Raw genomic sequence first — 72,089 nt, 5'->3', positions numbered from 1 at the left:
CATAAAAACACCCATCATAAATTGTTTACTTTTCAAGTTTTAGTTTAGTACAGCAAACAATCTTGGTTTTCACTTTCTTGAATAGTTTCATTCGAATTTGAATTAGTTTAACAGTATAATCTAAGTCTCTGTGGGATCGATATCTGGACTTAACAGTCTATATTACTTGTACGACCACGTATACTTGCGTGTGCGTTTGGGAGCAACAAGTTTTTCAAAAACAAACCAGCGAGATTTTCAAAAACAAACCAGCGACCCAGATTGCGAAACCCATTCCAAAGGTTTTAAAAGCCTCATTTTCAGTCCTCCCCATTCTCTTCACTAATATGATAACAGTAGAAAATTATACTTTGTATCATGAAATAATTTTCAAAACTTATTTCATCAAATTAAATTTCTTGATAGAGCAATTGAGGGCTAAAGCATGATCAACCTGACATCAAAGGTTCTGATGGTAGTGGTGAAAATGACAAGGTGAGATTTAAGAAAGTTGTTGGAAATTTTAGGAAGACATTGAAGCGGCTTATTGTTACAACAACTTCATACTATTTTATGAAGACATTGAAGCGGCTTATTCTTACAACAACTTCACTCTGCTTACTGTAGTTTGGGTTATTTTTATGTCAAAGGCTACGGAGTCAAATGAAATTGATAAAAATCCTTTTCCCGTGTATTGGAAGAGGTAAATGCACAAAGATCCTTTCTACTATTATTTTAGTTCAATGCTTTGACATTCATTTTCATGTGCTTGTTAGTTGCCAATTATATTTAATCATCCTTTTAGCTTACCGGTTTTGTTGTTTAAGCTTACCGGTTCTGTTGTTTAAACTAACTTCATTACTTAAATTCATGTTGTGGGTTTTATTGAAACGGTTGTCTAGGATTCAGTTAGTCAACATGTAGCTATCTATCGCATGAAAAGTATTTCACAAGGGTCGTAGACAACGGAGAGGCTGGAGGTTTTTACAACCTAGGATTATGCATCTTAAAGGTTGTGCCAAGAACTTCAAACACTCAATTAGCCATTACGAGGCATTAATCTATACATGCATTGACAGTTTGTAAATCTTTCTAAATTAACACGTAGTGTGATAATTTTAAAAAATAACATCTACAATAGACTATGTGACATTTATAGAGAAAACTTTTTTAACACTATCTAAATGTATATAACTTAAATTTCATTTAAAAAACGTATAAAACATCAGTCATTACATCACTAACTTCAATAATATTCTGGTTTAGAGCGAAGAAATTATTTACTGAGAATTGTTTGAATTATTAGTTCTGTTTAAATCGTAAAGTTTGATGATTATTCAAATTGGGTACAAAAAAGGCTTATTATCATATTGGTAAAATGAGTGTGAGACAGTAAAAGCTTTCGAGAAGGGGTAAATTAAAAAATATTTTGTAAATTAATAAAAATTATTAATAATCAATTATGTTGTAGTTTATTTGATAATTTAAAGTAGTTAACATTTTTGTTTGTGCTATAGATGATTAAGCTCATATCCAATTATTTTAACAGGGATTTAGAGTAAGAATTTAAAAGAGTACAAAGTCTCATCATTATCCGAGAGAAAAAGAAAATAAAATCGCTAGGTTAGATGGTAGTTATTTATTATTTTTAGGTTTTAAAAGAAATTAGTTTTGGTTCCTTCCCTTCTAAGTTTATAAAATTTGACAACTAATGCTTTTATAATTTTGAAAAGTTCTATTTTACAATTAGTGAAGAGCGTGATCAACTATAAGACAATTTTTTCCATTTTTAGAATTTTAACGGTATTACTTTCTGTTGATGTTCTTTATTTAAGTTTATTATTAATTGTTGACATTTTATAATTTTCATATGTTAGGTGATACTTACTATTTATTCCTCCTTAACTTCTGTTATTATATCTAACGTAATGTCGTAGTTAATTATTAATGTATGTTTCATAAAAACATGTTTTAAATGGGTTTATAACTGATAATAATTTAAATATTTTCTATGTAATAAGCAATTTTGATTTTGATTGTTTTAATAGTTCTTCGACTTTCTTAATAGATAAAACTTAAATAAACTTTATTGATAATGTTGGGGGTCTCGACAGGTAGTCGTGGTCAGCATCGAGGGGACTGGTGGTGGAATGGAGAAGTTCAAGGGAAGGTGGAAGCAAAGAAGGTGGCGTATGCGAAGTTGATAGAAAGCAAGGATGAGGTGGAGAAGCGGACGAATACAAAACTTTATAAGATGGCGAGGAAGGAGGCGAAGTTGGCGGTTTCGACGGCACAAACGGCAGCTTTTGAACGCATGTATGCTGAACTAGAAGAGAAAGGAGGGGACCAGAAATTGTTCAGGCTAGCCAAGGCGAGGGAGAGAAAGGCACGTGATGTGGATCAAGTAAAGTGCATCAAGGACGAGCATGGCAAAGTATTGGTAGAGGAGACTCTCATTAGACGGAGATGGCAGTCATACTTCTGCAAACTCTTGAATGAAGAAGGGGACAGAGACATTGTGTTGGGAGAATTAGAACATACAGGAAGGCGTCACGATTTTGGGTATTGCAGGAGTATTAAGGTTGACGAGGTTAAGGGTGTTGTTCGTAGGATGCGCAGGGGAAGAGCGACCGGACCTGACGAGATTCCTGGGGAATTCTGGAAGAGCGTGGGCCCGACAGGTTTGGAGTGGCTGACTAGGTTGTTTAATGTCATCTTTAAGACGGCATTGATGCCCGAAGAATGGAGGGCGAGTGTAATGATCCCTCTATACAAGAATAAGGGAGATATCCAGAGTTGCAATAACTATAGAGGTATCAAGCTACTAAGCCATACTATGAAAGTGTGGGAAAGGGTGGTGGAGATGAGGGTGAGGAGAGGTGTGTCTATTTCATAGAACCAATTCGGATTCATGCCAGGACGCTCAACTACATAAGCTATCCATCTTGTGAGAAGGTTGGTGGAGCAGTATAGGGAGAGGAAGAAGGACTTACACATGGTATTCATCGACCTAGAAAAGGCTTATGACAAAGTTCCAAGACAGATCCTATGGAAATGCTTGGAGGCTAAAAGTGTACCTGTGGCGTACATTAGGGTGATCAAGGACATGTATGAGGGAGCCAAAACCAGGGTAAGGACAGTAGGAGGAGACTCAGAGCACTTTCCAGTTGTGATGGGGTTGCATCAAGGATCAGCTTTTAGTCCGTTTTTATTTGCCTTGGTGATGGATGAATTGACACGACAAATTCAAGGTGAGGTGCCATGGTGTATGTTGTTCGCGGACGACATAGTCCTGATCTACGAGACTCGTAGCGGAGTTAACGCTAAGCTGGAGACATACTCTGGAGTCTAAAGGGTTTAAGCTGAGTAGGACTAAGACAGAGTACTTGGAGTGTAAGTTCAGTGAAGCACCTCAGGAGGCTGGCTTGGAAGTGAGACTTGGTACCCAGGCCATCCAGAAGAAAAGTAGTTTCAAGTACCTTGGGTCTATTCTGCAAAGCAGCGGGGAGATTGACGATGATGTCACAGATCGTATTGGGGCAGGGTGAATGAAATGGAGGCTTGCTTCCGGAGTGCTATGTGACAATAAGGTGCCACCAGAACTTAAGGGCAAGTTCTACAAAGTGGTGGTTAGACCGACTATGTTGTATGGGGCGGAGTGTTGGCCGGTTAAGATCTCTCACGTTCAAAAGATGAAAGTTGCCGAGATGAGAATGTTAAGATGGATGTGTGGCCACACCAAGAGTGACAGGATTAGGAATGAGCATATTCGGGATAAGGTGGGGGTGGCCTCGGTGGAAGATAAGATGCGAGAAGCGAGATTGAGATGGTTTGGGCATGTGAAGAGGAGAGACACAGATGCCCCAGTGCGGAGGTGTGAGAGGTTGGCCATGGATGGTTTCAGACGAGGTAGGGATAGACCGAAGAAGTATTGGGGAGAGGTAATTAGACACGACATGGCGCAACTATAGCTTACTGAGGACATGACCTTAGATATGAGGGTTTGGAGGACCCAAATTAGGGTAGAAGGCTAGTAGATAGTCTCGTTTTCCGTTCTTATTAGTAGTCGCATTATCGCAATATAATTTCTTCTGCTCAGATTTCTGCTATTATCTGTTATTTCCTGTGCTTTGATTATCCTGTGTTATCTATGTCGCTTGCATTATTTCATTTCATATCGCTTTGATTCTCTTAACCTTATCTGACTTCTTTTTATGCTTTTATTGAGCCGAGAGTCTTTCGGAAACAGCCGTCCTACCTTGGTAGGAGTAAGGTCTGCGTACACTCTACCCTCCCTAGACCCCACGATGTGGGATTTCACTGGGTTGTTGTTGTTGTATACAATTAATTCTACATTACACAGAAAAATGCAAATAATATGTATTACTCCAAACAGATATTAGTAGAATTTTTTAGTGTTTCTTTCTCATAAAAAAGAGGGATAATATATGATCTATTATTAGTATGTTGACCTTTTTATGAATTTATATGATATTTTTTAAGACCGCGCAAACCACAGACAAATTTACTAATATATATGAGCTCTTTCTGTCTTCTATAATTGTGTGGAAGGTTCAAATTTCATGAGTATCGTGACATTATTTTTACTTTTGTCCTTCCCCCTTTCCCTCCCCGGATGTAATAAAATTTAAAAAGAGAAAAAAAAAACTATATTACAAGGGCAAAGGCAAAATTTTACATGTTGGGGGAAATTAAAAAGATCCTGAAATTAACACGAGTATTTTATTTTAATTAAGATATATTGGAGTGCTCCTTATTGTTTGCTATCACCTAAAAGATACGAGGGCCCTCAAATTAAAATCTTTGCAAGAAGTTTCTCAATTAAAAAAATCATATCCCATTTATACGAACTAATATTAATAGGAAATGATCGAGAAATTAATACATGCTTGAAAGATGAAGGAAAGAAATGCTGCTGATAAATCTTTAATTAGTATCGAAGGTATTGTTATACCAACTTTTAGGTTCAAACTAGAGAATGTTAAGGTAGGTAGCAGACAATAGAACCTAAAAATACATTTTTTTTTAATAATACTATTCAATAGGATTTAAATTGTATACATTAATAAAAAATATTATTTTTTATATTCTTAGTGAAATTTAACCTAACAGTATTTATTATTAAATAAAATTACTTGTATTTATTAGTTAAATAACATGATTGTTAACAATTTCTTTCAGTATGTAGAATTTAAACTCTATCCGACATTACAATTGTGTTGACCAAAAGACGGTTCGTCGGAAATGACATAGATTGGTGGAGACCAAATTACACAAAATTCGTTACAAAACTCGGAGGTTTATTATAGGTAAATATTAGTGATATGCAGCACTGTTTACACTAACTCGTGTAAATTTACTGCATTTGAATAATCTAATAAGATGAGAAATGCATGCAACTTAACAATAATTAAAAGCTAAAAGGTAAATGTAAAAATACATACCATGCTTCTAGTGGTTTCGTGAAAATCAGGGTGCATGTAAATTTTGACTGGCTATTAGCAACATGTTAATCTCTCACTAAACAAAGTATCATAACAAGCAATATTCCTTCATTTATAAAATGCATTTTGACTCCTCTGCACTTGAATTTAATTTTCTTTTCAAGACGTTACAATTCAAACTCTTTTTTACATTAACAATAAAAATCAAAACATTGCACAAGTGTAGGACCTTTGCACAAATTTAACTATGTTAAAAATTAAAATTAAAAAACAGAAGTTACATGCCACCTACTAGCAGGCTGGCAACAACTGGATAACAAAATTTAATTGGATTTCCGTACCCGACATTAGTCCCCTTCTCTTTGACTATTTTTATTTATGAAAATTTGTAGATTAGGTAATAAAGAAAAATTTAGGATTTGGCTAATGGCCACTTCGAAAGGGTGCCATACCACTTCAATAAGAAGTGCTAATCTTGTCATCATAGACCAAATTTGCAATTGTGACTCATTAGCTTGGAATTATTTTATATATGGAGATATTAATAATGCCCTTGTGCTATTAATTTAATTTGTTGGCGCAGTTGATGTGTCTTCATCTCATAGTGCTTCTTTGAGTGGATATATACCTCAGTTGTACTTGAAAGAGTACTAATTTAAAATAGTAGTCGAATAAGAACAATGATAAAAAAAAAAAAAAAAAAAATTGTATAAATTAAACAACTCAAAAATAACATGTGCGAGAATACTATGTTGAGAGTTGAAAAATGAACTAATTGCTTCATCTCTTAACTTAGAATTATAATTTTCGAATAAATAATCAATAGAATCGCTTTCTTCATTGTTACTTTTTTAAGCCTTTGATGTTATGAATGAGTGGTTTATGTATAGAAGCCACAATCCAAATATCTCATATTTAAATCTGCATTACGATTACACTCAATTGATCTAATTTATCTGCTTTAACGTAATTTTGTTGGCCACTTTTATCGTCTACCTATATATGCATACAGACTAAACAAGTTATTATTAGGTGGGTGTAGTCGAAATGACACAAGCTAGCTTGCTTACAGTTATCATAATAAAAATAAAATATAAACTTGAAAACTTTACAATAAAAAGGAAGTTTTACAAAAGCCACTTTCTCGTGTTACAAAAGCCTTTCAAATGTTTTTGGACAGCATGATACAAACAGACAAAGAAATCGTACATGGTCGGCATTTCAAACAAACTAGGTTTGTATTAAAAATGTCTGAGGAAAAGGAATAGATGACTTAAATTACTAAAAAGTGACATTTTTATGTACATTAAATTATCCAGTAAATCTGTCGCTTTTCCTAATCATAAATATTGATACTGACCCATATCCACAAACAAATAAAACCTGTTTCGTTTTGAAAGATATTGATTTTTAATACTTCCATTTTAGACTGTACATTTTGCTTATCTATAGAGTAATGTGTCAAGGTTTTGATTTTTTGGGTTTCAAAATTTCTCCCAAAAAGTACATTTTTATTACACCCCAAACAATCTTTTCTTAAAACTGAATGTAGAAAATTGTTGGTTCATTTGAATTTAAAAATATACCTTTTTATCACAACGGGGGCGAATGTAGAATGTTAATTTTTGGTTCATTCGAACTCAACAATTTTGGTTCAAACTCACATATGTGTTAAAAAAAAAAAAACTTGTTAAATAAGTACAAATAATTGATTTTAAACCCAATAAATCAGATGAGTTATAATAAATTCGTGAATTCACTCCTATAAAGTGTAAACCTTAGATATAGTACTTCTGATCACAAAAGCTTACAATCCAGTGATATCAATGATCTTCCGCACCATAATTTATATTCAATTCTTGCTTTTTTTCGTTCTATTTTTTTTTCCTTCCCTAATCTCACAATATAATACTCTATTTATCACATTATACGTGACACATTTCTTTCTTAGTATATCCTAAAAAAAATTAGACCATTTATATATATATATATATATATATATATATAAATTATTTAACTTTAAATTTTTTGTTTTAACCTTAATGAGAAGAATTATAATCACAACAAGTCTCTATAGTCACAAAGGGTCATTTGGTTCAAGACTGTAATTCTGAGATCACAATATGTATCTCTATAGTGGTTGTATCGGACGATAAATTTCTAAGGGGTCATTTGGTTCAAAACTGTAATTCTGAGATCACAATATGTATCATATCTATATATATATAGGATACATAATACAGTTAAACCTTTCTATAACAACATCGTTGGCTCAGAGATTTTTTTTACTGCTATAGCGAATGGTTGTTATACACCTATAACAACATATGACATTCAAATAATATATGACTGTCATAGTGAGCTTTAATTTCAAATTCTAATCTTAATCACAATTTGTATAAAGAAGAAAAATATTTTAATGATGAAAATATATATTCTTATAAAATTATTTATCATAAATAGTGTATGAAAGTATCAAAATATTTAGTTAAAATCTCTAGACCTATTATTGGTAATCTTAGAAATTCTATTTTTATAAAGATGATACTATATTACCAAAAAAGAAAATACTCCCTCTGTTCCAATTTATGTGACGCACTACTGTCCCAAGAAGAATATATATATTTCTATATTTAGTGGAATTTAACTTAAAAATTTTTCTTTTACCTTTAATGAAATAATTTTCAGCCACATAAATATTTATGACTTGTTTTAGACCACAAGTTTCAAAAGTCTTCCTTTCTTTCCTAAACTCCATGCCTAGTCAATCTATATGACATAAATTGGAACGGAGGGAGTAGTTGTTATATTCGATAATTTTACAAAGAACGTGCTGTTATAAAACCGGTTGTTTGTTGTTACAAGTAAAAAAATTATTATAGAAAAGTAAAATATAATATAAAAATTGAATCCAAGAAAAACTTGATTGTTGTAGTGAGGTATTGTTTTATATAAGAATTATTTTGATACAAAATTTATATCAATATTAACTATACAATATTTTTGCAGCCTCTAGTAAAATGGCAAGGTGGTAAAAAACGAGTAAACATGAGGGAAAAGTTTAAAACAACAACAGAATTGTGGATAATTATCAAACCGACCGACAAAGGATTCGCCCTTACCATTTTCCTCGTCTCACCCCCCAGTGTCGTACTAAAAGCTTATGATTATTGGTTTTTAATCCAAACTAAACAGCAACTTAATCCATTTTGTCGACCCACCATTTGCATGTCTTATCCAATAACAAACTCCCACGTCAAATTACGCATGCGTGCTCTTCCAATTACATTAGCACACATCATGATCAGCTTTGCCGACGTTATACATAATAATCAATTGACGTGTTGTTACCACATGAAACAACCTTTTTCATTTTAGTCTATCAGGAAACAGTGAATTACCAATATTTTAATTGTCCACTATATGAAAAATAAATTTTCATTTACTATATAAAAAATAAATTTTCATTTTTATTTATCCACTTTAGCATATTAAGAAAAAGATATTTTTTTTTCTTCTTATTTTACCCTTAACATTAGTTACTCATTTCAATTCCTTTTTCAAATCCATTATGACTATACACCAATAAATATGAGTATTATAATAAAATATATATTCTATTTATTAATTTTTAAGGGGCATGTAACGTTAAAAGTGGACAAGTAAAAATGAATGGAGGGTGTATAAAATATAGGACAAATAGAAAATATTATGGTCTCAATAAGTCACACGTACTTCTGTGGTTATAAATCATTTTATTAATGATAAAATATATATTTTAAAGTTAACTTACTTCTAAATATAAAAATATGTCATTATTTTTAGGACGATCTAATAAGAGAAGAGTGTCACGTAAATTGACTCAGAGGAGTTAAGATCTAAATATAAAAATATGTCATTATTTTTAGGACGATCTAATAAGAGAAGAGTGTCACGTAAATTGACTCAGAGGAGTTAAGATCTAAATATAAAAATATGTCATTATTTTTAGGACGGTCAAGAGTGTCACCTAAATTGACTCGGAGGAATAAATCTTAACATCTCTATTTTAACCTTAACATATAACTACGTATTTGAAATTTGAAATACAAATAAAAAATAAAGTATAGTTGTCTAAAGAACATTATAAATGAAATAATAACTTTCTTCCATAAAATTTCACCTTTTTTTTTTTCAAATGAAAGTCATGTTAAAAGATGACTTTTGTTTCCAAATTCAAGACTTCAACCTTTTTATTCGTTTTTTAACTTTTAACTTCATATACTTTTTTTTTTTTTTTTTTTGCTCGATTTCAACTAAATATTGTTCAAACGCCCACTACTCTTTATTATCCAGTATTTAGCCAGAACCCATGTGAATCCCATGTGCGTGGCTTCAAGTCCAATATTTGGGACTACTTGATTAATTGTGATCTATTTATGTCCTTTTTTGCCCTCTGTTAATTTGTCAAAAGTTTACAACTCTGGTTCAATAAAAGAAACTGCCAATTAATATGAGTTTTTGAGTATTAAGAAGAATTCCTCCAAAATTTACATTCTCAAGTCAATTTCACATATTGTCTACTTTTAACCATATTGTATATCCGCTGCAGAGGCGGATCCATAATTTGAAATTTATGAACTTTGATTTTGCCATTTGAATCAATAATAATGAAAGAAATAACTGATTAGTCTTTCTACTGTAGATGTTATTTTATATTGTGGTTACGAATTACCTAATTAAATATTTATACATATTTAATAATTTCCTACTAATATAAGATTTATACTACTAGTTCATCAGTAACAATACTTAATATTGGAGCTCCACTCTTAATTTAATTTGCTTTCGGAGGAGCTACTTTCTCGAGATGGATTTAGTTGGATTCCTTTTGAAAAATTATACTGCATAAATTATAACTATCTTTTTATTTTTTTGTGTTTTATATATTATTACATCTTCTTAACAAGTGAAAATATTGCTCTCTACAATTTATATGATACATTTCTTTTTTAATCTGTCTTAAAAATAATGTTACATATTTATATTTAGAAACAGTTTTATTTTATAAGATGATTTATAGTCACACAAATATTTAAAATTTACTTTGGACCATAAATTTTAAAAATATTTATTTCTTTTTTAAATTTTGTATCAAGTCAAATGCTGCCATAATTTTGAGACGGAATAATATAATTTCTTACATTAGAATTTCTGGTTGCTTACCAACAAACATGTGACTGGACTAATTCTATTCCTTTGAGGTTGAAACATTATCCTCTTAGTTGTAAATGTTGGTTTTTGTTTTCATCTAGTCGGACCCACCATATAGTGAGCCCAACTTTATCCAAAAAGACCGTATTTCACGGCAGTTTCTGATAAGATAGCGTATGGGCTGATGAAAGCTATTTTGGGCTTCGTCCCTATCCAGAGAAAACTCTACAGTGGGGTCCACTTCCTTTCTTTTTATGCATGGAATGTTCTAGACGTATAGTTCAAGCAACAATGTGTTATTCCTCGTGAATTTTCTTTTTTTCTTTTTCACGTTTTGCTTGCCATTTGTATGTCCTGAAAATTACGTCTCTAACAAAAAATAAGGATAATTTGTTAGTAGTGAAGTCAGAATTTTAATAAAAAATATAAGGAGTTATACATATGAAAAAAATCAAGAGACACAACATTTTATCTAATATGCATACCTACGTAAAGATACTTTCTACATCCCAATTTATATGAAGGTGAACACGAAATTTTAAAAGAGAAAAGAAAATTTTTAAATTTTGTGATTCAAAACAAATTAAATAAATTTTTGTGGTTAGAAACCATTTCATTAAGGGTTAAATGAAAATTTTAGCGTTAAATTGTTGCTAAGTATAGAAATGTGTCATTCTTTTTAGAACTGACTAAAAAAGAAGAATGTCATATAAATTGATACAGAGGGAGTAGTTTTTCTTTTTTACTTATGTATTTTTCATTCTGATTTTCTTGGTTTCTATAGCAGAAATTTAGTTGATATTGCACTCATATATAAAAGCTCCATCGTGTAAAAAAGGCTTGAATATATTTGGAAGAGTTTAAATTGTGTGCATCAATAGTGTAATAGTAATATATTTATACAGTAATGTTATCAAAATATTTATTAGTCACATAGAATAATTTTTAAGTTACTTGTAATAACATATCGATATATTATTTTGTCACACTTTTTGTGCATATAACATAAATTATATATTCCAAGTGAGAATATCTTTTCTGCATACATGATGCGTCCTAGTATTTTTTACTGTTGAATTAGTAGGCGTTTGACCATAGGATTTGAGGCTCAAATTTGAACTTATGATTAGAAATCATTATTTATGAAGTGTGGACAAGATTTCAACTTCAATTTCAAATCACAATATTTAAAATTCCAAATAATCCAAAAAAATAGGATTTGAATTCCAAGTTGTGATTTCATCTTTTTAATTGTAAAAGTTGACTTCTAAATTTATAGTTTACAAAAAGGATTCATAATTATAAATTTTGCAAAAATGACCGTGCTCGACGTGAAGAGATTGTCTGTACCATGTGGGAGATAGCTAATTACGACTATTGTTGATTTATTGGAGAAGTTAGATTTTAATAAATTATGCATGTATGTGAAAGTTTGTGATAACATGTAATCGCAAACATTTATTTATAAAAGGAACATGAAGATATGTGATTTATGTATGTAGTGTCTTATGATATCCTCATACCTTGTTAATGAACTATGATTTGCTAATTTTATAAGATTATATAAGAGTTGTGGAAGCTTTTGATAATTTTTACAAATTATGTGATTTTAATGTTCATATAATAAATACAATTTAAAGATTCAAATTGCATGGCAAAAAAATTTCAACTTTTAAATCAACGTGATTTCAGATCAACTTTATAATTGGAGACATCATTTCCAGCATAAAATGGTGGTCTTAAATTGGCCCAAGAGAAAAGCACAATCATCTACTCATGGACTTCTAGTATTTGGAGAATTGAACTGAATATGATCTTATCTTAAATAAAGTAAGCCAACCCAAAACAAAAAGTACTAGGAATTCCTACTTCTAGCCCAACCTTTATAACATTTCCAGGACGCTTTATAAGTCATGGGTTTCTTTTCACCCTTTTTACTCCTGTATATGGTATCTTTGGCCGTTGTTCTTTTGGTAGGCTATTGAATTCATGAAAGCAAAATATCCTCTTTTGATGTATGAAAATCGATATATGTGTTAGGGTTTTGTCCTGATTTTCTTATCATATTTGAATTTTACTTTTCTCTCGAAGGAAAGTCAAAGTATAACCATAATTGCTTTACTTTTTCTGAAAGAAAAATATAATTCTCTTCCATATTTGGCTAGTTCTTTTCTTGGAGGAAAATGTTTTGGACCTCTATATATTGAAGAATCCTCTCATAAAACAAATGACACAAAATAACATCCACAATTGTAACACCCCATTCCTTTAACCTAAGCTTTGACCATGATCCTAGACTTAGAAAACCAGATAAAGAATGTGGGAATTGGAAATTTCCTCTTCAGTTGTAAGATGGTGGTTTACGCCCATGAACAGTGACCGTATTTCAGTTTACGGGCCGTAAATCAAATCGTAAACTGGTACCAAGGATTTCTGAGCATTCTGGAATTTGGCAGTTGAATGTCATATGGTTAAATACGGGCCGTATTTCACAATACGACCCGTATTTCAAATCGTAAACTGAAACCAAAGATTTCTGAGCATTCTGGAATTTGGCAATTTGATGTCAAACGGTTAAATACAGACCGTATTTCAAAATACGGCCCGTATTTCAAAACGTATTTGGAATTTTGGAAAACTTCCTTCATGAAAGTTATAGAGCTTTGAAATACCTTTCCAACGGTATATTATGGGGGTCAAACGGACATTTGTGCAAAGAGTTATGACCATTTTACTGAAGAGAGGCAGTGATGTCCGTATTTCAAAATACGGCCACTATTTCAAAATACGGCCCGTATTTTGAAATACGGTCAGTATTTAACTGGGCCGAAAAATTAATTTTTCCAGTCCTCTGCAAAGGTCATTATGCAGTTGTTTGAACCGTCACTATACATGCTTCAAATACGCACCAATTAGCCTACTTTGTTGTTGTGCTAGTTAGAAAAATAGGAAATAAAATTGAAGTTTGGCCTTGAGAAGGTTATTCTTCAAGCAAAAATGTTCGAAGTTTGCCAAACTTTCAGACACGAATTTTTACAACTTCAATCTCATATCCTTTCTTTTTTTTGCTCCCTTAGTGACTCGAACTCACGACCTGACCAACTCCTTTTTGTCAAATCTCATATATCTAAAGTTTTTTCGAAATGATAAATTTGTAAAATTCAACTTCAAACTGCAGCTTAAATAAGTTCCAAAATTGGGTACAGCTTGTGCGGTTGGCCCATTAAAATGGGGCAACATTAAGGCCCAAAAACACCAGCAGTGAGCTGTTCCAATCTTTTTCATAAATTCATCAAATATATTGATGATAAACAAACTGGAAAGTTGAGTCTTGGCAACAGTAGAAACTTGCAACCCTAAAATGGAACCTGAGGCAGATGAAGCCACAAACTATACTCAAATTCCATCAACTTCAAGCAAAGATTCAATCTTGGCAAACCCTAACTTACCACAAGAACTCATCACAGCAATACTTGTAAGACTACCAGTTAAATACCTGTTACAGTTCAAGTGTGTTTCTAAAGACTGGTTTGCTTTAATCTCTAGTCCTGAATTTGTCAAGACCCATCTTAGCTTTTCTCATAAGGATTCCATCCACCATAGATTAATGTTGAAATTATTCACTCCTAACCACTTTCTTAGACATTGTTCTGTTAGCTCTTTATTTTATGAGTCTGTTTCTCAGGCATTTGACTTGGATTATCCCATGAAAGGACCCGATAAATCTGCACGTGTTTTTATTGTGGGTTCTGTCAATGGGTTGATTTGTTGTCATATTGCGTTTGATGGCTTCATTCTGTGGAATCCATCAACTAGAAAGTTCAAGCAAGTGCCTGACCTTGTGCCTACACAGATGAATAATTACCGTTGCAGTTATGGTTTTGGATATGATGAGGTTCATGATGATTATAAGGTAGTGGCTGTTTTTTGTGAAATCAGCAAACACAATGATGATGCCAAAATATATAGTTTAAGGAGTGATTCTTGGAGAACACTTGATGATTTTCAAGGCGGGATGGTCTACCATAGTTCGCCCAAATTGGTGAACGGGAAGCTTCACTGGGTTACTACTGTTGGTGATGGTCGGGGCATCATGTCCATTGATTTGGTTGTTGAGAAATGTAGGAAGGTGGAGCAGCCCTGCTTTGGAGAAGGAAATTCATTAGTGACACTTGGAGTGTTGGGAAGTGATTTATCTGTGATCTGTAATTATCAGAGAAATAATCAGATAATTCAAGCTGATGTGTGGATTATGAAAGAGTATGGGGTTAAAGAGTCTTGGACAAAACTTTACACCATTAAAAATCCTATCTATATGCTTTGTCCACCCCTTTGCATGTCAAATGAAGGTATATTGGCTGTGCTTAAATCAACTTTAATGATATACAATTCAAAGGATGACTTAATGAGATATCCAAAGGTTACTAATGTTGATGGCGGTCTTGCGGCAGAACTGTACATTGAAAGCCTAGTTTGTCCAGTTTGAAAAACGAACCAATGTCACAACATTGAAGGCTGCAAAAACTCAGGTGAAGTACAGTTCATAGCTCACTTGTAACTGTTCGCTCTATACATTTTCTGTTTGCGGTTCAATTCTGCATCTTTTGTCAAATATAGGACAATACATTGCATATGTAAGTGCCATCTTTACACCATCTACTTGGATATCGTGGTTGTCATTTTTGTTGTTGCATATTTTCCCGAGGAACAACTTCTTCACTGGTAGATGTTCATCCGGAATTTAAGTTTCTAGAACCTGATTACTCAAAAGCCATATCGTAATTAATCATCCCGAGCTCTCGAGGCCCATCAGGTGGTGTCTGAACTCAGATCTACCTGTTGACACTTGACCCATTTATGTCATTTGTTTTTAAGAAATTCATGTTGTATTCTTTATCCTTCCAAAGACACAGTATGGTTATGGACATTACTTGTAACTGATATCAGATAATAGGTTCTTATAGGCTGTAGCCATCAATTTCTATCCCTCCAAGCTTAAACATCAGGCACTGGCTGAGTTGAAACTTCTTCATTTTCCTCTTTAAAACACTTCCTTTAGAATAAGACTTCTCCAAATATTTGTACCGTAGCTCTAATTTAACTTATTCAGTCCTTAGAGGATTTACAATTCTGGCTCTGCACTTCTGAACTTTAGTATATTGCATGAGTGACTTTCCTTTAGCTTCTTTTCTTATTTTCTTTTTAGATAAATAATCCTTCCTTTAGCTTCATAATTCTAGAATTGCCAGAAAATCCAACTAGGAACATGATGGAGACAAAAAAAAGTATTAGAAGCGCATGAAAAACGTGTAAATGATGGAGGATTAAGGAAGTAAATAAAGGACTCTCCAGGATGAACGTAACAGTTGACTAATTATCTATCAACCAGTGTACATTTTCATCAGTCATTTTAAGTGGTTAAAATGTGAAGAATCTAGACAAACATACATTCTCTTGAGTCATGCGTACCAGAAAACTAGTAAATGCTCTATTATTCTAGTTCTCCATATTCAAATCCAGTTCAGTTACTCAACATTCGTTCTTGAGTGTTCTTAAAGATCTGAGAGATGTTAGCAACAACAACATACCCAGTACAATCCCATAAGTGGGGTTTGGGGAAGGTAGAGTGTATGCAGACCTTACCCCTACCTTGGGAGATAGAGAGCCGGTTTCCGATAGACCCTCGGCTCAAGATAAAGCAAAATAAAGCAGGTCAATATATATTAAAAAGGACACTAACTACAACAAAATAGTATGCTAAGCGAATAGCAAGAGACATTAGATAGTACCAAAGAACAAAGGATAAGAAACTATATGAGAAATACTACAACTACTAGTATGGAAAGAAAAGCGAGACAACGCTCTACTACCTACTAACCTTCTACCCTAATCCGTGTCCTCCACAATCTCCTATCTTAGGTCATGTCCTCGGTAAGCTGTAACTGCGCCATGTTCTGTCTAATCACCTCTCGCCAATACTTCTTCGATCTACCTTACCTCTACCTCTCCTGAAGCCATCCATAGCCAACCTCTCACACCTTTGCAGCGAGGCATCCACACATCTCCTCTTCACATGCCCGAACCATCTAAGCTTCGCTTCCCGCATCTTGTCCTCCATCTGGGAGATGTTAGCCAAGCCATAAAAAAGCTTTGAGCCAGGAATTCAGAGTCAGAAAACTTGGAATGCTGAATATAATAAATAAAATTGGATGGAACTAAGACACAGTGTGTAATGTCGATGCCCTGAGATAGAGCACCGAATGGGCTAGGTTGGCCCTATTTCGCCTTACCATCCGGGGAAATCTGGTAATGATCTAGATTGCTGTACAGATAGACCGTAGGATGCATATTTGACAAACACAGGTGGACAAGGGTTACCATAAATGATGACTTGCATATGAAATAGGACGATTCACAAAAGGAAGCACGATAAGCATCGTGCTTTCCAAGGCAGCTTGTGACTCGGTATAGGAGAGGGGGACAGAACTGTACACTCTCATATTAGGAGCATTGTCTGAGTGTATGGGTAGTGTCTACCAGGCAAAAGTTTCTTGAAGAGCCCTAAAGTAATCCAAAGAATCATTTATAGTAAGTAAATGTGGTTGTCCAAATTGAAATTAAGTGTGAGCTAGCTCGATCCATGTTTTGTCATACTTGTTTTTGAAAAAAGGAATGCGTGTGACTTCTTCAATAATTGTGTTATCTCTCCGTCACATATATTATGATATTTGAAGTGCAATTAAGCTGAATGTATTCACTCCTTAACTACACTGCTTTCTGTGAACTAAACACTGCTGTTCCTCTCAATTTTCAGAAAACCATGCCATTTTAATTTAGAATAAATAATATTTTTTTCCAGGTTTCTCTCGGTTATATTTCCGTTAGAAATGAACCATTGAACTGACAAATAGGTTGATGTGTGCTTACTTACAAACGAACACCTTTAGAGGGTGTAAAGTAAACTGGTATTTAGCTCATAAAATTGCCTTTTCAATAAGAACAACTTATACTCACATATTGTGGATGATTGCAGGTTGTTGTGTTGAATCATGCACATATGCGCGGAAGCAAACTAACTAACTGAAGCTTTGGCGAACAACTCTACTATAACTACTTATATTAGCTGCGGTGTATCTACTATGATAAGGATATGGAATGGTGGTCAATAAAGTGTATTAAGGACCATGATATATCAAGCCTTGGGAGACAGACAGAGTTACTCAGCACCTATCTGGGGATTATAAGGCGAGAAATTGAAGCCTCAGCAAGATCCCTCGCCTCTGTACATTCAGAGGCATATTCAAGATTTTAAATTTATGGGTTCTGCATTGTAGAACAAGACGGTTCACAATTAGATTATTCATATACATAGTAATTAATGAGTTTCTTGATATAAATATAAAATTTTATATAAAAGTTACCGACTTTTGCTGAACCCATAATTTTGAGATATAGATCCGTCCTGTGGGGACTTACTTGATAATAATCATTGTGCAATTGCAAAAAGATAATGCATGGATTCTGCTATATGTAGAATTATTATTATTACTAGTTTTGACAAATAAAAAGCTTCATGGCTATGCTTGTTTAGGAAATATATACAAGAGTGGTCACGAAGTATACATGTAATGGATAACAAAGACCATAATCAATCATAATTACTCCTTTTGCTTGAGATTCGAAGAAAGCGAGGTACCCATTCTTATGTTGATCAATAAATTAAGATTGGCTTAAGGCATATGCGGTCCCCTGAACTTGTCCTTTTTTTTTTCATATTGACGCCTCAATTAAGTGTTGTTCCTATTGAATTTCTGAATTCGTCCTCAAGCGTGTCTAGCAAACATAATTCGACTTACATAGTATTCTATCTTCGATGTAGCAACATACTAATATATATTCTAATTTAATTATGCCATCTGTTAGCTAAGATTAGTAGCAATTGAGAGGGGAAAAAGAGTAGCTCTTAATAAAGAATAGCTTATTGCATGTCTAAAATATTAATCCACATTCATTTCCCCAATTTAATTTCTGCTTCTAATAAAAATCAGATTTAGAGGGTTTGATAGACACACTTGAGGACGAGTTCAGGGGTGCAGTAGGAATAACACTTAGTTGAGGTGTCAAAATGAAAAAAAGGTGCAAGTTTAGGGGGCCGCATATGCATTAAGCCATTAAGATTTTCAGTAGATTAACACATTAGTTATGTTGAGAGTATATTTGGCCAAACCCACCACAAGATCCATTTAGACACTTTTCGCTAACTTGGCATATTGAGTGTGATACACTCATTAATTTAGTCAATTTTTATTTTATTTTTTCTCAAATTCTTCCTCTTTTTCCCTACCCATTTCCCTAAGCTTAAACTCCTTCAATGGAGGTTCTGAAATCATGTGTTTTATCTTCTTTGCTTACCTTCATTGTTGCCACTATTCTTATCTTTTGATATGATTTTTACTACAAACAACGCCAATTTCTTGCTCTCTCTCCTAATAAAAAAAGAAAAAGAAAATCAAAGGAGCTCATCAAAACACCATTAATGGGTTCTTTTGAAAGCTTGAAGATGTAAAATGAGTTACTTTATTTGATGAAAATTTTGAGAAACTAATGTTGGGATTGTCTTCGGGTCTTCGTGGGAATCCTTAGATGAAGTTATAACAAATTTGGAGGAGTTTTTCTTCAAATTTTGAATTAAGATCGTGGTTGGAATAAGAACACACATAAAAATGGTGTAGAACACCAATAACATGATTTCCAGATTTTTATTTTGTTAGTAAATGCATTTTGTGTGTGTTAATAATGTGTAGGGTTTAGAAAATAGTTTTTTCTTTTCTTTTTTGAAATATTAGTTTTTACGCAAAATTTATTTTCTATATATTAAATAGTTTCTTCTTTTCTTTTTTCTTATAATTTATTTTAAAATTATTATTTTGCACTAGATGCCACATGTGCTCTTTTAGTTTGTCATTATGCCACGTCACCTGCTAGTGTGTTACACACACTTTGTAATTTTAGCCGATTGTCATAAAAAGTGTCTAATCGGAACAAATTCAATGTAGTCTGAGTGCTTGATAGGTACAACTTAGTTGAAGTGTTGAAGTGAAAGATCTTGACGACTACAGGGGGCACCCCATGAGTTTGGCAATTATTTTTTTGCTAAATATTTAGTTTAGTGTATTTCATATATTAGTATATAATTTATAATTTAAAACATCAGTTTAATTTTTAAACAAAAATACAAAGTCCTTACATCATAGGGGTTAGTTGGTCATTTTAATATTTTAATCCAGTTATTAGTTAATACGCACATTCTTATTCTCATTCTCATTCTATATTCTACATAAAATAATCATAAATTTTCACATAACTTATGCATATAATGGGGAAAACAAAAAGTAGCAACGGTATATTGTATTAATTGATTTTAATTTTTATGTGGAGATTAATTCTCTTTTAATATCCAACCAAACATAATATAAACTTATACTACAAATTTTTATGTGAAGATTATATTATACGACCCAGAGGAAATTCAACACAAATATTTTTCGCGACGGTTTCAACTATTGGACATAATCGTCGCGCATGATAGTAATAGCTACGGCCGTTTACAATCCTCTACAAAGGTCATTTTGCAGTTGTTTGAACCGTCACTATGTGCTTTTAAAATGCACCAATTAGCATATATATTGTTGTAGTGCAAGTTACAAAAAAGGGGAACTGACGTGTAGGTACAAGTCTTACGTAAAATTGGCATACTTTTAACCCAAAAATCTTTAGTAAAATTTGAGCCTAAAAAAATTGGCACTACGTGGCCACAATGTTTCATTCGTATATTTTGCCTGAGCAAAAATAGGGAAAATGTCTTTCTTTTTTCTCATTTCATGTTATTGTATCCTCTACACTAGGGTTTCAGTTTTTTTTTTTTTTTCTTATTTGGTTACGGGATATTCCTAAAACTAGGGATCTAGTTATTCATGTTGTTCCTTTTTATTTGGAGTAAGTATTAATTAAAATAGTCTAATTATTTTTTCCCTTTATTTCATGTTAAATATCCCTAAAATTAGGGAATCAATTATTTTGTTTCCCTTATTTCATGTTTTTGCAACATCATTGAAATTATTTCATATCTATAAAAGTTATCTTTAACTTCAATTTGTGTAGAACTCATTATGTATATTATTCATTATACTAATGTATATACGTGTATACAGACCAATAGATACTAATGCAAATAAATGTATAAAAATTTATTAGGTGAATACGGACCAATGGATAATAATGAAAATAAATGTATACAAATTTGTTAGGTGAATACAGACCAAGTCATACCATTGCAAAATTATAAAGATACAAATGCAAACAAATGTATACAAATTTGTTAGGTGAATACAGACCAATGGATACCAATGCAAACAACTGTATGCAAATTTGTTAGGTGAATACAAACCAATGGATACCAATGCAAACAACTGTATGCAAATTTGTCAAGTGAATACGGACCAATGTATACCAAATGTATACAATTTGTTAGGTGTATACGACCAATGTATACAAATGAAAAATTATAAAACTATTAATACAAATTAATGTATATCAATTTATTAGATGAACACAAACCAATGTATATCAATTGATTATGTGAATATGGATCAATTTATACCACCTAAATTGCTGATAATCTCCTTACTTGAACTGAAATTTTAAGTAGTTCAATTTCGGTCTAGCATTCGATATCCAAGTGTCTGTCCTCTTAAGTAGATAAACTCAAAAGTGTTTAGCAGTGTGCTCAACAAGTCACTGATACGGCTAACCAAAAGTCCAATGTATATATCTTAGATTTAAATGCAAACTTGGCAAAAGGACTAAAGGTGCCAAGGATAAATCATATCGAAATATAAAATTGAAACTCACCACCCACACATGATAGAGATACTAAAAATAGGGATACAGACAATCTACAGAGATACAAGCATCATTATTTGATAAATGATGGACAATAAATCGAAATTAAATTTCATTAAAAAAATTTAAAATCGCTCAAGAACCTTGGAAAATTCGTAATCGCTGAAAACCTTGAAAAAAAAAAACCTAGAATCCGTATATAAAAATACAGTATCAACAATATAGAGAAAATTTTGGGATATATTTTGATGAGTTTAAGATTTTGATTGAGAAATTTAAGGAGAAGAAATGAAAGAGAATGAAAAAATATAGAGAGATGTGGCAATGTGAAGCTATTCATCCCCTTCAATGCGCAGCAAATTGAGTCCAGTAGCCCTGACATTTGTGCCAAGCCATGCAATGGTTCTTCCATCTTTAGTCGCGGGTCAGCTTGTGGCTCAAATGAGTGCACCTTTGAATGTAAGTGTTCCGAATATTCAATTGACCCCTGCTAATATTCTTCATGCTTTAGTGTCACACGATATGAAAAATTTGAATGCTATGGATTATCCTACTAAAAGGAAGCCTATTGGAATTGTGGCCAAGAGGTATGAGCCAGGAGCTTTAGTGGAAGATACTTTGGAAGCTTTTGATGGTGATTTGGGCTTTGACATATTTGATGAAGAAGATGAGAATGAAATATTGGATGAATGCTTTGCTAAGGTGGCTAGGGATGGAGATCTTTCACCTAGGCAACAAAGGAGCGGATTCAAGACAAAGAAGACTCATGGAAGAAAACATAGTTGGGATGGTAAAGTGTCTGAGGAGGTTGTTCTAAGGCAACTGCCAATGAGAGTGGCAAAACAGAAGGAGACAAGGTTAAACTACATCAACAAGGTCCAATAGATCCAAAAAGATTTGATGAAGTATCAAGAGATTTTGAAGTTGTTGGACGAAGAAGACAAGGTGAAGAATCAGATTTTTATCGGGCTACATCTCCTTGAAAATTCACAATTCCAAAAAAATAAGGGTCTGACTCTATATTCTTGCTTATTTTAATATTTCACTTTTTAAGTATTATCAGTTGTAATATCGTCATGGAGTGTGTTATAAACTCTGTGATGATCATAGAATATTTAGTGCTTTCTTCTTCTTATTTTTTACATGCATGTTAGTTAGTAGAGGTTTTCTACGCCTCAATAGGATTAGTAAGGTAAGACCTAGCCCCCTTGCTTGTACTTTTCCTTTGCGTTTCGCTTTTATTATATAAATAAAAAACTAGCCTTAGGCACCTCGCCTAGGGAATACAGTGTAGTGGATAAAGCTAGTATATACTTTATACAATCTGTTGTGTTTTGGGGAAAATAAAAATGTCAATTTTGTTTACAGAGTGTACTAAATAGACGAACGGAGCTGGAATTAGTCAAATCTTCAAACCAATTGACAGTGCAATTACTTGTGTTAAGTTTGTACAAAATGATAAAGACAGTATATCTAGGAGTAACCGAGTGATCAAAACCAAAAGTAGAAGTACAAAATGATAATGTTGTTAGCCTTGTGACTAGAGTTGTAACTTTGGGCTTCTGTCTTGTGGTCTAACTGAGCCCAGGTAATGTTGGGTATTCTTTATGGATCACTATAAAAATGGGAAAAATAACTCATATATATGGTTCATGCATCTAATTTGCAGTCGATATAACCTGTTGTATCATCGGTGTATAGATAATGTATATATACGGCCGACACATCTAGTTTGCAGTTGATGTAACTCAATGTATCATCGATGTATAGATTATATATATGTTCTGTCTAGCTATATATAAACATTACATATAGTCTGTATATATAATGGCATGCTTTGTATAATCATGTATAAACACACGAAACCAACTCAAGTTATAATGTATCAATTTTGTATAGCTATATATAAGCCGTTTAACTTCTTTTGTAACTTTTGCATTTGCTTGATTGATGCCTTTTTAATGAAAGTAAAAATTTGTTCTCACCATTTTTACGTATTTGACGAGGTGATGAACTCTTTAATTTAGATGGTCAAACTTTAGTTAATATTCTTCTACATCTAATTTAATTTGGATTTGTTTTATGTTGGTTATGCTGGTTTCTTTGAAAACTAATTGTTAATACGTACTTTGTTAGAAACTCGGTAAATGTTTTGTTTCCTCATAATTCTAACAATCCCTGTATAACAATCTTCACTAATGTTTAAATCTTCCAAGCTAATACAAGAGGAACAGAGAAGAGGAAAATGTAAACTTGAATATAAAAATAACAAGCAACAGAAAATGATTTGGTAGTAGGGTTTAAACAAGAAGCTAAAAGGGGTCTTAGGGTTAGCCCTATTTAAGAGGTTTTTTCTTCTTTTGATCAGGAATTAGAGCTTATCTTTCCACAACGTTTCAGCTGAAGCCAAAGAAATGGACGTTATTTGTCAAATCTATTACAAACACTTAACCAAGCTCACCCATAACTTAAAATAAAATGATCTTTCCACTTGAACAGCCTAAGTATAAAGTTCTCATTTAGTCTTTGCCCATAAAAGAAAATCGACCAATCATCTGCAATACGCACATTAGAACAAATCCTTGATTTCCTTGAATATGGGAAGAAGGAGAAGTGTAGAAAGAGATAGAGAAGCCGTGGGAGAGATAGATCCAAAAAACAGAGGTCTTGCAAACTAAATTGCCGAAGGGGTAATTGGGGTAAGAAGTGGATAGTTGCGTTAAAATTGGTAAACTAGATGCCTTAATGGACACTCAGCTTAATTTTTCCTATAAAAATGGTAAGGATTTCTCGGGGCATTCTATCTGGTCGCCCCTATTTAACTTGTACTCACACAAAAAAAAAATTAATTGATACCGGTATAGGTAACTTTAAATAAAATTGTGTCATCTCCGATTCTCCTCTTTGTATACGGTGGAAACCGGATATGAGCCAGAACGGTGATAAGGTAAATTGGTGATGGGAAAGGAGCGAGAACATACCAGATGCTGTTCAGTCCTACCCGGGGAGGACATCTGTACCGGAGCCAAACGAGTCTGTCTTCTCCGTCATCGAAACGGCCAAGTCTGCTGATCCGAGCGTCTGTAGCCGTTGCCTCGAATAGCCGTTTAACCGAATAGTCGTTTGGCCGGGTGGCCGTTGTACCGGGTGGCCGTTAGTCCGCGTAACCGTCGCATGCGGATCCCGCACCAGTGGCGTGCTGTCATAGTCAACTACCTACCATGCGTGTGTCAGACGGCGGCGTCAGTCTAATCCCACCAAATCCGTGCAGGGCTGTCAGTGTCATGATTATTTTATTAGTCTTCACTTGTGAGAGATCCAGAGGGTGGCACTATAAATAGGGCATGTCCTCCTTCCTTATGGTGGTTGGTTCATACATTTTCTCCAAGAACTCTTGTAACAGAATAGCCTATATATACAATCCTTCCTTCAATTTCTGATCCTGCCACGACCGTTTTGTTCATGTTTTTTAGCGTATTTAATCCATCAAGCATTCTACGCTGTTCCTAAGCATTTGTTTTCGTAAGCAAACCGCCATTGTTAGCTATTTCATTAAAGAACTCTTGCACATATATTTTCTCTACCTCATATATATATAAATTAAGATCCAAGCACATATCTTATACCCGCTTACAAATTCAATTGATTATCCGATTTCGGGGTAAACAGTTTGGCGCCCACCGTGGGGCTAGGATAATAGTGGCTTTCGATCTTGACTTATACCACATTCATCAAAATAAAAAACGCCCCTGCCCATACCCACGAAAACGGACTAAATGGCCGACGCTGAGCAATCCGATCATGTCAACAATACTGAAATTGTGGCGGAAAACGCAGGCAGTGGATTACGGAGATTGCCAAACCCCGCTGACCCGAACCCCGTCGATTCAAGGGAGGGACTCGACCGGCAAAATACCGTGGATCAAGAGAATGCCGCCCTGCCGGCCACCGATCCTCTAAATACTCACAATTCCGCTACATTGTCTCGGACCCAGGGCCGAGGAAACCCGGATGCGCCAAATGACGGTGTGAGCTTACGTTTAATTTTTGAAATGTTGCGGGAACAAAGAGCGGCGATTGCCGAGCAAGCGATAGCGATTGCCCGGTTACAGAGCGGGAAAGGTGAACCGGGGCCGGAAAAGGCAAAGGATACTGCTGAGATCGGAAGAAATGAGACACGAATGGTTGAGAGTGACGGTTCTGGAGCCGGCTCCTCTACCGAGGTCCTAAAGATGATCGAAACTTTGGCAAAACGGGTAGATTCGACCGAAAAGAGGGTCGAGACATACAATTCTCGGGTAGACCAAATACCGAGGGCCCCACCTTTATTGAAGGGGCCGAATTCGAAAAGATACATTCAGAGACCTTTTCCGCCAAGTGCGGCCCCAAAACTGATCCCGAAGAGATTCAAAATGCCCAATGTACAGAAGTATAACGGCACAACGGACCCGCACGAGCATGTGACCTCATATACCTGTGCCGTAAAGGGCAATGACATGGAGGAAGATGAGATCGAGTCGGTGTTGCTGAAAAAATTTGGCGAAACTCTGTCGAAGGGGGCGTTGACCTGGTATGACCACCTACCCGAGCATTCGATCACTTCCTTTGAAATGCTCGCCGATGCCTTCGTAAAGGCACATGCCGGTGCCATAAAGGTGTAGGCTCGTAAGGCCGACATCTTCCGGATAATCCAAAGGGACGACGAGCTACTGCGGGAGTTCGTTAACCGGTTCCAGAGGGAACGAATGGAACTCCCCCCGGTACCTGAAGAATGGGCCGCACAAGCTTTCACAAAGGGGCTCAACATACTGAGTTCAGCTGCTTCGGCCAAATTGAAGGAAAATTTGTTGGAATATGAGGCCGTCACATGGGCCGACGTCCACAATCGGTACGAGTCAAAGATTCGGGTGGAAGATGATCAGCTCGAATTCTCTCCGGTAAAGCTAAAAGTGAATGGAAGCTTCGAGAAATCGAGGAAGGGTTATGAGGGAAAATCCGAATCATCTAAAGAAAGGTTTTGGCCATACTCACACTCAGAGAGATCAAATTTCAGGTCGGAGAAGCCAAGGGAAGGCCCGAGCCACTTCTCAGGTCGAGGTAGCAGGCAGGTCGAGCGCCCATCAAACAGCCGGGGGCTCTCGTTCAGGAGCGACGCCGGAATTTCTGGCAGCAATAAGGTTCCACCAAAGATCTCGGAGTAAAACTTCAACGTCAGTACCTCGGATCTTGTCTCGGCCATCGGTCGCGTCCCGGATGTGCGGTGGCCGAAACCACTAAGGACAGATCCGGGACAACGGGATCCGAATATGGTGTGCGAATATCACGGAACCCACGGTCACAAAACCGAGGATTGCCGCCAGTTGAGAGAGGAGGTAGCCCGGTTATTGAAAAACGGCCACCTCAGAGATCTATTGAGCGAGCGAGCCAAAAACCATTACAAGGAAAGGGAAGCTCAACGGAGGGTCGAACCGGTTGAACATCAGCATACAATCAACATGATAGTAGGGGGTATTGACATCCCTCGGGGTCCGGTAATGAAGCGGACAAAGATTTCTATTGTTCGGGAAAAACGCACCCGGGATCATTTACCCGGGGGCTCTATCTCCTTCGACGACGAGGACGCAGAGGGCGTCATTCAACCGCACAATGATGCGTTGGTAATTTCTATACTTATCTTTAAAACTAAAGTTAAACGTATCTTGATTGACCCAGGTAGCTCAGCCAACATCATTCGGTGGAGAGTGGTCGAACAGCTAGGGCTGCTTGGTCAGATCGTACCAGCAACCCGGGTACTCAGCGGGTTCAACATGGCAAGCGAAACCACAAAAGGGGAGATCTCGCTGCCCGTGAACGTTGGAGGCTCCATTCAACAAACTTTGTTCTACGTGATCGAAGGGGATATGAAGTACAACGCATTATTGGGCAGACCTTGGATACATAGCATGAGGGCAGTGCCTTCAACGCTGCATCAGTTGCTGAAATTCCCCACCCTAGAGGGGGTGAAAACCATCCACGGTGAGCAACCCGCAGCAAAGGAAATGTTCGCTGTGGAGGAATCAACGCCCCGGTCCAGGGAGTCGGCTCACGAAGAAAGGGGTGTAACCGGAGGGGAAGCCCCCCAATAGCAATCAAAGTATCCCCTGTCTGAAACGGAGGAAGGCTTTTCGACCTCAAGGTCTTTGTTGAAATTAAACTTGGCCGGTATGATATCCGATGCCGTGGGCTCGAATTTAACCGGGGAAGCAGGCTCGGCTCCCGAGGACGATATCAATGGGGCATCATGGGAAGTCGATTCGGACATCCTGAAAGTGTGAAAGAAAGAAGGCCGAAGAGAGGGATCTAAGAAGAACGAAGGAATTAGTGGTTCGATAAAGGGCAGAATTGAAACAGCAACGCTCGAACAAAGGATACTCGACAGCAGCAGTGATGAAGTTGACTCCTATGCACACGATATGAAGCAACAGGTCAATAGGGAGACCAGATTTGAAGTTGGTTGTGTGTTGAGCAAGAAGAAAGAACAACACAGAATTGAAGTAGGGTTAAAGAAGAGGCAAAAACGAGAAAATGGCAAAATGAAGGGGTAGAAGGCCTTATATAGGCATGTTAGGGGAGGAACGGCTCCCAAGGACGGCCAATCAGGTGGCGCCACGTGCCCCATCATTAATTTGAAGCGACTCGAAACGACGTGAAAAAGGCGATTGACAGAAGCGGACCACCAGGGTTGAGACACGTGGCAGGTAAAAGGCATGCGTTACGCGCTCGTTCCCGCCAAAATACGAAGGTGAGGTCGGGATGAGAGAGCCACCGGTTCAGAAACTTATCCACTCCCCGTTACTCCGATAGATCGGGGATCCGGGGAGTGTAGGGGCTATCTGTATACGGTGGAAACCGGATATGAGCCAGAACGGTGATAAGGTAAATTGGTGATGGGAAAGGAGCGAGAACATACCAGATGTTGTTCAGTCCTACCCGGGGAGGACATCTGTACCGGAGCCAAACGAGTCTGTCTTCTCCGCCATCGAAACGGCCAAGTCTGCTGATCCGAGCGTCTGTAGCCGTTGCCCCGAATAGCCGTTTAACCGAATAGCCGTTTGGCCGGGTGGCCGTTGGTCCGCGTAACCGTCGCATGCGGATCCCGCACCAGTGGCGTGCTGTCACAGTCAACTACCTACCATGCGTGTATCAGACGGCACCGTCAGTCTAATCCCACCAAATCCGTGCAGGGCTGTCAGTGTCATGATTATTTTATTAGTCTTCACTTGTGAGAGATCTAGAGGGTGGCACTATAAATAGGGCATGTCCTCCTTCCTTATGGTGGTTGGTTCATACATTTTCTCCAAGAACTCTTGTAATAGAATAGCTTATATATACAATCCTTCCTTCAATTTCTGATCCTGCCACGACCGTTTTGTTCATGTTTTTTAGCGTATTTAATCCATCAAGCATTCTACGCTATTCCTAAGCATTTGTTTTCGTAAGCAAACCGCCATCGTTAGCTATTTCATTAAAGAACTCTTGCACATATATTTTCTCTACCTCATATATATATAAATTAAGATCCAAGCACATATCTTATACCCGCTTACAAATTCAATTGATTATCCAATTTCGGGGTAAACACTCTTCCTCTCTCTTCTTCTTCTTCTTCTTCTTCTTCTTCTTCTTAGTTGTTGTACAACAGTAATATTTTTTGAATTTATAGCAATTGAAGTATAATACTTTGAAGAAATGGCCTTGAATTTAGAATGTGAAAAGTGAATTTAAATCAAGTGGTTGTTATTGAAAATATTGGAGAATCACCATTGTTAAAAAATAAGCTTGTTAGATTTGTTGTTGTTTTGACAAATTAATTATTGAAGTTTGTTCTTTATGATATTTGGAACTTAATTTTTAAAGTTGAGCTCATTTTAATAGATTTGAGTGTTGAATTGTAAAAATTCAAAAAACTGCAAAATATTGCTTGAACTTCGTAAAAATGTCCGAAGTTGGCCTTGGCGAGAAAAGCCAAACTTCTAGCAAAAAGGTCGAAGTTTTCCAAACTTTAGACACAAAATTTTACAACTTCAATCCCATATATCTGAAATTATTTTCGAAGTGGATAAATTTGTAAAATAAACTTAACTTGGCCTACAACTTAATTAGTGTTTCCAAAATTGGATATTTGTGTGGTTCGCCCATTAAAATGGGGGTCATTTGCAATTTTGCAACTATTTTGTGCTAGTCTAATTTTCGCCACTTTAATCAAACAATTTTTTCGCGGGGCATAAATTTATATTTCGAGATAATTAAGCTCAATGGCCATTCGGTTATCTAGTATATTATATTTGGCCCAATTATTAGTTTATTACTTGGTTTAGCCTTTTTAGCCCAAACGAGTAGGCCTGTTGATCTCGGAAGCAGAGTCCCCCCTCTGGACGTAGGATTACGAATATACATAAACACTGAAGATCTCTAGAAACTTGTATAAATTCATAATTGAGCCGTTACCTAACACTTTATTAATAATGAAACAATAAAGGTAACTAAATACTTTCTTTATTCAGTGGCATGTTATTCACGAACTAGGAGTCTATGATCACAATACTTTCTTTATTCAGTGGCGATTGAAACAACATTCTCTTTTCATTTTTTTTTTTTTTTGGTTAGTAGTGGTACTGGTAATTCTGATGGCCCAAGTACTGCACTAGTACAATGTGGTAACATATTAATGTAAGGGCACTGCAATATGTCTAAAGTTGAATTTACGATACATCTGTAGCAGTTTGGGTGGAATGGAAAAAACGACACAAATCCATTGATCATAACCGTTCTTTTCCATTAGAGGCATTCAAATGAAATGTTATTAATTATTTGTTTTCTGGAGTTCCAAACCGATTTGAGCTCGAGCCGCTGAAGAATTATTGATGGAGAAGGCGTTCTGGTTCACCTTTGATTAAGGGAAAAGGGTCAAAAATGCTCCTCTACTTTGAAAAAAGGGCTAAAAATATCCTCCATTATAAATTTTGGTAAAAAATACTCATCCCGTTATTAAAGTTTTCAATTATACCTCTGTTTTAACGAAAATTTCCAACATAACCCGAAATTAATTTTTAAATCTGGCCCAACTAAATAAAAAGCGCACGGGTGTTGGTCGCATATGAGTTTTTTTTATGTAGTAGGGTCGGGTTTAAATGGAGCAGGTTTAAAAATGAAATCGGATTATGTTGGGAATTTCCGTTAAGACAGGGAGGGGTATATTTGAAAATTTTAATGACGTGAGGGGTATTTTTTTATCCAAATTTGTAATAGAGGATATTTTTAGCCCATTTCCCAAAGTAGAGGACATTTTTGACCCTTTTCCCTTTTTTATATAACAGTGTGGATATGTTGTTTATACACTATTTATACGTGGTTATAGAGAACATATACACAGTAATTAACTGAACAGACACATTATGTATACATCAATGATACAATATTTGCAGCAACAGAAGTATTCCAATGCCAAGAAGAGAAGTTTGTGCAACCCAAATATAAACTTATATCACCCCAAAACATTATTTGTTATGAGGTGCAAAAATTAAAGACCAACACCAAATAAGAGCAAATGACCCAAATTCAACACCACTCACCCCTTTATGGCCACTCATTCTTGTAAATCACCGATCTGTGACTTGAGTTGTAACTTTGGCTTTTATTTTAAGGTGTAGAAGAAATTGCACGTTTTGCTATTCAAATGGGTTGATCTTTAATTTTTGTCCTTCAAATAGGCTGGTCTTTAACTTTTCTTTTCTTATTAAAATCGAATTTATACCTAGCGAAGCATAAATTTTTAAAGAACACGGAACATATTTTGTGAGATATTATAATACAAAAATATAAACTTACATATAACGAAAAAGTTATTTGTTATGAGGTACCAAAATTAAAAGCCAACACAAAATAGGAGCAAAAGAACAAATGACCCAAATGGGGCAGCATTCAGGCCCAAAAAGATAATTTGTTTGCACGGATTGCCCTTCTTTTGGGTAGTCTTTAAATTTTGCTTCTCATATTTGTGATCTTTAAGTTTTGTCTTTCGCTTAGATACCTGAGGTTTTGAATTTGAATCCCCGCTCAGGAATAAAATAAAAAAATAATTTCGGAAGACAGGGCTAGGGGGAGTGTATGCCTGATTCGGCATACAATCCTTAAGCAAAAACTAAAATTATATTTTTTTTTATTTTTTTTATTTTTACTTTTCAAGATAAACTTTTAGTTATGCCTTAAGGAAAAGTTTTGCCTTATGGGGCATACTTTTAGTTATGCCTTAACTAAAAGTGTGCCCCATAAGATATAACTAAAATTATGCCCTATAAGGCGAAACTTTTTCTTAAGGCATAACTAAAAGTTTGTTTTATAAGGTCTATGCCTTAAGGAAAAATTCTGCCTTATGGGGCATACTTTTGGTTATGCTTTAATTAAAAGTTTGCCCCATAAGACATAGTTCCTTAAGGAAAAGTTTTGTCCCATAAGGCATAACTAAACTATGCCTTGAGAAAAAGTTATATCCCCTCCGGCATAACTTTAGTTTTTTCTTAAAGACTTTATGCCGGATCCGGCATACACTCCCCCAGCCCTGCCTTAGGAATTTTCATTTTATTTTATGCCTGAGCAGGAGTTTGAATTCAGAACCTCAGATATCCAAGGAAAAGGCAAATCTTAAAAGACCACAAATATGAGGGGCAAAATTTAAAGACCACAAATATGGGAGACAAAATTTAAAGACCACCCCAAAAGAAGGGTAGGTATCGATATTACCTTTTTTTTTTTTTTCCTCCTTCCAAACAAATAAAAATGATTGAAATTTTTCTATTTGGAATCGTGTTAGGTCTAATTCCTATTATTTTAGCTGAATTGTTGTAACTGCATATTTAGGATATAGGCGTGGTGATCAGTTGACCTTTGATTAATTAAGTCTCTTTTTTATTGGCCTCCTCCTTTGTTTAATTCACCGGCACACGAGGTGAAATTCCTATTGTTCGAATTGCCCCAAAAAGACCTGCAGTTAAGTATTGCAAATTTCTTCACAATTCTATTCAGGAAAAATACATCTTTGGTACAGCAGAAAGTATTCTCAATACCAAGAAGTGAAGTTTGTGCAAACCCTAATGGAAACTGAGGAAGATGAATCCTCTCATCAACACCCAAAAAGGTTCAAACCCACAAACCATACTGAAATTCCATCAACTTCAATCTTGGCAGACCCTAACTTACCAAAAGATCTCCTTATATCAATACTTGCAAGATTTCCAGTTAAATATGTCCTACAGTTAAAAGTGTGTTTCTAAAAAATGGTCTGCTTTGATCTCTTGTCCTGAGTTTGTCGTGGCCCATCTTAGCTTCTCTGCTGAGGATTCCACACGCCATAGACTTCTGTTGAATTTAACGAAACACAATCTTAAACATTGTTCTGTTACTTCTTTATTTTATGATTCTGTTAACTGAGGCTTTTGACATGGATTATCCCATGAAAGACCCCGGTAAGTCTGTTTGGATTGTAGGTTCTGCTAATGGGTTGATTTGTTATTGTATTGTGGGTTATGTTGATTGCTTGGTTCTGTGGAATCCGTCAACTAGAAAGTTTAAGCGAGTGCCTCACTTTATGCCGGCATATATGCATATTTACGGTGTCAATTATGGTTTTGGATATGATGAGGCTCGTGATGATTATAAGGTAGTGGCTATTTCCTGTCAAATCAGCAAACGCAAAGGTGATGCCAAAATATATACTGTTTAAAGAGTGATTCTTGGAGAACACTTGATGATTTCCGAGGTGGGCCTATCAGCTATAGTTCGGGCAAGTTGGTGAATGGTAGTGGTGGCAACCGGTTGGAACCGGAACCGGTTATGGAACCGGTTAGAAAACCGGCCGGTTCCGGTTCCAAAACCGGAACCGCCTAACCGGTTCCGGTTTAACCGGTTCCGGTTTACCGGTTTTAAACCTCAAACCGGAACCGGTCCGGTTTGGAGTGATTAAAATCTATTTTTTTTTTTGTTTTTTGTATTATATATATATATATTATAGTATTTATTTGTATATTGTAGCTATATTTTCATATGTTATACAACTTTATAATTAAAGTTTAAATATTTACTGACTAACAGCCTAACAGTAAGTCAGCAATACAGAATAGTGCTTTTCGTATACATATATATGTATAACTTACATATACTTATATATAAATATGTACTATATACTATATATACTTATATATATGTATAACTTAATATATATACTATACATACTTATATATATGTACTATATACTATATATACTTATATATATATGTATAACTTATTATATATAATATATACTTAATATATATGTACTATATACTTATATATATGTATAACTTAATATATATACTTATATATATGTATAACTTAATATATATACTATATATACTTAATATATATGTACTATATACTCTATATACTTATATATATGTATAACTTAATATAATATGTACTATATACTATATATAGGTATAGCTTAATATATATATATATATATATATATATATATATATATATATATATATATATATAGATATAACTTAATATATATACTATATATACATATCTACTATATATACAATATATACTTAATATATATACTAAATATATGCATAACTTAATATATATACTATATATATGTATATATGTGTACTATATACTATATATAGGTATAGCTTAATATATATATATATAGGTATAACTTAATATATATACTATATATACATATCTACTATATATACAATATATACTTAATATATATACTATATATACAATATATACTTAATATATATACTATATATATATATATATAACTTAATATATATACTATATATATGTATAACTTAATATATATACTATATATACATATCTACTATATATACAATATATACTTAATATATATACTATATATACAATATATACTTAATATATATACTATATATATGTATAACTTAATATATATACTATATATATATATATATAACTTAATATATATACTATATATATGTATAACTTAATATATATACTATATATACAATATATACTTAATATATATACTATATATATGTATAACTTAATATATATACTAAATATATGCATAACTTAATATATATATATATATATATATATATATATATATATATATATATATATATATATATATATATATATATAAGTATAACTTAATATATATACTATGTATACATATCTACTATATATACAATATATACTTAATATATATACTATTTTTTTTTTTAATTTTAACCGGTTTAACCGGTCCGGTTCCGGTTTAACCGGTTTAACCGGTTCCGGTTAAAAAAAAATTGGAACCGGACCGGTAAATTAATATCCGATTAACCGGAACCGGTTAACCGGTATAACCGGTTCCGGTTCCCGTTCCGGTTTAACCGGTTCCGGTTACCGGTTAAACCGGTTACAGTTTAACCGGTTGACACCCTTAGTGAGAGGGTTCGAATCCCTCTCTTTCCGTTGATGACTTGATTTTTTTTTCAATTTTCGAAATCCTTTGTTCTTATTCTTAGTTAAATGTGTGGAATAGACCAAACCCTAAGAAAATTGGAAAATCAAGCAAGGAAAAACCTTTTTTATTTTATTCTTCACGTCCAGGATTACGTCCGGGATCATTAGATAGGAATCCAAAGATGAAGAGAGAAACAAAAAATATTCAAAAAAGCATAGGCCTCCGGCAATTTGCCAAAGAAAAAACTACTCGAATAAAGGGTCGAATTAAGACAGATACCGATCAAACTAAAGGTATTAAGCATAACAGACTTTTTGTTCTTGGAGATAATTGCATTTTGATTGAGTTATTGATATAAGGAAAAGGAAAGTAAGTAAGGTAAACAAAAAATCCTTCTTTTTCTTTGAACCCACCCAATCAAAAATCCTCCTTTTCTCAAAGGAGAATTGAAAAAATCATATTTTCATACAATATCTTAATTGAATTATATGTAATGATCAATAAATTAAGTTGAATTCTATATCTACACATACCAAAAACATAGCAAAATCCTAGTACCAATCTAATCTATTCTATAGATATTTGGACTAGAGTTGACAAACAAACAAAACCAGCAATATACTTTATTAGTATCGAATAGAAATCTAAATGGGGCGTGGCCAAGTGGTAAGGCAACGGGTTTTGGTCCCGCTATTCGGAGGTTCGAATCCTTCCGTCCCAGAACATATATATATTCTATGAGAATATAGATTGCTTTTTTATCAATGTTCTGTTTAAAATCGAAATGTTAGCTGGAATGTGGTTAAGGAGCAAAAACTTGACTTAATCTGGACTTGTTTGGCTTTGTGCCTAGACAGCTCGCATTTCGTAAAAATAAAAAAGACTAGGATACCCCCTTCTTTTCTTTTGATTTATGCTGCATCAGTCCCATAGAATGGGGTAGATAGGAGTTAATCAGTAATGGGAAGGCGTTCATTTCAATATCTATAAACGGTGACAATTGCTCAGTCTATTTGATCGAATTGATAGATACGAAAACCTCCCTATTCTTTGGATTTTATCAATCAGATGAAAAAAAAAAAAGAATAAGAATGAAAATCTTACCTTACATTAATCTTTTTTTATCCATCTCATAAAAAAATTGGATTTGTTGTTTGGTGTATTTATCTATTTTAAATCATTGAAATCGTTGATGATTCAATTAAAAAAAAGATAAGTCTTTTTTCCTAAGATGATCAAAATTTCTTCAAATAATGATGTCGAAAGATAAATCGTTTTAATCATTCCTTAGAAGCTGAATCTTTGCTATTTGAAGAAGTATGAAATAGGTCAATCTCTTCTATTGAGTCACGTGAAGATGCAGAATAAAAAAGAACTCATTTATTCGTCTTATTTATTAGTATTTATATATATATATTAATTAATATGTTAGACAAATTAATATTATTGATGGGGTCTTACTAAGACTTCTTCAGAAAAATCTTTATCCACCTATATCTATAGTATATAGATATAGAAAATACTATAGATTATGGTGTTTATACATCAGCCCAACCAATGACTATTCATGATTCCATAATTGAATCAATTCCATACCGGTTCTTAGAGGAATGTTATGGTAAAACTTCGTTTGAAACGATGTGGTAGAAAGCAACGTGCGACTTGAAGGACACGATCCGTTGTGGATTTGTACATCCACCATTTTATGTAGGAATGAAGGTGCTCTTGGCTCGACATCATTGGTAATGTAAAGAGTCCATGATGGAGCTCGAGTAGAAAGTATTAATTTATTTCTCGGGGCAAAGGTCTAGGGTTAATGCCAATCAATAAAAAAATTGGAACAACTTCGTAAATATATCTTCGGTATGGAAATCTAAAGAATCCAATTCGAGCAAGTTTCCAATTCCAAAATTTCTTGGAATTGATCAAACTTTTTCGATCCAAAGTGTTTCACCCGGGAATCCATCGTCTGTAGGATTCTTTCATAGAAATCGCAAAAAGGGTATGTTGCTGCCATTTTGAAAGGATTAAAAAGCACCGAAGTAATGTCTAAACCCAATGATTAAAAATAAAAGAAAGATAAAGGATCCCAGAACAAGGAAACACCTTTTTAATTGTCTTAATAACTGGATCAGACTGAAGAATCCAAAGCTTCACTGGGTTACTACTCCTGTTGATGATTGGGGCATCATGTCCATTGATTTGGTTGATGAGAAATGTAGGAAGGTGGAGCTGCCCTGCTTTGAAGAAAAAAATTCTTTTGAAGTTGGAGTGTTGGGAAGTGATGTATCTGTGACCTGTAATTATCAGAGAAATAATCAGATAATTCAAGCTGATGTGTGATTATGAAAGAGCATGGGTTTAAGGAGTCTTGGACACAACTTTACACCATTAAAAATCCTATCTATTTTCCTTCTCCAGCCCTTTGCATGTCAAATGAAGGTGAATTATTGGCTGTGCTTAAATCAACTTTAATGATATACAATTCAAAGGATGACTTAATAAGATATCCAAAGGTTACTAATGCTGATGGCAGTCTTGCGGCAGAACTGTACATTGAAAGCCTAGTTTGTCCGGTTTAAAAAACGAACCAATGTCACAACATTAAAGGCTGCAAAACCTCAGGTAAATGACAATTATGTAGCTAACAACTTGTAAGTGTTTGCTTTATACATTTTCTGTGTTGTTCAATTCTACTTCTTTTGTGAAATATAAAAGAATACATTGCTTATCTAAGTGTCATCTTTACACCACATCTACTTAGATATGTTGGTTGTCCTTTTTGGTGTTGCATATTTTCGAGGAACAACAACTTTTTTAGTTGTAGTGTTTGGTGGCTTCTGCATTCTACGTAAATGAAATTGTACTTTTTTTCTCCTTTTAAGCAGTGTTTAAGCGTACATGTTGTGCCACTAGACTGAGTAAGAGTGATGAGCACTAAGGTGAATGTGAATACGACGATAACAATTAGCATATATAGTCCTTGCATGGTCATTTTCTTGGTCTAGGGCTTCCTTAATGATTGTTTTTAGTGACACTTAATGAAGAGGCAGAGGAATCACTGAAATTATGGAATAACAGTTAAGGTCTTAAATATCATCAATTTTGGGTTTTTTCCTTGCTGCTAATAGCTTACTGTTATTTTTTCGTCTCTATCTTCTAATTTTATTAGTTATTTGATCAATCAAAAAGCTTAATCTTCTTTCACTTTGGTGATACCATTGACTTGCGCAAAAGTTGGTTGAAGGAGGTGCTTGATGTTGTTGATGATTTTACTACTTGATTAAAAGAAATTGAGAATGAATACTCCCACTATACTACAACGACTTGGTTTTTACTACTTGATAAAATAAAAAGAATTGGGTTGAAGGAGAAGGTAACTTTATATTCGCATAAAAAACTCATCATTTAAAAGTGATGAGGTCGGAAGTTACAACCCACAGTGCGCAGATGATATCTTCAAAAAACTAAAAACCTTTACAATTGCCCCATGAAATCAACTAAAGCTTCTACATCCCCACCGTATCTTGCTTACACCAAAAATAAAGTAGGCTAAGCCATTTCATCTTGATCTTCTGAATGCTGCTGTTCTTCCCTTGCATTTCTTTCTTTCCATAATGTCCACCAAAAGCATGCTGGAACAATCTTCGACCAATCCTCCTCAGCCCCTCTTCTGCCAATTCCTTTCCAGTTGCTCAGCATTTCAAAAGTAGTCTGGGGCATTACCCAACTCAAACCAAGTATACACGAGAACATGTTCCACGGATTTATAGCTATTTTACAATGCAAGAATAAATGACCATTGATCTCTGCATTTTGATCACACATGGAAAACCTTGAGCAAATTTGTACACCTCTTCTTTGTAACACTTCATGAGTTAAACAGGCTCTTATGATCACCAGCCATGTAAATTTAACAAGAGACTTGGTGAGGGATATTGACTTTCCAAATTAATTTCCAAGGCCAAATTACTGTCAGTGACTGGTTATTAATCATCTTCCGGTAGCAAGATTTTATTGTGAAAACTCCCCTGCTATGCAGACTCTTCTCAGGAACCAAATGCCTGAGAAGAGTTTAGTAGCTGGAGAAAACTTGCTACTCTACCAACCTCCCAACCATTTAAGGCTCTTCTGAAAATTTGGTTCCATCCTTGAGGACTCCACATCTGTGAGACGGTGGCATTTTTTTAGGCGTATGATGTATAGCTCTGGGAAGAGAGCTTTGAGCTTGTCTTCTCCTAACCATCTCCCACTTTAGCTGCTATGATCTTCATTATATAAGGTTCTTATTCACTAATCATTCTCTCCATTTTCCCAAGCTTCGACTTGGATGCATGACATGTGTCCGGTTTAAATTTCAATTGCCCAGATTTGCTTAGCTGAACAACTAGTCTGACCATTGTTGAGATGGTAGATATTAGTATATTACCATCATTCTAGGAGACAAACTCTCTAATTTTTGTAAGAAATCCTTATTTTCCAAAATTTTGTATCATTTTGGGTTGAGCATAGGCACAGTATGAAATGCTGATTTGCAGTGTCCAAAGCTCTCTGAAACTTACATCTTTCTTTTCACTTCATCTTTTTCCCCTTTGTAGATAGGAAAATCAATTTCTTTGTCTTTTTGAATCTATACACTCCTGAGTTGTTTTTTCATTTTCTTTAACCTACTTTGCTTCCTTTTATTCAACTGCCGTGAAATCTTGATCACCTCTTGATGTAGGAAGCAATGGCATCTCTTCATCCTCACAAGTTTTAAATTACCATGCCTTCTTTATACAGAAAAAAAAAAAAAAAACTTTTTTAGGTTTTTCTTGGTTATGTCTCCGTATGAATTGAACTTTGGCAAACTAACCTTTAGGGGTCTAAACTGGTATTTAGCTCATAAATTGTCTTTTCAATAAGAAAAACTTATACTCAAATATCGTGTATGATTGCAGGTTGCTGTGCTGAATCATTCATGTGTACAAGGAAGCAAACTAACTGATGCTTTGGCAAACAAATCCACTATTACTACTACCACTATAACTACTTTTATTAATTGCAGTCTATCTACTACCAATGTTATGAACAAATGTCTCTACTTGCTTTAATAGTAACCAGGAGGGCCTAGCATGTTATAATACCCCTCCAAATGTTGTTGTTTATCAGGTCACTAAGGACTCTTCAGGTACTTCGTTTTGTAGAAGAGTCATGGATTGTAAACAACTATTATGCAACGCGATTATATATAATGCTATTTGTTTAAGCAAAACCGAAAGGGAAAAAAAAGGAAGATAAGTTAATATTGATTCCACCTTGCTCTTGGGTTTTGTATTGACATACTATTGGTGTCAAGAAAGAGACCATTGTTCCCCTCCGAACTTTAGAATGTGCATGCAAATTCCGTGTTATTTCATGCAAGTCCTATTTGAAAATTAAACATCTCCATCATGCCTCCTCCAACAAATTCCTTTACCTTTTCTTGCTATTGTACGACACATAATGAAAGCAGCATGAAAAGGTAGAAAAAGTTCTATTTTTTATTTCTAATCAAGCTTTAACTGAAAAAGACTAGATAGTATACAAGAATATGGGTTGTTAATGGTAGATATTTCTCATTCTCAATCATCGTAAAGGTTAATGATTTCTCTTCTATTCATACAAAAGCTACAAACACATGTACAATATTCATTATTTGTTTTTTTTTTCCTGTATACAAAAATCATACATCGTAAACCATTCCTACCTCTAAAGTAGAAGCATGAGGTACACTTAAAGTGTAGGTAGTTGGTCTACTGTTCCTTCTCAAAAAGTCATATCCAAAATTTATAACTATTTTCTTAAATAAGCTAGATCCTTGTTTGGCTCTTACATATGAATGTCCCAAAATGTAAGCTATGCCTGCTTCCCTTGCCTCCATCAATTCCCTCAACTCCTCTTGTGCACCTCTATCAATCTTGGGAGATTCTGGTATGACAAACCTCACCCTTTTCTTAGGCTTGGTTACTCGTGGAGAAAGTATTTCTCTTCGTTCTGATGTTCCAACTAATTCAGCACTTACATCCTCATCCTCACAAAGTTGAACTCCTGATATATGAGTTGAAGGGGTACCAACAACAGTCAGGTCCTCGAAATCCTTTCTAGTATCTTCACCGTTAACATTCAACCCCGTCCTTCCTGTTCTTATAAACTCAGCTATGCTACACACAAGATCATTCTCAAACTCTGAATCATCTTTATGAGCATCGCGATAACCATACCTGACAATGCACCTGTATATTCGGTATTCTCTTGGACCAATGTGTCCAACGAGGAACCGCTCCTCGTGTTTAACATGAGGAACCGGGACAGATTTGACACAAAGGAATACTAAGACCTGGTGAAATGCTGGAAGATTGGCAACAAAATGTGAGAAGATTGCTGGTATTCCGGATACGAGCTCAGTGTGTATGAGGCCAATGCCACGAACCCGTACAATGCCTAGGCTGGGACCAAGACCGAGTAGCCACTCAATAGAGACCTTATTTTGGTCGTCAAATTCGTATTTCTTTAAAGAGCCATAGTGCCAAATGCACATTATTATCATGAAAGTAAAGGCCATTGCAATGGGCACCCATGCTCCTTCCAAAAATTTAATCAGAGAAGCTGAGAAATATAAGGCCTCAATCGTCCCAAAGAATATCACGAAGCAGAGTGCAAGCAGTACACTCTTGCGCCAGCACAAAACGATCACCAATGACATCAAACAAGTCGTAACCAGCATGACAGTTATGACTGCCAAACCTGATACAAAGCAAAAATAGGGATGTTGATTAGTAATGAATAATCATTCAGCATGGACAAACGACCTTTCTTTATGAGATCCTTGTATCCACTGTACAAACAAGTCCGAAATGAATTTCGAAAGAGTATACAAATGTTTATGCTGTTGTTGTTGCTGTATACACTGTTTATGCAGGAGAAAGAGAAAAAGGTACAGAGAAAGTTGGTCTCCCATGGAGGAGGGAACAGATCCAATACGTAATTTTATTTTAGGACAGAAGTAAGTGTAAAGAGAGTTGTGACAGAGACTATAAACTTTAACAGTTGATCTAGGAAGGTTAAATGATTTCGACAAATCAAACTTTTACTCTCCCTTATTCATATCATTACATCCATACCTGAAGCATTGCCCATCCTTTTGGTGTCTCTGAAGCCAATAGTAACAGCCAAGCACAGTAGCATTAAGGTCCAATTGATCTCTGGAATATAAATCTGTCCATGTATTTTTGATGACGTATTCACTATTTTAACTTTAGGAAAGCAACCCAAAGAGGAGCATTGTTTAATAATTGAAAAGGTTCCAGTGATGATGGCTTGGCTCCCCACCACAGCAGCAAGTATAGCAATCACCAGAACAGGCAACCTTAGTTTTTCTGAAACAACAATTTGACATGACCTTCATAAGCTGAATTTTCCCACCACTATTACTTTTTCCACTATAAAAGCAACTAGGAAATACATACCTGGTACAGAAACATAGAAGCCAATACGATAGCTTTCATTTTCAATAACATGATGCTGTGAAAGATAAGCAGCTTGTCCCATATATGCGAGAATCAGTGATGGATAAACCATGAAGGTAAAAGCAATCTGCAAAAGGGAAAATAGTCTCTTACACAATTTGGAGGGTGTATAAGGTGCATTGTGTGTATCTTTGTATAGTATAACCGTCTCATTTAAAACCTTAATATTAGAGACGGTTCATTTTTAATATTTATTTTAGGTCTTCAACACATCCTATTACGTGTGAGCCAATTAACTTTTCTTAGGCCGGACAAGTGGAAAATATTTTCAGTGAAGTGGTAGTGAGACTTGAAATTAGAATCTCTATATGAGAAGGTTCATTCTACTATCTATTTTAGGTCCTCAATGACTTTAGCCGCCTTTGATTAACATTTACGCAACCTTCTACTTATTTCAATGAGCCAATTGGGCTAAATTCAAACAAGCAAGAAAAGAAAGGGACCACTGTCACATTTACTGCTTCTCATTTTTGCTTATATTGAATTATATATGCACCCTGTCATTTAGATATTAGTTGGATATAAAGCAGTTGAGACAAAGAGGAAAATAGAGCTATTTGAAATTATTTGTGACATCCTCAAGAGAAATTAACATGATCATCATCAAATTTCACCATTAATGATGACTAATGCGTCAATATTTACATGTGAAATCGCATATAGACCAATCAAACATTGCTTTTTTCAATATTTACATGTCAATATTTACTGATGGATCCGAAAACCAATATTCAGTAAATCTTTTAATTCCTGAAGATATCTCCAGAGTTGGGCGCTATAGATGCTTCAAATTTTGCAAGTCATTCAGATAAAAACTGTTAAGCTTATTCAAATACGCAGAACAGGAAATAGCATGACGAATGAATATCTACCTGTATTGACAACTGGGAGAAGTGTCCTAGATCAGCAAACATTGCTTCTGAACCTGAAAGAATATATTTGTGTATCTGATAATCATGGTACCAAAAGAAGAGCAGTAGATAAACTATTTTGCTTGAGAGGTAAATAATCAGAAAACAATCGACAACTATATCTTACCTGTTATGCACAGGAGGATCCCTCCCAAGGACATCCAGCCTCCTGTTTGAGTTTTTTTCAGGAACTTGTACATGTAATATGGAGACAGTGCTCGATACACATGACGGTCCCATTGTACTATATTATATAACCCAATAACACTGATACACATAAGCCATGTAACGACAACAGGTGCAAACAAAAATCCAACCCTGTGTGTGCCATAATGCTGAAGGGCAAACAAGGCTATCAGTATGACACAAGTAAGTGGAACTTCTACATCTGCAAATGACATATTTTAGAGATAGCATGTCATTTTGAGCATAGGGATCAAAAATTAAATGGTACATTGAATGATCCACACAATTTTAAATAGAATAAAGAAGTCGAAGAAAAAGAAAAGAAAGAAAATGGAGTAAGCTAATTTCCAATATCACACAAATAGACATGTTCAAAAGGTCCCAAAAAAAAAAAAAAATTACCCTTCTGATCCTAAAGTCTTTAAGTTGCCTCTTTTCTTTTGTGTTTGAGCATAGGGATCAAAAATTAAATGGTACGTTGAATGATCCACACAATTTTAAATAGAATAAAGAAGTCGAAGAAAAAGAAAAGAAAGAAAATGGAGTAAGCTAATTTCCAATATCACTCAAATAGACATGTTCAAAAGGTCCTAAAAATAAAATGTTACCCTTCTGATCCTAAAGTCTTTAAGTTGCCTCTTTTCTTTTGTGTAAGATAATTGCCAATTTTGTTTGGTACGCGTTACATTAAAGAATCTTCAAATAGTAGGAAGAGAATTCAAGATGTTTCTTCATGATTATGTAGGCTGAAAACGTATTGGAATAGACATTTTAAGCTATAAAGATCTTGAATGCAATATGAAAAAGAAAGATCTGGCCAAAGACTATTCATGAACTGATTAAATAACCAGCAGTCAGCAAAGAAGTGATGGACAGTTGAGAAGATATTTGTTCCTCGTTTAAATTTATGGTTGTAGGGAAATTGGACCATTCTGAGTGCATTTGTGTATCTATAAAATGACACTGCTGTCCAGGTCAAGCAGAGAAATCAAATCAATTGGCCAAAGCTGAGTTTTTGTTGTTGTAATAATGTTAGTTGATCTTAATGATTTCCCATCTACCATCAATAAATTTTGTGGCCACGAAATGAATGAGACAAGAGACATTAGTCACGTTCAAAAAAAATTGGAGAGGGATATTAAGTTCCCTATATCCCTCAGGGTCTGAGGATATATCCGGCTATACTTTGCCAACATCTAAGATTGCTCCAAACTTAATGAAAAAATCTTTTTTTTTCTCCTAAATTCATGGCTGTCATTTGGAATCACAGAATCATTTGGGTAGACCTGAGTTTGGAGAATATACAGGACGCTGAAAGAAATAAACTAAAACTAAATATTGATTGGCTGATCATTTTGCATTTACATATATGCTTGCATATTTGAACGTTTAATTGTTGATATCGGATTCTCCTCCTTAATGGGGAGTCGTGCCGTTTGGTCGCATTTGCTCCAATCAGATGAAATATATCATCTATGGACATGTCAATTGGCATATGATAAGATCACCAAGGGTTTCAAGAAGTTGGGAAATCTGTTTGAGTTCATATGTCTTTCAAAACGTGCATTATGGAAATAGTATTTGTGCTTTATTATCTTTGACTTCAAATTCTGTGGTTTTAGGAAAAGTCAAACCATTGATTAAGAGAAAACTATCTTATTTATTTCTCTTATTCGCAGGATTAGCTAAAACTGTTTAAATTTTAATTGAAGGTCATCATCAAGTTTTGTCTTTGTGAAAAGCTACAGCACATGTTTCATGAAGACCTAAAGGTCAAAAAACATAATCACTATTAACATACATTTCCCTTCGAGGCAGTGTTGTGAAAGGCGCTCGCCTTATGCCTTTTGGCGTGAGGCGTGGCAAGGCGAGCCTGCCTCGCCATGGACAGCCAAGGCGTGGCATTTCCTAAAAGGCGAGGCTATGGCAACATGGAAACTAAGGCGAGGCTATGGCGTATGGCGACTAAGGCGTCGCCTTTTGATTTTTTATTTTTTTTTAAATGTTGGCTTGACTTTTTTAAAACAGAACAGAATAAAGAGACAATATAATGCTAACACTCTTGTGGTTGTAGAATTTGGAGATCTTGAAGAAGAATAGATGTTGCTTCGTTATAATTTGGTTAATGCTAACACTCAGGGACCTTATGACTTATTAACTATCTAGTTGGATACTTTTAGACTTTAGCATCAACTATCAACTATCTACTTTTAATTTTTCAATTGAAATATTTGCTAGTATTTTGTGAGTATTTGAGTTTTTGGGTATTTATATATGCATATTTAATATTTTAATTTTTTGTGTTAATTCTCGCCTCACTTCTAAAAGGCGCTCGCCACGCCACGCCTCGCCATGAGGCGTGAGGCAAGCCCTTGTTGCCACACCTCGCCTTTCGCCATCCTAAACACTGCTTCAAGGTTAAGCAGCTCAAGAAACAACATAGTATAACATAATGATCTCACAGAAAATGATTAGATATAACTTACATTTGTGATGTTCTTTTCCCATAGCAAGTTCAATGCCAGAGACTGCTGAGAAAACTGCACAAAGTCCACAAAAGGTGAATGATGTCAGAAACTAACAAACACCATAAAATTCCAAACTTTGGGTCAACCAATCAACCATACGACAATCCCAAGTCAGTTGAAGCCGGTTATATCTTATATGAATTATTTATACTATTCCGTTCTATTCAGGTCCACTAAGGCAATATTTACATGTCTACCAAGGCATAGTTCTCTAAATCCAACAAATTATTCCTACAGGGGTAACTAGTTCAATCCTAGGTACTAGATATCGCCTATGCCAATCCGTTGCTTCTATTGTGTTCTATTAACAACCAGAAATAAAAAATAAAAAATCATATATAAGTTATAGGCTGTTTTCCGAGTTCCAGGGAGAATTGTCTCGCGCCTCTAGGTAAAGACGAAAGCGTAGACAACGGCTAGGGTGAATTGCCACCATGAACTAAGGATTGGAAGGGTTAAGGATAGAGTTTCTTTTTCATTTTCTTTAGGGGTAGGTGGCAAAAATGATAAGTAAAAAAGCCATAAAAACTAGTGCAGTAGCAATAAATGCAAGAATATTTATCTCATCAATTTTTTCAGTTTGCAATAACTTGGGAATTAATCTCACAAAAAGTTGAAAAATCTTTGGCTGCATAACAAATTCGAGTCAAGGGTTCGGAGCAGAATTGGTCATTCAAACTTGAGAACTAGAGAGGACATTGGCATAAAAGAAATATACAGACACTAAAACAATTCAAAACTCGGGGAGGGTCAAAAATCACATGTCTACAGTTGCCGTTTTCACATACCTGAAAGAGCAGGTGTGAGGATGCCATCTCCAATAACCATACAAGCTCCAATTAAAGCCAATACAAGCAGAAATCTTTGCAAAACTCTATATCTCTCCAAAGTTGATTTAAGTGTGGCCCCAAAAGTAGTTGGAGCAGGACTAATAATATTATCTTTCTTGTAATTTGATAAGTCTTCATCTGCTAACTGGCAACTAGGCAATGAATTAACTTTGGCATGTCTACAAAGTAGTGAATACAAAGCAAATGTTCCACCTTCACCATTATCATCAGCTTTAAGTACAATGAACACATACTTCAATAAAGGAACCAAAGTCAATGTCCAAAACACAAATGATAAAACACCATAGATTTCTTCATTACTCTCTGAATGTGTAATATCTTCAGCAAAAGTACTCTTATACACATACAAAGGTGATGTACTCAAATCTCCATAAACAACTCCCAAACTTTGATATGCCAATGTCAATATTGCCCTCCAAGATTCTTTCTGCAAACACAAAAACTTTATCAAAATGATAATTGATTCTCATCAAGATTTCTAAAAGTACCTAATGAACTAAACTTTAACAATTACCTTAACACGATTCTGATTAACCCCGGTCTCCAGATCCATAGCAAGTGCTTTTTACAACCTTAAAGACTCCATTTTTACAGAAAATTCAAGAATGTCAACTAAGACCCCTTACCTTTCAAGAAAGTACAAAAAACAACACAAACTACAAAAATTAGAATAAAGATTCATATAATGGAAGAATATAATGGTGGTAGCTGTAGTAGGAATATAGTTGAAGGTGTGGGGGGTTGAGGGGGGTGGGGTGGTTACAATATGTAAAAATGTAGTTGAACAGCTTAAAGAGAAAACATATAACACTCAAAGACACAGAGATATTACTCTAAACAAAGATAGAGAAAGATGTAAGAAAACTGGGAATCTGAGGAGGAGTGTAAGAGAATATTTTGGTCATCACACTTGCACAAATTTTGGAAGAGTTATTTTAGAAAGATATTAGGAGTATTTTGTATTTATATGATTTCTCTTCCTTTTTTTCTTTTTTTTTTTTTTTTTTTTGGGTTTATGAGAAATGAAAGGAAAAAAAAAAAAAGTGAGATATAGTTTATTAATGTTATCATTATTTGTACGTTTCCTTTTCAATAGGCCCTGGGGGGAGTTGAAACCTGGCGGTTTCTGCGAGGGTGGGTTTAGCTTCTGATAGCTTTTTTTTTTTTTTTTTTGATTGTTAATTCTAGTATGCAATTAAATGTAAAACTTAACGTATAAGTTCATATTTTGTAAAAGGAAATCATAAATTAGTAGATATATTTATCAACCATTTATATCAAAATAAATTTACTTTTGAACGGATTATATTAAAGAGTACTTACACTATAATTGATGTTTTAATTTTTCTTTTTATTGGACTAAAGTTCGATCAATTATGTTGTAATAATAGTGTATTAATTTTGTTGCTTATTTGGTAAGATTGTATGAGAATTGAAAAAGTTTTGATAGTTTTCACAACTTGTGAGAGTTTAGTGTCTATGAGAAAAAATTACAACTTAATAAATCCAACTTGCATGCTCAAACAAAACTTTAACTTCAAATCATCATGATATCAAATCACCGATTTCATGTCATGGTTTCCAAATGGCTCCTAAATTCCTAACATTTTATGATTTTCTTAATATTTGTGGAGCTGTAATTATATTTATTGAGGACAAAATGAAAATTTTGACCTTAATATTATTACTAAATATAGAAATGTATTACTCCATCCGTCTCAAATTATATGTCATGATTAGTTATCTCAAATTATTTATTGTTTTAGAAGTTCAAGATATATTTAATTATTCTTTCTCAATTTTACTCTTAATAGAATTTCGTCATAAGTGGAGCTAACATATAAAGTAAACGGAGAGTGATTATAACTTAGACATAAATAAAGGTAAAGTAGGTCAAATTTCCCTCCTAATTAATACTCCATCTGGATCAAAAAGAGTGTCCACTTAGCCTTTTTTTCTTGGGTCAAAAAGAGTGTCCACTTATCAAATCAAGAAAGGATTAACCTTTTCTTTCTAGATTTGCCCCAATTAAGTGTTATGTGATCAAATCCCAATACCTATTTAATTAGAATTAGTTTAGTCAAATTACCTATTTTTGTTTAGGAGTTAGTATTTTCTTAAGGGGTGTGCAAATGGCTAAGTGGACACTCTTTTTTATCCGGAGGGAGTATTTCTTAAGGGGCATGTAAAATAAAATAAAAACGACAAATAATTTGAAATGGAGTACTATTCTTTTTGGAATTGACTAAAAAGAGTTAGTAGGCGTTTGGCCATGAAAACCAAATATTTTTCACTTTATTTGGAGTTGGAGTTCAAGATGGAGTTGTGTTTGATTATAGTTTTTTGTAAAAAGTATTCGATTGTTTGAATGTATTGAAAGTGAAAAAAGTGAAAATAAGGTTGTAGTTGTTTTCTATTTTTTTGAAATTTTCATGGCCAAACGTTGATTTCTAAATAAAGTGAAATAATTTTTTGGAAAAAGTGAAAAATTCTCATGGCCAAATGGGCCCTTAGTGTTACATAAATTAGGACGGAGAAAGTAATTATACTTTCAATGCTCATAGCAAGGGTATGCAGTAGTGAGGCGAACATTTTCGTTAAGATTATTCAAACTTTTTTTTTTAATAATAATAATGATGATGACGATGGATAGTAAATCTCAAACTGGGTATTACTGATGAGAATATTAGGTTTCAAAATTATCAAACTAGATTTGAGTTTTGATTTCTTGACCATTATCTTGTTGAGATTACGTATGTTCTTATACATACAAAGTAGACAAATGGTGGAGTAGTATTTATTGCCTTTTCCCTTTTCTAAAAACTTGGTTAGTTGTGCTTTCGTTATTTTATGAAGTGGTATTTATGCATCCCACATGAGATTTGATATAAGCTCAGTTGACTTTAGATCCTGAAAGTGATATTTACCAATTGCAGTAGTACTTATAAAACCAAAGAAAAGTAGATTTGATAGTAAATTGCATTTGTATTGAGGGGTTGTTTGAAAATTGCAGTATAATTATTAAGTTGTGTCTAGGGTAGTAATTATGCATCAATATTACAATGTAATTCTTAATGTCAGGTTTGATTACGCAAGTATAATTATATAATTTGATTTTTTAAATTTTAAATAATTTTTTTTACAAGAAATCAAACAAACATTTTTCGGACATATATATAAATGAGATTTATATGTGATAAATATGTATGTATATAATTAGAAAATTAAAAATGAAGAAAGAAAGAATTTGAAAAGATGATAATTACATTATGTAATACTAAAAATTCTTAACTCTCTTTGAGAATTGAAAAGTATAATTGGTCCTCCTCAATTACGTTCAAGTCCATGATGACCAAGTAATTATCAAACAAATATGTCAAGTTATGTAATTATATCCAAATTCGATTACCCCTTCTGTTCCCTTTTATTTGTCCCTGACTTGACACACACTTCAATAAATTATTTATTAGGAGATATCTTACTAATCTGCCATATTAACCATACTTTAAAATTTTAAATTTGACTATTGATATTCTATGAAGTTATTTAATAACAAAGATAATATTAAAAGAAAAAAATATCTCTGAAATGAATAAGTAAAGATTATTTTATATAATGGACAATTTAAAAAAAACCTAAGGGAAACAAGGTAACTTTCCAAACAGGCTTCTAAATAGACATCTATCTATTTCATTGATGTTAGTGGCTAATTTGTGTATCAAATGCAGTGAACTTTCTTTTTTCTTTGTTGAATTCAATTTGTTAGCCCTCCTTTATATGTATCCCTTTTTTTCTTTCCATATTGTTTACACGTCTACTTTTACCATTTTCCCAATAGTTGGTTTGAATTTATTCATGATAAATCATGAAAGCCTACTTAATATACACCAGACAAGACGTGTAATTCTACTCTTTATCTTACTTGAAGTATTGTAAATTAAAAATTAAAAATATCAAAACACGTGGAGAAATGATATCATCTGGCGGCCATTAAGGTTTTGAGTTTCTTTCTTTTGTTATTTCAGTGCTTGTGAATAAATCTGCTATATACGTAACGTCACTCAAGTAATTAGCAATTTAGCGTACATAATTGTTTCTGAAGAAATCAACTCTTAAAAGAAAAGACAAATTTCGAATAGCAAAATCAAGTAAAACTCTGAAATCTAAACATGCATGCATCATCATACCATTATATTAGGAAGAAATTGTAAGGAGAGCTAGCTCTCAAATAGTATCTTTTGAGAAGAAAAAAAGTTAGAAGCGTTTTTTAATCGTTGTGCTAAACAAAACTGTTAGAAAATATAATTAAATAAATAAATAAATATGTGTTATATACAACAACAACAATATATTCAGTGTAATCTCACAAAGTGAGGTCTGAGGAGGATTGAGTGTACGCAGACCTTATTTACTATCTTGAGAAGGCATAGAGGTTGTTCCTTTGAGACATATTTAATAACTTAAATTCTTAGATGATCAGATTACATACTTCAACATGGTATCAATTCTTTTATATATTGCAACAGGCAGGGTCTTCATTTCGAGTTTTAACTACCTCAACCAATTACCAATATAAAATTTACGTGCTTAATTCATAAAAAGGATCAAACAAGAGTATAAGGTGACATATTAAAAATATAATTAAGTAAATAATGATGTAATATCCTTAACGATTGAATAAACTATAATGAATTAGTTATAAATTAACCCCAACAGAAATATATAATTCCCATCTAGAAACTTCCATGAAGTTTTTAGTCAATAATTACATCACCAATATACTATAAGTGGCTCCATGATATTTGCTACAAGCAACTAAACCAAGACAACCTTTTAACAGTTGTTTTTGCATCATTTCCTTTTATTTTTTATTTTCAAAGTTATGGTCCTAACTAGGGGCGAACATATTTTGTTATTAAACTAATGATTTTAAAAAAAATTCTTCTGACAAAGTAAAACTACAGATAAATTAAATAATCTTGTGATTAGTGACAATCTACCGACCACAAAGTATGTGTACAACAGTATTCTGGGTCTTTGTATTATGATTAAAACTTTAAAATAGACTTAAGTACTGTATTCATTTTCGATCTCGATCTTAAAAAACATGATGGGAACACCTAATGACCTAAGATTACGTGATCAATAATTAAGCATTCAAGGTTATTGTGCATCTTCAAGATTCATGATCTCAACATTACGAAAATGATAATAATAAAATAACTTGCATCATTGTTCATGGTCCTCACATATGCTCTATCCGCACGCTTGATTTTATTGCTTTTTTTCCTTTTCTTTGGTATTGCCGCCTAATATTTATTACAATATGAAGGCTTCTAGAAAAAAATTGAAACTAATTAGTAATTTGTTAATAAATGAAGCATATTGAATCTTATTTTATGGGAGAGAATCGTCCAACAATATATAAAGTGACTAATCTCACATCTCATAATCGATGTTGGGCCATTTTAACTCTATCAAAACGACCAGGTCTGTCAACTCATGAAGCATTCCCAGCATTGGATACCATATTATAAATGTAAATGTTGAGATTAACTCAATCACAAATAAAAAATTAGTTTATGAGGTAAGGATTATACAAGACCATATACGAAACCAATTCAACATCCCACAACTAATAAGGGGCGGTAACTTATCTTCCATGACAATTTTTTCGTGTAATTATTGTTCAACGAATTTGGAGAAGACTAATTTTCTAGCAAACAACACTAAACCAGCTGATTGGGTAGAAAAGTTGGATTGGCATGGAGTTGACCAAACAAGAAGGGCTGTCATGAGCACACGAGGCTTTGACTAGTCATAAGATATGCTTTGTATGTTTTACCTAACTATTTTAAGTAGTATATATTTTGTCTCCATCTTGGAAAACATAACTACAAGTATGAATTTTCTTCAAGATTTAAGAGGAGTTCATGTCTCATTTTTAAGTTGGTCACAATTGACTCCTAAAGATCTGGTTTTTTTTTTTTTTTCTGTTTGAAAAGATTTTAAATTTCTAGATAAAAATCTTGGAACTTAGATGTTATTTTCTTTTATTCCTTTTCTCTTTTCCTTAACATAATTTCTCATAACCCAGTTAAAATAATTGTCAAAGGGTTTAGCTCGTTAGAAGACAATCAACATTAAAATAAATAATCATATTAATTTTTTCTGGGAATTAAGTACTTACGAACAATCCGGTGAACAAAGCATCCCGCGTTCAAGAAGGATCCGTGAAAGGGCCGCACTCCAAAAAATGTGATGTGACAATCTATCCTAGTGCAATATCAATGACTGGTTCGATAACTCAAACTTGTAACATATAGGTAACACGAAGATAACTTTACTATTACGTCAAAGTTTCCTTCCTTAAAATGTTAAAATTTCCTACAAATTACCCCATCTCGGTAGATGTCTCGCTCTCTCTCACTAACTTGAGAAAGAAGCTTCAATTATTCTATCAATTGTTGTATAAATTATGATCATTTTAATAACCATAAAAGTAAGCTGGGCATAAATATCGAAAATCGAAAAACCGAACCGAACTTCAAAAAACCGAAACCGAAAGAACCGAACTAGTTTGGTTCGGTGTTCGGTGTCCACTTTCAAAAAAACGAAACCGTAATAGCCGAACCAAAGCTTGATAAAACCGAACCGAAGGACCGAACGCCCTCCGAAATTTAATACATTACCCAAAAAAATTAAAATAGTTCAGGCCCATTAAGTTTAAGCCCCAAAAAAACTCAATTGTAACAAGCCCTCTTTTGCTTTTGTATCTCTAATTTTCCACTTCAGTTGAGAAAATCAAATATCGTTAACAAAGGAAGTGACTAGTATGTGTCTTTAGGATTATTGTATGTCATTTATGTGTTTTCTTAATTATCTTACGGTATGTATATAACACCTAGTAATCCTATATCATGGTTATGATTTTCTGTTCTTGTGTATCCTGTTTGTTTGATTTTGATTTCAATTTATCAGTTTGATGTTTTATTGCTTTTGAGAATATGAATTAGTGTAAATGGAATCGTTTCTAATATCATATCAAAAAAACCGAATTGAAAAAAACGAAACCGAACCGAACTAGTTGGTTCGGTGTCCACCTTCAAAAAACCAAAACCAAAATAGTTAAATCGAAATTTGATAAAACCGAACTGAAGAACCGAACGCCCACTCCTACTTAAAAGCATATCAAGTCAATTTGGTAGTAGAATTTTGATGAATAGACACTAAGAAAGGAAATAAATGATAGGACACTCTCATTAAAACAAAATAACTTGGCTAGCTGCCAATGAAGTTGACATGAAAATCTAAACAAAGAAATTGATATCAAATCACATAAGCTTCCTCCCCTTCCCCCCGGCATTAAAATTTGTAATTTCATATTTATTTCACAATTTTATTCGTTATTTATACTTGAATTTGAAATAGAAACTCTAAAGTTGAACAACTTATGTAAGAATTATTTCACATAAAATAACAATTTTCACCATAAAATCTTTAGTTTTTTTTAAAGTGAAATTTATGTCTAAATAACTATTAATTGTCCAGACGTGATTGCCTCTAATTAGAAAATTGGATTTGGTATGCGTCCAAAGAAGACCAAAAAAATCTATAGTGTCCTACAAATAATAAGATTGCCTAATATATATATTGAGGGTTAATGTCTTTGTTTCCTTGAATAAGGGATTACATGTCTTGCTAGCTAGCTAGCTTGTTTGTGTAAGTAACAACACTAGCCTAGCTGCCAGCAGGGCTCTCCAACTTATGAAAAATAGGTGCACATGTAATTTACATTTTTTTTTCTCACTTGGTGTCCGGTATTAAAGCCGGATATTAAGGAGCTCTGATTAATGATAAAAGAGTACTTATCACTCCACCACAACATTTGTTAGTAGGTGCACACGTATTTACATTATTGGAGGAGAGTTCATAACTAGTGATAGTCAAATTCGCTCGGAAATTGCCCTGCCCCAGTTTGATTTTCAACAAAATAAATTTTGCCCCATCCCGCCCCCGCTAAGAGCTTGTCCCACGCTACCCCTTCCCCGCCTTGCCTCGTTACCATCCCTAATAAAAAATATACTTGCAGCATTATAAGATCAATTTAATTTCTTAAGAATAGAAAACATAGTTATCCAAATAGAGTCTCTAGATTACCATTGCCCTTACAAAATATTTTTCTTTTTAAGAAGTTTTGTAAGGTGCAAAGGCGAGTTCAACATACAAGCAATAAGTGCGTGTGTTCATTATCTCTTACTCGAATCATATAGTGTATGGATAGCGAAAATGTTTCAATGTTGAGTAAAACAAGGATGAGAAAGAATAAACATATGAATTTTAAGCAACATATTAAAAAAGCCATTAGGTGAGATGATATATTAGAAAATTAAATTATTCCTTAAATCTAGAAAGTTATTACTCCGTCCCAATTTATATGAGGGTGTTTGACTGGGCACGAAGTTTAAGAAAGAAAGAAATACTTTTGAATCTTGTTGTCTAAAACAAGCGAAAGAAATTTTTATGGCTAGAAATCATTCCATGAAGGGTAAAATGAAAATTTTAGAGTTCGATTGTTGCAAAATATAGCAAGGTGTCATTTTTTTTTTTACTGACTAAAAGGAAATAGTATCATATAAATTGGGACGGATGGAGTATTTTCTTTTTAAGCGGGCTAATAAGTAAATTCTATCAAATTTAGAACGATAAAAGAGTATTTATCAACCAATCACCAACAAAGAAATTCTTTTCAATTTTTATGAAAATTGAAAAGAAATTTATTAGTGTCTAGTTCATAAGAAGTTTTGGAAACTTTGTTAAATTTTTAAGGAAGCACGTTAACACATTGAAAGTCATTCATAATAATACTCTAATATTTCCATTTTCCATTATGTTATCTTTTGCACTTCCTTTTTATAGCAAGAATCTTCACATAAAATCAAAAAAAGAAAAAAAACATCCCAAATGGAATTTTCTGGAAAAAGCAAAGAAAAAGGAACTTGGATATATAAAAGAAAAAGGGCAAAAAGATGAGTGAAGTTGACAAAAGTACAGACTGACTTGTATTCTGACGCACTGTACTGGCTGTGTTTGCACGAACGGTAATGCAGCTCTTCTCGTCCAGTGGACAGTGGTGTAAAGAAGAGCGTGGATTTCAGTCGCTTCACATTCTTGTGGATGAAAAAGATAGTAAAAATGAGAATACCCAAATGATTTTACGATAAAAGAACTAATGCATCGGATATTTGCATCAAGACAAAGTGTGAAAGACATATATCTCATATATATACACTTTTTAACATTTAATGTTTAAATGAGATATTTTTACTTGAGTTCCTTTTTAAATTAATTATATTGTTTCGAAAACTTTCTAGAGTCTATCGGAAACGTCTCTCGACCTCATGACAAAGATAAGAGTAAGGTTTGCATATGTCCTAACCCCTCGACCCCACGTGTGAACCAGAGACGGCGGATCTAACTCTCTACAAAAAATTACACTATATATATAAGGTAATTTTTTTTTTAATGTACATCTATAGATTTTGAATTCCTTAGACACAAGATTAGAAGTTGACTCAATGATTAAGGGGGTTCAAATTCTAAACACTATATTCTTATTTTTTGAATCCGCTTAATAAAAATTCTGAATTCGTCACAGTGTTAAACTATAAAAAAGAAGTTGTGAGTTGTGAGTACTCGTTTACAAACAAATGTGACTCTTTTCATTTTGCTTACAACTTTCCGTTGCCTTCATAATTTTTCATTGCCTTTGTTTACTGCTATGAATAGTAATGGTAGTTGTGGTGTTGTTGTATAAACACACAAATAAATATTACCGAATTTTATTTCCACTTTAGCCTTTATAATACGCACAATGACTACTCGCGAGAGGTGCCACTACTTTTCATGGAGATGTTGTACGCACTGCTTATCACTCCACCAACTCTTCAAAAAGGTCTTTTATGACCACAGAATTTTGACAACATGATTTGTGCTCACTTTTTGTCAAAGCACGATTATGATGCGATCTTTTTCTCTAATGTGGAAACAAAGCAAATAGCGATAGTGGTGGTACCTACCTCTTTTTCTCCCTCCAATTCTTTTTCATTAAGAAACTAGCGGAAATAAAAAACATAAATTTCTAATATCATTAAGAATTAATTTTCACCACCATTCTATTCACAATTATCAACCACCACCACGAACCACCTCTGTCATCATAATCACAACCACCATTGTCAACCAACAGTCCAACACTACTGTTGAGTAACTATCCACCACCATCACCAACCACCACTGTCATCACAACCATTACTGGCAACCACCACTGCCGTCAATCATTACTGCCAATCGCTATCACACCTTCCACCTCCATCATTATAATTATATCCATTACTATTATTACCGCCGCCACTATCAGCTACTACCACTACTGCGATTAATCCCTGCTGCCAACTACCTCTACCATCACAACTAGCACCGCGGTCAACTACCACCAAATACATCGTCAGCCACCGCCCCCATCACACGGCCAACTACGAACATCAACCAACTTCACCATCGCACCAGTCACTACAACGCCAACCACCTCCACCCTCACAACTATCACCACCACCATTACTAGCCACTAACACCAACCATCACCATCACCACCACCGCTACAAACCATCTCCACCATCACTAGCAAACATAAATGATTCATTTTTTTTATCAAATAATAATTTAAATTATTAAAGTTATATATTTTTCTAATATTTAATACTTATATATTTTGATTATTATTTATAATAGTTAAAAATAAATCATTATGCACATTTAGATGTTAAAAAAACAAACAATATCAATCATTCAATGTTCATATTTAGAGAGATCATCTTAATTATTTAGATGTGCATTCAGATTTAGACGTCTTAATCTTAATAATAACAAATGAGGCCATAGTTTGTCCACAAAGCATTATTTTTCCATCTAATTTCAACCTCATTTCTAAATAACGATGTTTGTGGTTAGGATCCTAAGACAGAATTAAATTTGAATGATTGAGTTTAAACTAGCAAGCATAACCAGAAATCATTCCACGGTTGAAGGTGACAAGACATGATTAGGAGAACTTTTATTTATGTTGTTACTGATAGAGGATTAGATGGGGAGGCATTTAGGGCTTTGGAATATTAGTAGTTAAATGGTTGATCATGATTCATGCACATTAATTGGGATTGTTAGGTAATGATCATGAATATGTGTTGTTTATTAAATGGGTAAATTCTTATTCCAAAAAAAAAAAGGAAAAATAGAAAAGATCATGTGATTTTTTTTCTTCTGAATATGTATTATTATTATTTATTTATTTATAAAGCAACCACTAAGTAATACTTAGTGGAGGGATATTTATTAACATGTGAATATTTTCTATACCTTATTCACTTTCTATTTTTCTCTCCATGCCATTCTACTGTTCTAATCACGAGAAAGATTGATTCATTGATGACCAATAAATCTCCTTATCATAGCATAATTAATCTAAGATATTCATAGTTAAAGAGATTACATTTAATTACAGTACCTTCTAGACACATGATGGTGAAGCCAGAAATTAACAAGAAAAGTCAAAAATGTCATACTTGAAATTCAAATCTGTTGGACATAAAACACTGAAAACCTAATTACAAATCCGAACCGAGGATTTCGGCAATTCGATTTTCAATACGGTATTCGAGAGTAAATTCAAAAATACGATATTCAGTTTCGAAATGGTACGAGACTGTTCGGTAATTGGGTACTACCGAATACTGAAATTGTGGGCATAAGTCTATGGTGTCATATATCAGCAAGGTCACAAATATGGAAATGCTAAGCAATCAGAACGTTTTGATCTTCTTGAAGACACTATCCAGAATCACATGTATGGTACGATGCACTAATTAAATATGGAGTATTAATTGTGTCGTATATGTCATTCTTCGAAAATATAGTACTTAACAGTCAGCTAGCTGGTCACTTTTTATTGAAAGACTTTGAATTAAGCTATTCCAGTACTTTTGAGTCTGTTTTGTATCAGGCTTTAACTATTCTTTTTTAAGATTATATATTGATCGAAAGATTTAGCATTCGTGTTTTCAAGTTATCTTGTCCAACTTCAATACGGTATTGCCGAATACTATATCAAATCAAAGTTTGATTTATCGATTACCGGACTACAGATTAGAAGTTTGAAAGCTCGGTACACTACTAAAAAATCATTATTTTTCCACTGAAAAATGTTTAATGGTTATTCTCACTGGATGTCGATGGGAAAAACCTAAATAGTAGTATTTTCACACGGTAAAATTAGGAAGTTTTCCGGCGTTTCAATGGGAACCTATTCTCCACCATGTATTTTCCCAGTAAGTTGGTTCAGTGAGAATAAGGTAGGAAAATCATGTTTTATAACACAAGTTTTTCATTGAATGTCAGTACTCTACCTGTATTTTTCTTATATTAAGGGATGCAAATTTATATGTATAAAATTTATTTATATCCTATTTACACGATATAACTTTACACTCTATATAAATAAATAAAAAAATGTGAAGTCTATATTCGTTTTAGTGTCGGTGAGTAACTTTTTTTTTTTTTTACCTAAAATGAAAAGTGCGCAAAATTAATACTACATGAAAGGGATACTTGGAAAAGTAAAAAAAAGTAGGGAAATCTACATGGTATGACAAACACTAATAGGTAATTATATTTAGTAGCTACATTTTACTTTAATTACATCTCATAGCTAAATTTAGTATATCAATTACACAATGTAAGTATTCTCTTCTTATTTCATTGTATCCGTGTTTTTCCCTCAACCCCCCCCCCCCCCCCCCCCCCCGCCCCCCTGTCTCCTCCCTCAACTCTCTCTCCTCTTTCACTCTCTCTTCTCCGTCGGAACCATCGCCGTTCATCTTCTTCGGCGAAACCCGATGCTTTCTCTTCACCTTGTTAGCAGCGACACCGGAGCTCCGCCATTATCACCGCCGGTGCATCCCCTCAGATCTGGTTGCTAGCAACGATCTCACTCAGATCTGGTTGCTAGCAACGACGTCATGCCTCCCGTCGCCGCCGTAGCTCCATCGTGACCACGGCCTGCACATCCTCCAGATCTGGTTGGTGTTGTTGTTGTGGTTCGTCGGAGAAGTAAGCTCCGGCGATGGCTGCTGTTGTTGCTTTTGGTTGTGGTTCTCTCTCTCTGCTGCTGTTGTTATTGTTATTGTGAAATTTTCGGCCGATCTAGCCGAAAATCATCGGTAGATCTGGCCGGAGCTAGTGGTTGGTGTTGTTGTATTCACGAATACCGCGATCGTATTCACTTTTTTGAGCTTTTTTTTGTTAAATGTTTAGATTGTATTCATTTTTTTGTGAGGTATTTGTTAATTTTTGGTGTATCTATGTTTTTATGCATTCAGTATTTACTCGTTGTATTCAATACAACGAGCCTGTTTATGAGTACAGATAGTTATTTCATGAATACAGTGAAAAAGTAGCTACAAATGAATACAGTTGACTTGAATATATTTGATTTGAATACAACTTTATTACCAAAAAAAAAAAAATATTTGAATACATCTTACTTGAATACAACAAAATTTGAATTGAATAAAGCGAAATCTGACTCAACTGAATTTTGAATACAATTCGATTTTTTAATACAGTCTACTGTAGACGCGTGAATACAATCAACTGTAGCTACGAAATGTAATTAGCTAAAATGTAGCTATGTCCAATTTAAAACCCCTAAATGTTAGTCATTTATGTAAAATTTCCAAAAAAGTATGGCCTACAGAGCCACTAGGCGGCTAGCCGAATGGCAGCTGGACTGAAGATAGACCTCTTTCACCACAATTTTCAATTTTGATTTCTCAATTTTTTGTTTTTCAAGAACATAAATCAACTAAAATTTGATAAATTTTAGTAGCTAATAGAGTAATTGTTTGGAGAGTGGAATACTGCTTAATCGAGTAAAATATGTCAATCTTGTTTACCCCGAATATAGGTAACAATTGAATTTATAAGTGAGATATGAAATATGTGTGGATTTGTATGCTATAATATATATGTATTAGTATACTAGTTCTGTGAGGCCCGTGCTAAGCCCGGACCCAAACCCAATATATGTAAAAGTAGATATTTTAATTAAAGAAATATAATTTATGTTAGTAACATTTAAATCTCATATAAGTATATTTTCAATATATAAAAGCAAAAATTTCATTTCACTCCTTTAATATTTTGACTTTCATTTTGATGAAATTATTTATTTCAAATCAAATGCGGAGTCAGAATTTGACGGTCATGAGTTATGGATCCTAATTTATTTAAAGTTGTTTTGTTCATTAATAATCTATACATAGTTAATGAACTTTTAAGACAATTACAAATTTTGTGCAGAGGATGGGGTTGCTCATCCCTTAATTAGGGGTCACGGGTTTGAGCTTGGGTATGAAAAAATCTTTGGAGGGAGCGCTTTCCCCGAATAGGCGCTACAAAATGCGAATTATCTGGATTAACCGGGCTCAAATGCCGGGCACCGGAGTAGAAGAAAAAATGAGGTAGAAGGTTCGACAGTTTTCAAAAAGTAGACCTTAAGAACAAAAAGTAAATTTGATTTTAAAAATAAGATTAGGACCTAGAAATAATTAATTGAAAAATTTGACATTTTATTGAAAACTTTTTTGAGGACTACAAAAACCTCTTAGTTGTCTCTTGTATATAATAGTAATATTTATTTTGAACTAAGTATAAAAGTTAAAAATATTGCTCTATAATATAAAACTGAGGGAGTAAAGAGACGGGGAAAAAAAACCACAAAGAATTATTACAATATCAATAGACAAATTAAAGAGGGGATGAACTTAAGAAAAATAATTGGTGTTAAGAATTGGGAACAACCAACCAAAATGCAACAATTGGAACACACTTGGTGCAACATGAATGGTCAATCAAAAATGTAAGGACTACAAAACTTGTATATTCTCCCTTATATATAAGTATAATGTGTTAATGCCTTGAATAAATATGTTGATGTTGATGATTAAGCTAAGTTGTATTGAATGAATAGGCAAAGCTAAGAACACCACAGATTCGGACTCAGAGAGAGAGAGAGAAAGAGAGAGTGAGCTTCAATATATATTTGCTATTACAATATTCTAGATCTCAAAAAGCCAACCCTTAAAAGTAGGAAAATGTCCTCTATTTATAGTTTTGTCTCATGGGCCTTACACACAATATAAGGCCCTTTTAGAATAAAGAAACCCTAAAAGGATAAGGTAGGGCCGTACAGTCCGACACCCGTACAGTTGTTAGTACAAAATGGCAGAACGGTCTTGGCGCGTGGCAATTCTGCAACTGGTTAACCGGACCAACAGCCACATTCAGCTCAGACTTGAAGAAACCGGACTAACGGCCATGAGAACTTGACTTGGAGAAACCGGACTAACGGCAACGCTGAGTTCGATCCGGAGACACCGGATCAACAGATTTACTTCTCTTTTCTTGGATCAGCCACATCCGGTGCAATTCACCGTCTGAAGAAAAGTCTGATCATACTCGTGCTCATTTGGTCATACCTTCGGCCCCCGGTCTCATCGGTCTTACATATATCCGGTTTTTACCGTATACAGATAGTCCCTACACTTTCCGGACCGTAGTTTTACTGGAGTCACGGGAAGTGGATAAGTCACAAACCTGGTGGTTTCATAAGCTCGTTCTTATCTTTTAATTTTGGCGGGAACAGTTATGTCACATCCCTCTGACATCAGCCACGTGTCTTGTCCCGAATGGCCGACCTCGAGAACTTCCGTAACGCACGTCGCCTCGTATCACGTCTCATTAATTGTGGGACACGTGGCGCCACCCGATTGGCCACCTTCTATAACCGCTACAGTGCCCATGCCTATATAAAGCCCTCAACCTTTTCATTTTTCTACTTTCACTTCTTCACTTCTTTACTTCATTTACTCCTGATCGTTTTTCATCTCCCCTTTTCTTGCTTGCTCTGATCGTTTTCACCCCTTGATTTCTTGCTTGTTTGATCGTAAGAAAGCCAATTTTTCCAACTTCCCCATTTGCCATTCTTTGATCGAAAGTACTCTTTTGTTTCTTCTTTCACTTGTCATTTCGAATTCTTCAACTGTCTTTTCAATCTTTTCTTACATTTCCTCCATTGTTTTCTTTTCTGCATTTTGACTCCCATTTCGTTCAACTCTTCTCTTTCACGTTCTCCAAATATCTGCCAACACCGAAACTACTTCCCAGGATGTTCCCTCGGTTTCTTCTCAGGGAACCGAACCAACCTCACAACCCAAGGGAAAACCCTTCGTTGAACCTACTGCTTTGGACATAATGCCGTCTAAACCCAACTACAACAAAAAAATTTAGGCCGAGAAGCCCTCTCCGGTCGCGGATAGGGGTTTCGATGTAAGGCGATACCCTTCGTCTATTATCGAGGATAAACTTGACCAGGTCCGGGTCGACTGCGAATGGGATCGTCTGGTGCAAGTGTTTGCTCCCGGGCCCGACGAATCTATCACTTATCATAGAGAAGGATTCTTGTATGTTTACACCTATTCATTTACGCTCAAGCTCGTCCCTGCAATTGACTTGGTTATTTTAGAGATGTGCCGGAAGTACAATGTGACCCTAGCCCAAATTGGTCCGATTATCTAGAGGACCGTGGCCTGCCTCCGGCTATTGGCCAACAACGTCAACAGGGAATTCTTGATGACACATTTCATCCGGTTATATTCCCCGAGGCTATTCTGAGGGGGCGTGATAAAGCTCGCCAAGCGAGGTCGGATCCCGATTTTTTCCAAAATGGACAAAGACAAAGATCGAGGGTGGTTGATACGCTATGTCCGGGTAAGGACCGCGGACATTATTCCGATTGAGTACATGCCTTTCCAAAAGAGGTGGAACGATAGGCGTAAGTTTCTCAGTCCTTCCTTCAATAATCATTCTTCCTCCATGCTTTGTCAATACTTGCTCCCTTGTATTCACATGATTTCTCCCCTTCTCTCTTTTTATCAGCTGTGGCATGGATACCTCCGGCCGTCCGGAACATGGCTGAATGGGTTGGAGCAATCATCGGTCAACACACCTATGAAAAACGGACATGGGGTGACCTGTTGCGTGGCCGATGGGTCGCCCAAAATCTCGATAATACTCTCCTTGGTATGGTATATACCGTATCTTCTCCTTTTTCCTCTTTTTCTATAACCCCTTCCGTATTCAGATTTACCCAGGGGCTCGGTGGAGCCGAGACTGGAACCAACAGCCGAGCCTGCTGCCCCGATTCCTGAATTCGATTCAGCAGGGACATCTCGGCTTATTGCTGCTGCCAAAAAGAGGCGGAGAAAGCCCTCGGACAAAGGGCAGAAACCGAAGAAGAGGGCAAGGAGCGTTGTTCGGACTTTGAGGGATGAATCGGATCCCGACTTTCTCATTCGAAGGGTCGGTGTGGCTCCCTCCGTCGCATCTATTCCGGGTGAGGAAACCATCATTCCTCCCTTTCCTACAGCTGAGGAAGGACCTTCCGCTCCGGCATTGCACACAGGTGGGGAAGAAGTTCTTTATCCAACTCCTCTAAGGTCAATTGAATTTGTTAACATTTCAGGTGACGCTTCATCTGAAGAGACTCCCCTGCAAAGGACTAGAAGATCCGGGATAGCTTCGACTGCTGAAGTCGAACCAAGAGCAGAGTCGGTCCCTGATACCTAGGCTCCAATGGATACCAGCCCACTTCCCGGTGGTGACCCAGCTGCTGCATCCGAGGCATCTGCTTCTGCCGAGACAACTGGGGCTGCTCCAACTTCTCATGCGCCGAGGTTGGATAACCTCGATAACATGTTCTCGGATACACCACCTACAACCTGGGAAGCTGCCGGTTTTAGACATCTCCCTATCCCTCGGGTCACGAGGGAAACTATCCGGGCCACCGAAACTGGTTCAAGGGATAGCCTAGTACATGTCTTCCCGGTCCCGAGCGTGGAACGGAGAAGGACAAGGTCGGCCATGGTTACCGTCCCCGAGGATTGCAGTTTCTTGTCCCGTCCTGTAGGAGTGGCAAGCTATCTGAGGCCCTTCGTTTCGGACTCAGACAAGAGAAAAATGGTCGGAGTCCCCTGGCAGAGTCTCATTAACGAGGGCATGCACGCGGGCAACCGGGTAAGCTTATCATCCAACCTTTCCATAGTTCGATGTGATCCTCCGCTCTAGCTTTATCCAAATTTAACTTCTTGTTTTTTTTACAGAGTGTTGTGCTTGTCAACGAGGCCTTCATCCGTTCTCAGCAAGAGGTTGACGACTTAAAGGGCCAGCTGGATGCCCAGGGTCGTGAAACGCAGAAGTTTCAGCATATTCTGCAAGAAAAGGAAGATCAATTGAACCGGGCATTTGCCCTTTCCAACCTTCAACCCCAGTTCGACGCGGCGCAGACCGAGAATCTCAGTTTGAAAGTCGAGTTGGCCGGACTGGTTGAAAAGAACCGGCTCCTGGAAGCGGATAAAGTCGGCCTTAGCCAAGACAATGCCCTTTTTTCTTCGAGGCTCGGTGAACTCAAGGCCACTATCTCTCAACTTCGAAGCGAGCTTGACTCGAGGCTGATGCCGTGAAGTTGGCCGAGAGGCATAGGTTGCTTGAATCCGAGAGTGCTACGGACAAGAAAAAGTTGAGGGTAATGGAACAGAAAGCCAAGGATAGGTCCCGGATTTGCGACGAGCTCAAAAGCAAATTCGAGGAGGCAGCTGAGGCCAATGACATTCTTAAGGCTGAGCTTGAGTCGGTTACTCAAGTTCAACGAATTCTCGACGAAGAGAGGTCGGAATTAGTGGCTAAATTGGCCAAAGATGAGGCCGACTTAGAAGAGACTCTTAAGGACGTGGAAGCTGCCGAGGCTCGTACAACGATTGCGGTTAAATATGAACGGTGGAAGTCCCGGAGGGCTACCCTTGAACAAGCTCAACAAGGATTTGAGGACCTCCCGACTTTGATACTCGAAGCCAGAACAATCGATGAGGAGGCTAAGAAAGCAATTGACACCGAGTCTGAGGATTCCGAGAGAACAGTTTCCGAGCACTCCGGCTCCAGTCGCACCGGGTAAACCAGGGCTTGCACTAGCCTTTATTTTGTTTTTGCATTTTTGGCTTGTTTTTGTTTTTTAACTTTATAGAAATTCAGATGTAAAGCCCTTCGTATATGGAATGTGCATTTTCCTTCTGATTGTCTTTTCATTCTTTTATCCGAATGCTTGTTATGACTTTTTCCCTAATCTCTTATCCCGTTAAAGAACAATCACAGGCTCGGAGTCATTTTTTCCGGACTGTGCCAAAATGTTGGCTTTTCTCTTCATCCGGTATATTTTTGTCCGGGGATTTGATCAAATGGTTTGCCCGTGGGACTTATTTATGCTCTGTGAATTCAAACGTCTCCGAATCACGTTAGGCATTTTGGGGCCTATATTTTCTGACCGCTTACTTATCATAGATTAGGTTCGGACACCTGAATCCCTGCCTTATCAAATTTTGATATGGCAGTCCCCATTCGAGGGTGTTTAACAGATTTTGGCTTGGTTCAACGCGACCTTATTGCCTTTGTCAAATTTCGACGATAGTCTCCGGTGTAGGATATTTCGATAAAATGATGCCGAATTTCGGCGGTAATCCCCAGTGTAGGGTGTTTAACAAGAAGACACATCCGAAATGAATTTTTTATAATCTTTATATTGCAAGTATTTGCACGTACATAATATGAAGACTCCCTCCGTTTCCTTCTGTTTTTGCCGTAGCAAATGCTAAGTGGACACGATTCGTTCTGATCATTTGGTCCTTACATCGAAACCTAATACAGAAGGTCTGGGTTTGGACAAAAGTGAGAAATATAAAATTTCGAGGACTTCTCCGGGGTAGCATCTGACGACGTTCATCTGCTTTGTTGAGCTGCTCGTTTTATATTTATCGGGGTAAGCCTCGATGTGGGTACAGTAGTCCCCTAGTGTTTATCCGAGCTGCATGATCGGGTAAGCACTATCAAGTCCCCACTCGAGGTATATACCCCCGAGTTCCCGGATACTTAGCCTCGCTTTCATCAAGTAACACGTTGTGCTTGTTGCCTCATTAAAAACCTCATTGGAAAACCCACTTCGGGATAAAACCGTACTAAGGAAAATAATGCAACACGTGTTTTCAGATCTAACTTCATCCGGTACTTGACTTCCTGCAAAATAATAAAGAATTAACAAAAAATAATCACAAGGGTAGGCATCTGTACCTTAGTAGTAGTATCTCTTCAAATAAGCCACATTCTAGTTATTGCGCAACCGTTGTCCGTCCATGGATTCCAGCATGTACGACCCTTTGCCCGTTATTCCTGTTATCTTGTACGGCCCTCCCCAGTTCGGACCCAACTTTCCGTCATTGGGATCCTTGGTGTTCAAAGTAACTTTCCGAAGCACCAAGTCTCCAACTTGAAAATGTCGAAAATTGGCCCTCCGGTTGTCGTACCTTTCCATTCTCTATTTCTGGGCTGCAATACGGACCAACGCATTTTCGCAAAGTTCGTCCGCAAGGTCGAGTTTTATGGCCATGGCCTCCTCGTTTGACCCACCGGTGGCGTATCAGAATCGGAGGCTTGGTTTACCAACTTCTACTAGGATGAGGGCTTCGGCCCCGTAGACCAACGAGAAAGGCGTTTCTCCCGTGATTGATTTTGATGTGGTTCTGTAAGCCCACAATACCTCTGGTAGAACTTCCCTCCAGTGATGCTTCGATGTTTCAAGTCTTTTCCTTAAATTTTGAATTATCGTTTTGTTCGTGGATTCCGCCTGTCCGTTTGCACTTGGGTGATACAGAGTTGAGACAATTTTCTTGATCTTCAACCGTTCGAGGAAATTATTGACCTTGGTGCCAATGAACTGAGGACCGTATCACAAGTTATTTCGGCCGGGATGCCGAATCGACAAATAATGTGGTCCCATATGAAGTCAATAACCTCCTTTTCTCTAATCTTTTCGAAAGCCTACGCTTCAACCCATTTGGAGAAATAGTCAGTCATAAACAAAATAAAACGAGCCTTACCTGGTGCCCATGACAAAGGACCAACAATGTCCATTTCCCACTTCATGAAAGACCAAGGTGATATCACCGAGTGTAGCAAATCCCCGGGCTGATAGATCATCGGGGCATGCCTTTGACACCCATCACATTTTCGGATAAAATTCTTTGAGTCCTCCTCCATCTGGTTCCAGTAATAACCGACTCTGATAATTTTTCGAACTAAGGCGTTTGCACCGGAGTGATTACCGTAGGTACACTCATGGACTTATATCATCACATAATCAGTTTCTCCGGGACCCAAACATTTGGCAAGGGGTCCGAAGAAAGACCGTCGATACAATTGACCGTCTATTAAACAGAACCGTGTTGCTTTTGTCCTCAGTGACCATGATTCTTTTGGGTCACTCGGGAGCTTTCCATCTTGCAAGTAGTCGATATATTTGTTGTGCCAATCCCAAGTTAGACTCATCGTGTTTATTTCAACATGCCCGTTTTCTATCGCCGAATTCATCAAATGCACTATGGTGCCGGGGTTGATTTCCTCCCCTTCGACTGAAGAGCCCAAATTGGCCAATGCATCGGCTTCGTTGTTTTTCTCCCTGGGTACATGCTGCACGGTCCACTCTTTAAACCGGTGTAGTACCACTTGGGTTTTCTCCAGATATCTTTGCATTCGTTCATTCTTAACCTAGAAGACGTCATTCACTTGGTTAACGACCAAGAGAGAGTCGCATTGTGCTTCGATTATTTTGGCCCCCATACTCCGAGCTAATTCCAACCCTGCAATCATATCCTCATACTCGGCGTCATTGTTAGTCAATTTAATATTTTTGATCGATTGTCTAATGGCATCCCCGGCGGGGGTTTTAAGAACGATGCCAAGCCCGAAACCTTTTAGGTTCGAGGCCCCGTTTGTGTGTAAAGACCAAATACTCGAAGCCTTTTCCGAGGTTAGCAGAAGCTCTTTCTCAACCTCGGGGATCATAGCGGGGGTAAAATCATCCACAAAATCGGCTAAGATTTGAGACTTAATGGTCGTTCTAAGTTTATATTCGATATCATATCCGCTAATCTCTACGGCCCATTTGGTCAGTCTACCCGACAATTCCGGTTTATGCATAACATGTTTTAGAGGATAAGTAGTCACTACGCATATCGAATGACATTGAAAGTAAGGTTTGAGCTTTCTTGAAGCACTTACCAATGCCAAAGCCAACTTTTCGAGGTGGGGATAACGGGTCTCCGCATCCCCTAAAGTACTACTCACATAATATATAGGAAATTGCGTACCTGATTCTTCTCGGACCAAAACACCACTTATCGCTACCTTGGATACGGCAAGGTAGAGAAACAACTGCTCGTCGGCCTTCGGTGTGTGCAGCAGAGGCGGGCTGGACAAGTATCTTTCCAATTCCTGCAAGGCTCTTTGGCATTCTGGTGTCAAAATGAAGTCATTCTTCTTCCTCAATAAGGAGACGAAACGATGACTTTTATCCGAAGACCTCGAAATGAAACGGCTCAGCGTTGCTATCCTCCCGGTGAGCCTCTGCACTCCTTTGACGTTATTCACCATCTCAATATCCTCGATGGCTTTGATCTTGTCCGGGTTGATTTCAATCCCCCGGTTTGACACCATGAAACCCAAGAACTTGCCAGATCGAACACTGAAGGCACATTTCTCCGGGTTAAGCTTCATGTTGTATTTACGGAGTACGTCAAAGGTTTCCTGCAAATGTTTTAAATGGTCCTCTGTTTCCAGGGACTTGACTACCATGTTATCAATATAAACTTCCATTGTTTTCCCTATCTGTTCTTCGAACATCCCATTATTGGTAAGTTGCACGGGCATTTTTTTAACCCGAAGGGCATGACATTGTAACAGTAAGTCCCATACCGAGTAATAAAGGATGTTTTCTCTTGATCCTCTGGGTGCATCCGGATTTGGTTGTACCCGGAGTAAGCATCGAGAAAACTTAACATCTCATGCCCGGTTGTCGCATCGATCATTCTATCGATGTGAGACATCGAAAATAAATCCTTTGGGCATGCTTTGCTTAAATCCTTATAATCAACGCACATTCTAAATTTATTACCTTTCTTCGGCACCACCACTACGTTAGCTAGCCAATCCGGGTATTTTACCTCCCGGGATAGAGCCTATGTTCAAAAGCTTCGTTACCTCATCTTTTACGAAAGCGTGTTTCGGCTCTGCCATGGGCCTCTTTTTCTGTTTCACATGGGGAAATCTCCCGTCAAGGCTGAGCTTGTGAGTCGTTACTTCCGGTGGCACACCTGTCATATCTATATGGGACCATGCGAAACAATCGGCATTAGCTTGAAGAAATTTAATTAACTCGTTCCTGAGCTCCGAGATTAACCCCGTGCCCAGGTATACCTTTCTATCCGATAGGAATTCAAACAAGATGACTTGCTCCAGCTCTTTCACGGTAGATTTGGTTGCATCTGAGTCATCCGGTAATACGAACGATCTGGGTACGCCAAAATCATCCTCTTCATCCCCCGGGTCCGACCCCTTTTGCTCCGTTGTCGAACCCGTACCATTTAGTTGCTATTTATTATCCTTGCCTCCGACTGATTCATCATCTTTTAGATCCGATTTTTTGGGAAAGAGTGGCGCTTCATTGATCGCGAACATCTCCCTTGCAGCGGGCTGTTCACCTCGGATGGTTTTTATCCCCTCCGGAGTTGGGAATTTCAGCAGCTGATGTAGTGTCGATGGCACCGCCCTCATGCTATGTATCCACTGTCACGACCCAACCCCGTAGGCCGTGACTAGTGCCCGATCTGGGCACCCGAACCCATCTATCAAATATTATCTCAAATTCTATCAACTCATTCTAGTATATGGCGGAAGCCGACAAGGCTTTATTTCAAATTTAGGTAATTTCCAGAAAAATTTCGGCAGAGTTTCCTTTATTTTACGGACTATCCAATATACCCTGCACACAGAAAATACCAACAAAAGCCACACAGGGCTAACCAAGCAATATATAAACATATAAGGACCGGCCGCCTCGGCGTATAGGATCGCCCAAACAACATATGCGGACCGACCGCCTCGGCGTATGGGATCGCCCAAACGACATGTACATACATCTATACAGAAAGACCCTAACCCACAAACATGTCCACAGACCTCTAAACAGACCGACAAAATCATATGACGGGACAGGGCCCCGCCGTACCCATGAACGAATATATACAAATGCACTAATAAATATATATACCAAAAGTATAAGCTCCGGAAAGAGAGGAGCACTCCGAATAGCAGAAAGGGTGTCCTAAACAGGTGGATCACCAGGCTGTGCGTCTGTACCTGCGGGCATGAAACGCAGCCCCCGAAGAAGGGGGTCAGTACGAAATATGTACTGAGTATGCAAAACAGAAGGTACAGAAATAAATCTGAATAATAATCGAATCAGTTATATAGAAAATAATACATATCAAAATGTTTATTTCCAAAGTATAAATTATGCATAGGGCACTGGAAAATGTGGTCGCCCGCCTGTCGATAGCGCCACAACACAGCATAACACCAGAAAGTTTCAAATCTCCGAATCCCCGTCACACATCACAACACAGCATAACGCCAAACACAGCATAACGCCAAACATAAGTGGAACCCGACCCTCGAGCGAGGAGCACGGTGAACCATAAACACAGCATAACACCGGAATGTATCAAAAAGCACACGACAACAGAACCGGCCCGGGAACCGGCGAACGATATCATAGTAGGCACGAGCGGAGTAGTGAGGAATCATATGCATAAAATCATTATTATAAATCCGAAGGATAAGTAAAATAGTCATATTCGAAATCGGAATGATAATTATCACTTTTTGATTCAAAGTTGTCAAATTTACATAAAGGGCGTCGCGGGACCCACGGACGAGTATAGACCCGAACTGAGC

At 35.7% G+C, this 72,089-nt stretch overlaps 2 protein-coding genes across 2 annotated transcripts; one reads left to right on the top strand and one right to left on the bottom strand.

The window, feature by feature from the left end:
* Positions 1-13,879: 13,879 nt before the first annotated feature.
* Positions 13,880-18,072, top strand: LOC132641374 (F-box/kelch-repeat protein At3g23880-like). Its single transcript, XM_060358343.1, has 2 exons — positions 13,880-15,166; positions 17,671-18,072. Exon 1 carries the CDS (start codon positions 13,999-14,001, stop codon positions 15,121-15,123), a length of 1,125 nt encoding a protein of 374 aa, XP_060214326.1. The 5' UTR covers positions 13,880-13,998; the 3' UTR covers positions 15,124-15,166; positions 17,671-18,072.
* Positions 18,073-40,631: 22,559 nt separating this feature from the next.
* LOC132641373 (potassium transporter 6-like) lies at positions 40,632-48,069 on the bottom strand. Its single transcript, XM_060358342.1, has 8 exons — positions 47,596-48,069; positions 47,019-47,508; positions 46,189-46,242; positions 43,644-43,904; positions 43,478-43,530; positions 42,546-42,672; positions 42,201-42,455; positions 40,632-41,823 (listed from the first exon to the last, which is right to left on the bottom strand). The coding sequence occupies exons 1-8, from the start codon at positions 47,632-47,634 to the stop codon at positions 40,763-40,765; spliced, it is 2,340 nt and encodes a 779-aa protein (XP_060214325.1). The 5' UTR covers positions 47,635-48,069; the 3' UTR covers positions 40,632-40,762.
* Positions 48,070-72,089: the final 24,020 nt, after the last annotated feature.

This window comes from Lycium barbarum, chromosome 5 (assembly GCF_019175385.1).
Source record: "Lycium barbarum isolate Lr01 chromosome 5, ASM1917538v2, whole genome shotgun sequence".
Classification (NCBI taxonomy): domain Eukaryota; kingdom Viridiplantae; phylum Streptophyta; class Magnoliopsida; order Solanales; family Solanaceae; genus Lycium; species Lycium barbarum.
Note: the sequence above shows the minus strand (reverse complement) of the source record. Positions and strands in the feature narration are given on the sequence as shown.

Bases quoted from the DNA above. Each gene is read 5' to 3' on its own strand.
- LOC132641374 (XM_060358343.1), top strand. From the start codon at position 13,999: ATGGAACCTGAGGCAGATGAAGCCACAAACTATACTCAAATTCCATCA.
- LOC132641373 (XM_060358342.1), bottom strand. From the start codon at position 47,634: ATGGATCTGGAGACCGGGGTTAATCAGAATCGTGTTAAG. The intron at 47,509-47,595 runs GTAATTGTTAAA...TTGTGTTTGCAG, and splicing joins TTAATCAGAATCGTGTTAAG to AAAGAATCTTGGAGGGCAAT. The intron at 43,531-43,643 runs GTAAGATATAGT...ATATTCTTTCAG, and splicing joins GATCCTCCTGTGCATAACAG to GTTCAGAAGCAATGTTTGCT.